The sequence below is a fragment of the Arachis ipaensis genome, chromosome B6 (genome assembly GCF_059453495.1).
Source record: "Arachis ipaensis isolate K30076 ecotype BB chromosome B6, ASM5945349v1, whole genome shotgun sequence".
In the NCBI taxonomy this organism is placed as follows: domain Eukaryota; kingdom Viridiplantae; phylum Streptophyta; class Magnoliopsida; order Fabales; family Fabaceae; genus Arachis; species Arachis ipaensis.
In genome coordinates this window covers 3694445-3764396 of record NC_142441.1, presented here as the reverse complement: position 1 = coordinate 3764396, position 69952 = coordinate 3694445, and the positions used below count along the sequence as shown (strand labels likewise).

General features: G+C 34.1%; 8 protein-coding genes, 1 long non-coding RNA gene, 1 other non-coding gene and 1 pseudogene across 17 annotated transcripts; 4 read left to right on the top strand and 7 right to left on the bottom strand.

The window, feature by feature from the left end:
- Positions 1-3760: 3760 nt before the first annotated feature.
- On the bottom strand, positions 3761-3842 carry TRNAS-GCU (transfer RNA serine (anticodon GCU)). The gene has a single exon. It is a non-coding gene; the product is annotated as a tRNA-Ser (tRNA).
- A 65-nt stretch (positions 3843-3907) lies between these two features.
- Positions 3908-5482, bottom strand: LOC107645402 (thioredoxin-like 3-1, chloroplastic). Its single transcript, XM_016349413.3, has 4 exons — positions 4733-5482; positions 4436-4510; positions 4264-4330; positions 3908-4177 (listed from the first exon to the last, which is right to left on the bottom strand). Exons 1-4 carry the CDS (start codon positions 5059-5061, stop codon positions 4061-4063), a joined length of 588 nt encoding a protein of 195 aa, XP_016204899.1. The 5' UTR covers positions 5062-5482; the 3' UTR covers positions 3908-4060.
- A 1134-nt stretch (positions 5483-6616) lies between these two features.
- LOC107645401 (Aha1 domain-containing protein) lies at positions 6617-8379 on the bottom strand. The gene is made up of 3 exons (XM_016349412.3): positions 7199-8379; positions 7028-7107; positions 6617-6933 (listed from the first exon to the last, which is right to left on the bottom strand). The coding sequence occupies exons 1-3, from the start codon at positions 8102-8104 to the stop codon at positions 6840-6842; spliced, it is 1080 nt and encodes a 359-aa protein (XP_016204898.1). The 5' UTR covers positions 8105-8379; the 3' UTR covers positions 6617-6839.
- Positions 8380-15725: 7346 nt separating this feature from the next.
- Positions 15726-16490, bottom strand: LOC148554441 (uncharacterized). The gene is made up of 2 exons (XM_088490319.1): positions 16098-16490; positions 15726-15998 (listed from the first exon to the last, which is right to left on the bottom strand). The coding sequence occupies exons 1-2, from the start codon at positions 16488-16490 to the stop codon at positions 15726-15728; spliced, it is 666 nt and encodes a 221-aa protein (XP_088346445.1).
- Positions 16491-20989: 4499 nt separating this feature from the next.
- LOC107646257 (uncharacterized protein At4g02000-like) lies at positions 20990-21508 on the bottom strand. The gene has a single exon (XM_016350453.2). It carries the CDS (start codon positions 21506-21508, stop codon positions 20990-20992), a length of 519 nt encoding a protein of 172 aa, XP_016205939.2.
- Positions 21509-22822: 1314 nt separating this feature from the next.
- Positions 22823-25670, top strand: LOC107645400 (DNA-3-methyladenine glycosylase (MAG)). Of its 2 annotated transcripts, none has more exons than XM_016349411.3 (6): positions 22823-23234; positions 23393-23464; positions 23646-23769; positions 24364-24434; positions 25091-25148; positions 25348-25670. In XM_016349411.3, exons 1-6 carry the CDS (start codon positions 22917-22919, stop codon positions 25512-25514), a joined length of 810 nt encoding a protein of 269 aa, XP_016204897.2. In that variant the 5' UTR covers positions 22823-22916; the 3' UTR covers positions 25515-25670. The 2 variants fall into 2 exon arrangements, with proteins under 2 accessions (XP_016204897.2, XP_088347429.1); XM_088491303.1 differs by having other exon boundaries at positions 25095-25148; positions 25348-25514.
- Positions 25671-25965: 295 nt separating this feature from the next.
- Positions 25966-30016, bottom strand: SPC98 (spindle pole body component 98). 6 transcript variants are annotated; one of them, XM_088491299.1, is made up of 4 exons: positions 27501-29961; positions 26968-27399; positions 26801-26897; positions 25966-26617 (listed from the first exon to the last, which is right to left on the bottom strand). In XM_088491299.1, the coding sequence occupies exons 1-2, from the start codon at positions 29804-29806 to the stop codon at positions 27147-27149; spliced, it is 2559 nt and encodes an 852-aa protein (XP_088347425.1). In that variant the 5' UTR covers positions 29807-29961; the 3' UTR covers positions 25966-26617; positions 26801-26897; positions 26968-27146. The 6 variants fall into 6 exon arrangements, with proteins under 6 accessions (XP_088347425.1, XP_088347424.1, XP_088347426.1 ...); XM_088491298.1 differs by having other exon boundaries at positions 25966-26185; XM_088491300.1 differs by having other exon boundaries at positions 25966-26182.
- A 5126-nt stretch (positions 30017-35142) lies between these two features.
- On the top strand, positions 35143-39283 carry LOC107645399 (E3 ubiquitin-protein ligase SINAT2). Its single transcript, XM_016349410.3, has 4 exons — positions 35143-35330; positions 36790-37126; positions 37687-38073; positions 38819-39283. Exons 2-4 carry the CDS (start codon positions 36905-36907, stop codon positions 39137-39139), a joined length of 930 nt encoding a protein of 309 aa, XP_016204896.1. The 5' UTR covers positions 35143-35330; positions 36790-36904; the 3' UTR covers positions 39140-39283.
- A 1633-nt stretch (positions 39284-40916) lies between these two features.
- Positions 40917-43424, top strand: LOC107645397 (Protein kinase superfamily protein). Its single transcript, XM_016349408.3, has 8 exons — positions 40917-41057; positions 41182-41353; positions 41783-42036; positions 42124-42250; positions 42407-42680; positions 42834-42966; positions 43087-43173; positions 43289-43424. The coding sequence occupies exons 2-8, from the start codon at positions 41254-41256 to the stop codon at positions 43409-43411; spliced, it is 1098 nt and encodes a 365-aa protein (XP_016204894.1). The 5' UTR covers positions 40917-41057; positions 41182-41253; the 3' UTR covers positions 43412-43424.
- Positions 42178-46869, bottom strand: LOC107645398 (uncharacterized). 2 transcript variants are annotated; one of them, XR_015885986.1, is made up of 3 exons: positions 46254-46869; positions 45986-46058; positions 42178-42761 (listed from the first exon to the last, which is right to left on the bottom strand). It is a non-coding gene; the product is annotated as an uncharacterized LOC107645398 (long non-coding RNA). The 2 variants fall into 2 exon arrangements; XR_015885985.1 differs by having other exon boundaries at positions 42178-42710.
- A 16344-nt stretch (positions 46870-63213) lies between these two features.
- Positions 63214-63841, top strand: LOC107647902 (large ribosomal subunit protein mL43-like; annotated as a pseudogene).
- The last annotated feature ends 6111 nt before the right edge of the window (positions 63842-69952 follow it).

The following is a 69952-nucleotide window of genomic DNA, read 5'->3' as shown; positions in this document are numbered from 1 at the left end:
ATAGCAAAGAAGAACGGTATGAGAAGTACGATAATTTGACCAAAAGAAAATAAATTTACCCTTCTAAAGGAGGATACCATGTCTCTGATACCATGTTTGAAAGGGTAAGAGAGAGTAGTACAAAAAAGATTTGAGTGTAATCAACTTGCATAGAATAATACAATATAGAAAGGTATTTATAGGTGCTAAGAGAATCCAAATAATAACGACATAATATCCTATAATTCAGTTAACCTTCTAGTTCTAACTCGTTCTCCCATCATGAATCTAACTTCGTAGTAAGTATTATAAGTATCTCCTTCCATTCCTCTTATTAAATCATTAACATTAAGTTCCACCAGCTTTTTATCTTGATCATTTGATGCTTTTATTCGGATTCTGCTCTCATAAGCTACAATAAACGCAAAAGCAGTACAAGTATCGTGATTTTCTTGATCCTGTACATTGGGAAGAATCTTGACTCTTCTAGGACCATTCTATCTTCTTTTCGAATGAAATATATTTGTAAAGGTTGAGACTTTTTCTGTTCTATTTAGAGAGTTTAGAAGCTGATAGAGGCTCGTTGAGTCAGTGCAGCTGTGTCTTATAAAAGAATATGAGAAATGAGGAGAAGAAGAAAATGAATGTGGAAGTGTAACACTGCTAATGGGGAAGGAAGTGGGTGCGACACCACCTTTTATCCTACTAATGAAGGATATCATGGCTCTGATACCGTGTTAGAAAGGATAAGAGAGATCAATTGGAAAAGGATTTGAGTGTAATCAAGTTACATAAAATAATACAATATAAAAATGTATTTATAGGTGCTAAGAGAATCCAAATAATAAAGACATAATATCCTATAATAAATATTCAGATATACTAAATTATTCTAATGAAAGCTAATTGATACTAATATATTCTAACACCCCCTCAAACTCAAGTTCTTATTTAAAACAACGAAATATAGAATAAAAACTGCAAAAATTTATAAAACGAGTGCAGTAGTGGATAAGCTAATAATCGGTGAGGTAAGAAAAACATAAAGGCATTGACAAAAGAGAAGGAAAAAAATGGCAAAGAAGAACGGTTTGAAAAGTACGATAATTTGACCAAAAGAAAATAAATTTATCATTCTCAAGGAGGAAACCGTGGCTCTGATACCATGTTTGAAAGGGTAAGAGAGAGCAATAGAAAAAGAATTTGAGTGTAATCAACTTGCATAGAATAATACAATATAGAAATGTATGTATAGGTGCTAAGAGAATCCAAATAATAACTACATAATATCCTATAATTCAGTTAACCTTCTAGTTCTAACTCATTTTCGCATCATGAATCTAACTGCGTAGTAAGTATTATAAGTATCTCCTTCGATTCCTCTTATTAAATTATTAACATTAAGTTTCACTAGTTTTTTATCTTGATCATTTGATGTTTTTAGTCTGATTTTGCTCTCATAAGCTATAATATCGTGATTTTCTTAATCCTGTACATTGGGAAGGATCTTGACTCTTCTAGGACCATTTTTTCTTCTTTTCCAATGAAACATATTTGTAAAGGTTGAGACTTTTTCTGTTCTCTTGAGAGAGTTTAGAAGCTGATGGAGGCTCGTTGAGTCAGTGCTATTGTGTCTTATAAAAGAATAGGAGAAATGAGGAGAAGAAGAAAATGAACGTGGAAATGTAACACTGCTAATGGGAAAGGAGGTGGGTGCGACACCACCTTTTATCCTGCTAAAGAAGGATACCATGGTTTTGATACTATGTTAGAAAGGACAAGAGAGGTCAATAGAAAAAGGATTTGAGTGTAATCAAGTTACATAAAATAATACAATATAGAAATGTATTTATAGGTGCTAAGAGAATCCAAATAATAAAGACATACTATCCTATAATAAATATTCAGATATGCTAAATTATTCTAATGAAAGCTAATTGATACTAATATATTCTAACACCCCTCAAGCTCAAGTGACAACTTGAGTTTGAAACTTATTTAAAACAACGAAATATAGAATAAAAATTACAAAAACTTATAAAATGGGTGTAGTAGTGGATGAACTAATCGGTGAGGTAAGAAAAACATCAAGGCATTGACAAAAGAGAAACAAAAAATAGCAAAGAAGAACGGTATGAAAAGTACGGTAATTTGACCAAAAGAAAATAAATTTATCCTTCTCAAGAAGGATACCATGACTCTGATACCATGTTTGAAAGGGTAAAAGAGAGCAATAGAAAAAGGATTTGAGGGTAATCAACTTGCATAGAATAATACAATATAAAAAGGTATTTATAGGTGCTAAGAGAATCCAAATAATAACGACATAATATCCTATAATTCAGTTAACCTTCTAGTTCTAACTCTTTCTCGCATCATGAATCTAACTGCGTAGTAAGTATAATAAGTATCTCCTTCCATTCCTCTTATTAAATCATTAACATTAAGTTCCACTAGTTTTTTATCTTGATCATTTGGTGCTTTTAGTCTGATTCTTCTCTCACAAGCTACAATAAACGCATAGGCAGTACAAGTATCCAACTGAGTGTGCAGCGACGTTGGCAGCGACGTCATATTCGACTGAGTGTGCCGTGCAGTCGTTTTTAACGACCATCTCTCGCGGGTTTCTACGGCATCTGGCATTGGGTAATGAGAGGTTGGATAATCCAAAGTTGGTGCGGTCGAAGATTACGACATGGTCATTGTGTAGAAGCTGCATGTGCATGGCCACAATGCCAATGCTTTTCTGTAGGAGTGGCACCAGCCGCTTCAACAGGCAGCAGTGGCAAGAACGTGACGGTTGCAGCCGTGAAGAGAATAACAACAAAGTAATGGAAAAAAGGAACTTGGAAATGCGTAGTATAAGTCATTGGACGTAGAGTTCGGAATACTTGGATTGGGTGAGAATGGTGAGAATAATGAAAAGTGTATTGTGGTGATTGCAATGGAATTGAAAAATGTGTGATATAAATAGCAGGGAAGGGATGTGAGGTTTGAAGATTGAAGAGTGTGAATTTGTGGACCACAAAATTTTTTTATTATTGTCATGGATTAAGGTGGAAGAGTAGTTTAATAATATATATATATATATATTCAGTGTGGAAATCAAGTCACGTGTAGCTGCACATATTTTGTTGATCAATTTCATCTTTCTTTTCTTGATAGAAAATTTCGGCTTTTGAAGTTTCCTATTTTTTGTTGAAAATGGAACAGATTGTTGCAGTTTGTTTTGGCACATATTCAAATAAGGGGGAAAAAAGCGTCACAGCCTTTTATAGGATATGAAAAGTATATGAACATTTTTTAAATGAGTTATGTTACTTATAGATATCAGTATCAAATATTAAAATTCCTTGCCTACCAAAAAGAGTGTCAAATAGCATCCCTTCCATGCCTACTTTAATCTGTCTTTATTCCTTGTTAAATTAGGCCATATAATTATCAATTTATAAGAGCGTGTATTAATTATTTAATTGGACTCTGTGATTCAATTGAAAAATTCGAATCCTCTATTTTGTAAATCAAAACAACTGGTGATTGGCTTTTTTATATGATATGACAGAGGCTCAAAATTCAAACATTGCATGTGATTAGTGATTACTACTTTGTGAAGACAGGCATTAAAAGAAAAATATTTAAAATTTATGCATCTTAAGAGTTTCCCATGTTATTTATTGTATGCCACCAAAACTTTAAGCCCATGCTTATTTTATGGGCTTAATGCAATATTAAACATGGCATGTCCAAACCCGCCCAAAAAAAAAATTAAAAAGTTTAGAAGCGTCGCCTGAGAGATTCGAACTCTCGCGGGGAAACCCCATGTACTTAGCAGGCACACGCCTTAACCACTCGGCCAAAGCGACGAGGTTGAAAAGGCGTTGCTATGGTTTGTAGTTAATTATCATAACACCATTCTTTGAGTGTAATCTGAACAAACGAGGGAACTACCCCGAATGATATAAAAAAATGTCAGAGCTCGGAGGATTCGTGGGAGTAAGAAATTACTATATGAATAAACATATGTGCTCATTGAGGTTGTGAAAAATAAGAAAAAGAGAAGAATGAAGAATAATAGAACACACTATAGAAACTTTAGGATCATTTCTCTGACTTCTTCAATGACTAGCCAGGCCTTGTGGCCTCCAATCACCTCTGCTTTCATCTCCCCATCTTTCCACAACTGAATTGTTGGCATTTTCTAAAGTGGCATAACAACATCATCAGAAAAGAAATTATGGAAGAGCATCAAAGAACATGTTATGACATTCTAGTGATCATACTCACAGAGATATTGCCACGCTTCACTAGAGTCTGAGGCACTTTATTCACATCCACGTAATAAAATTTGATCCTGAAACAGTGACAAAGTAAGAAAAACAAATGAATTATCACCATTTCAAGATGATGTTAATATTAATGTCATTGAAGGCTCAATTTTAAAAGAAGAATAATTTACTTTGTGTCATACTCCGCAGCCAATTTCTCCAACTTGGGCTTCAAATATATGCATTTACGGCACCAAGCAGCCATCCTATATTCACAAAAATAAATACAAGTTGATTTTTTTAAAGTAGCAAGAAACTTCATTCTCAATGTTCTTTCAACAATCTTAGATATTAGATATTGAAAAAGACAAAAAAGTCCTAAAAAATATCTAGCTACAGTAGATGCGGCTTGACATAAATATCTTGTTATGTGTATAGCAATAGCATAGAACTAATTAAGAATAAGAAGATGGAAAGAACATAAATACCAATCAATGATGATGGGTTGTGAATTTTGCTGAGCATGAAGCAGAATTTGATCAAGCTGCTCACTATCATCAATGGATTCCATCTCTATGACACTTGGTCTTGACAAATCTGGCCACGTCGCTTCAACTCTGAAATTCCTCCGCCTAATCCTCTGCCCAAAAGAAGCGTTCCCGCAACCACTACTACTCTTCAATGAAGATAAAAACACGTATCTGCCACTACTACTACTTACCAAGCACTGGTGCTGGTGCTGGTGCTGTTGATCTCTCTGGTAAACTACGACTTCACCATAGAGAATATGTGGATATAATAACCCTGTAGCAGACATACCCCTTTTCACTTTTCTCTTTCAATGGCGATTATGCTTGGTGATAGCTAAGAGAACAATAAGAGAATCATTTGCGGATCTTGCAAGTTTGGTGTAGTGACGATGGAAAGTGGTGTGGGATAATGGTGTTGGAGTCAAAACAAGGGGAAAGAAGAAGAAAAATGAAAATAAATAGTTTAAGGAAAGTGAGAGTGAGGCTTATCCAAAAGGTGTGCTCAACGACAACGTAAACAAGATAGAGAAAAGAAAACCATATGACAAGGGAAACCAATCACGGGACCAATCATTCCGGATAGATCCCCCCCCAATGCCACAGGCTCTCGTTTTAAATTGATTTACAATATGGGTTAAATAAGAATCAAAATGATCCGGCCCATTATGTGCTTTTGAGTTCAGATTTAGGAAACACAGGCATGAGCTTAAACCCTTAAACCAATACATATTATATAACACAGTTCCTTTTCAGTGGCCTGAACTTTGTGATCCATATTTGCAACTTGCCCCGTTTTACCTAGTGATTACTTATCATTTATTTAATGAATAGAAGAGCAAGTACACGGAATATAATTAGCACACTTATGATTAATTGATTACATTTCTTTTAATCGTATTTTCAACAGAGAACAATATAGTGTTTAAAATAGTTTGTTTTTTCGTTTACTTGGCCAATAGGATCTTTCAGTAATCAGTATTGAACCAAGCTTTAGGCAAATGCAAGTTCGTTTAATTGTGATTGCAACCCTTATGGACGGAAAACACCCTCCTCATTAAACATTTCTCACCCTTTTCTTCAACTGCATATAAATGAGCTCGAATTCAAACATGAAAATACTTGGAGATAATTGTGTTTGTTCTTGTGGGAACACTGGCTGGCTTATTAAACACTTTAACACTAATCAATCAGAATTACTAAATTTCATTACGTAAGCGCATATGCAATTATACATAGCGTATCACTGCAACAACTTCCATCAAATCGCCACATGTTCGTAGCTAAGTTCTCCTAAACATTCCTACATGAAAGTTGGGGGGCCTAAGAATCAACCCTTCTAAATTAGTACTCCATGTCTAAATCCAAATACCGTATAACAACTCAGTTAAGAACGAATCTCTAAGATGTCGAGTTCTCGACAATGATATGAAAGTAAGCATACTAATTTCTAGATAATTTATCTGTCTTTTCTCTGCGCAAGTTATGCCTAAAATATGCAATGAATCATATAGTCCTCTCTAATAGGTGCAGTGTCCAACAGCAACAAGAATACTGACAAGTCACGTTGAAAGTATCAAATATACATTCTATTGCACAAGTTGATGACATGCAAGAATGAATAACAAATGATGAGTAAACCACCAATAATATTATCTGACAAGAATCTTCTCCAAAGATGGAAAGTGGCAAAGGCTTACTCCAAATAAAGAAACTTTTGTCACATTTTTAAATCTTCTGAAAATATTTCTATCTTTGATCTTGGGTTTTATTTTTTAACGAGGAAATTTTAGTGTTTACTAGTAAATAATAATATGAAGCAACATAGAACATTGAAGAAGATGGAAAAGCAGAAAGAAAGTATTTTTAAGAAAGACACTCTTGGCAAGATTAACCAGAGCCTCAATCACAGTTCAACAATTATGCAATTGTCAATCCATTAAAATTTCACCTTTCCCCTCACTTAAAATGATTCAAAATCCGTGAAAATTCTACAACACATGACACTAGAAGAAGAAAGGAAAGGAAAGAAAGAAAGAAAAACCCTACATTGGTAAGAATTAAAATCTCAAATTCCAAACCCAAAAACTGCACGTATCCTTTGGAAGATGAGATCCCTCCACCCTCTCTCCGTGTTCTCCACCACAGTGGCATTTCCATACCTACACACACCATAACAATATCATTTAACAAATTGATAAAAAAACTCAAAACAAACCTTCCAATAACCAATTGCAATTAAAAAAAAAGGCTCACCTATCTTCTTCAGGAACATCATTATGTGTGAGCTTGACAACAGTAACCCCAGGTTCAGGCTCCTCCAACACAAGCTTCACCTGTAACAATTTCAATCACCATTTTATTTACACGCACGCATTCAAATCTCTACATTAACAAAAGAATGAAATGAAATGAACAAGGTCATACCAAAGAATGAACACCATCAGGCCAGCTTCCGAACCTCCATTTCTGAACGATCAACTTAGCTTCCTGCAACTCCACGTTGGTTCCGGTAACAGAACCATCGAAGATGCTGAACTCTCCACCAACCTCCTTGCTGATCTTCGCATTGCTCTGCGTGAAACCCTTCCACCTGTTCTCATCCAACAATATCTCATACAAATCTCTCGCCCTGCAATTGAACCTCTCCGTCATGCTAATACTCTTGAATCCCTCTTTCTTCTTCTTCTTCGCCTCCTTCTCCGCCGAACCCTCCTTCTTGGTCGCAGCTGAAGCCAAAGAAGGCGCCACAGCCGCCGACGCAGCTGCGGCAGCATGATTCTGCTGCTGCGGCGGCGTTGGCTTCTTGGTCTCGAGCTCGTCCTTAACAGGTCCACCCTTGGCCATGCTCTGCACCCAAACCCTAATCTTGTCCAAAATCAAGGGCTTCCCCTTGGAGAGCATGGCATCCTTGAGCGTCCTTCCAATCGGTCCCTCGTCCTTAACAGTAACCCTGAGCTCGGGATCCTCGCCGGCGTTCTCGTCGGAGATGTAAGGGATCTCGACGGTGCCATCAACTTTCAAGAGAGACTTACCGTCGGAGTCCTTGGCTTCGCCCTGCCAGGCGAGGGTGAGTGAGATCTCGTATCCAGGAATGATCTTGCCTTTGCGGATGTTGACGTAGGCCTCGCCGTCGACGGAGGAGACCTTAGTGGTGGCGATGAAAAGATTAGATTCGCCGGTGAGAATAGGGAGGTCGTTGAGGAGGTTGTTGAAGAAGTTTCTGGACCAATCGAGGCAGTTGGTCTCGGACCAGTGCCAGTTGTGGACGTTGGTGCCGTCGGGTCTTTCTTCGACGATCCAGCGCTTGTCTCCTTCGCCGTAACGAGCCATTCAAGTGAGTGAGTGAGTGAGGGTTTTGGGTTCTTGATAGGGTGCGGACTGCGGACTGCGGGGTAACTGGTAAGAAGGGGGCGTTAATTAAAAACTTAAAAAGGGAAAGTGTGGAAAGGTCTAGAAAGAAAGTGCCACGAAGAAATCAGGGAGCTTCAAGCTTGAAAATGTTGACTGTCGAAGCCTCTAGAAACTAGAAACCACTCATTAACTACTTGGATTGGGCATCTCACGCGATGGAGTTAAGCTTCACAGTGGTGTTAGAAACTGTACTCAAACCTTAAAGTAGTTTATGTAGTTAATAAATAATAATTATTTAAATTTATTTTCGAAATTGCCCTATAAGATTTATAATAATCTGTAATGTTGTGAAATAAAAGATATATATAATAGAGATGTACAAATAGAAGACTCTAGTATTAAAATAATTAGTCCAATAATAATTTATATATATATAATAATATTATATGTTGTAATGTGTATATATATACAAAGATAGAAAGAAGTATTAAAAATAAAGAGAGAGAGAATCGCATCTGTTTATTGTTGCAATCTCAATATAATAAAGATGGTTAATATTGCTATTAATATTATATGTAAAGAGTAATAGAAAATAGAATTTAAAATACTTATAAAATAAAAGAAGAGAAAGAATTGTAGTAGAAATATAAGAAGAAGAGTATTTGATTGCAGCATAAAATAAGATTGATTTGTATGAAAAGGAAGGGAGAATAGTATTTTGTTATTGCTTGTAGTGTATTTCCATTCAGAGGCTTAAGCCTCTATTTATACACGTACATGAGAAAGCTTTTCAAGTTCATATTAAATGTGGTCTTCTAAGTCATCCTTGAGAAACTACACCTCATGGAAAATGGGCATCCACGTAAGGTGTGATAGAATCCTTATCACAACACTCCCCCTTAGATGACCATTTAGGATTATTGCCTCGTTAAAACCTTACTAAAGAAAAACCCAGTGGGAAAAAAAACCTTAGTGAAGGAAAAAGAGTACAATATCCTTTAATGATGGGGCTGCCTCATTAAAAACCTTGTCAAGAAAAACCCAATGGGAAAAAAAACTTGACCAAGGAAAAAAGAGTACAGTCTCCCTCTCTTGCCGACATCATTTAATGTCTCGAAATCGGCGCATCCCAATCTTATGTACCAATCTTTCCAAGGAGGATTTTGGGAGTGACTTTGTAAATAAATCTGCCAGATTGTCACTTGAACGGATCTGTTGGACATCAATTGTCCCTTGATTTTGAAGATCATGAGTGAAGAAGAATTTGGGAGAAATATGCTTTGTTCTATCACCTTTGATGTATCCACCCTTAAGTTGAGCAATGCATGCTGTATTATCTTCAAACAGGACAGTTGGAGCTATCTTATGATCAATTAGTCCACATGATGACAGAATATATTGAATCAGACTCCTCAGCCAAAAACACTCGCGACTAGCTTCATGAATCGCCAGTATTTCAGTATGATTAGAGGAGGTTGCTGCTATCGTCTGTTTCGTGGACTTCCATGATATAGCTGTACCACCATATGTGAATAGGTATCCTGTTTGAGACCTCCCTTTATGTGGATCAAACAGGTATCCGGCATCTGCATAGCCAACTAGTTGTGACTTGGATCCATAGGGATAAAACAATCCCATATCAAACGTTCCATGAAGATATCGAAAAATTTGTTTGATTCCACTCCAATGTCTTCTGGTTGGAGAGGAACTATACCTTGCTAGTAAATTCACCGCGAATGATATGTCAGCTCGCGTATTATTAGCAAGATACATTAGCGCTCCAATGGCACTAAGATATGGTACTTCAGGACCAAGGATATCTTCATTTTCTTCTTTAGGACGGAATTGATCCTTTTTCACATCTAAAGATCTTACAATCATTGGGGTACTTAATGGATGTGACTTATCCATGTAAAATCTTTTCAAGATCTTTTCTGTGTATGTTGTTTGATGAATAAAGATCCCACTTTTTATATGCTCGATCTGTAGGCCGAGACAAAACTTAGTCTTTCCAAGATCTTTCATCTCAAACTCTTCTTTTAGAGTTTTTATAATTGTTGGAATCTCTTCAGGAGTCCCAATGATATTTAAATCATCAACGTACACAGCAATTATAATGAATCCGGATGCAGATTTCTTTATGAAAACACACGGGCAGATATCATCATTCTTGAATCCGTTTTTTGCCAGATACTCAGTAAGACGATTATACCACATTCGTCCAGATTGCTTTAGACCATATAAAGATCTTTGCAATTTAACTGAGTATAACCCTTGCGAATATTCATTGGATGGTTTAGATATCTTTAGTCCTTCAGGGACTTTCATATAGATATCCCGATCTAATGAGCCGTACAAATAGGCTGTTACCACATCCATTAAATGCATATGCAGTTTATGATATGCAGATAAACTGACCAAATAACGCAATGTTATCGCATCCACTACAGGGGAATACGTTTCTTCATAATCTATACCGGGCCTTTGTGAAAAACCTTGTGCCACAAGTCGGGCTTTGTAGCGCACAACTTCATTTTTCTCATTTCGTTTTCTCACAAATACCCATTTGTATCCAACAGGTTTTACATCTGCAGGTGTACGGACTACAGGTCCAAAGACTTCACGTTTTGCAAGTGAGTCTAATTCAGCCTTCATGGCTGCTTCCCATTTTGGCCAATCATTTCTTTGTCGACATTCTTCGACTGATCTTGGCTCAAGATCCTTACTTTCATGCATGATATCTAATGCCACATTATATGCAAATATTTCATTGACAATTGTCTTATTTCGGTCCCATTTCTCTCCTGTAAAGACATAATTTATCGAGATCTCGTCATTTTCACAATTTTCAGGTACCTGAACGTCTTCTGGCGTTATATCAGAATTTTGGACAACTGCGGGTGTCTCTACTATGTCTTTTTCAACAGGAATAGTATTTACCTCTTTTCTCTTTCGAGAATTTCTATCTTTAGAACCGACAGGCCTGCCACGCTTCTGGCGTGTATTTGCTTCAGTGGCTATTTTTCCTGCTGGGACATCAATTCGAATTGGGACATTTTCCGCCCTGCCACGCTTCTGGCGTGAATTCGCTTCAGTAGCTACTTGTCCTACTAGGACATTAATTCGAATTGGGGCATTTTCCGCTGGTATATAAGATTTGGTTATCCTCTTTGTATCGGAAAATGCATCAGGCAATTCATTTGCTATTCTTTGCAAATGTACAATCTTTTGAACTTCTAGTTCACATTGCGCTGATCGAGGATCTAAATGCATCAACGATGATGCATTCCAATTAAGTTCCTTTTCAGGAAACTTATTCTCTCCCCCTAATGTTGGAAATTTTGATTCATCAAAATGACAATCGGCAAACCGGGCTTTAAACACATCACCAGTTTGTATCTCAAGATACCTCACTATAGAGGGAGAATCATATCCAACATATATCCCCAATTTTCTTTGGGGTCCCATTTTGGTGCGATTAGGTGGTGCAATGGGAACATATATCGTACACCCAAATATTCTTAAATGGGAAACATTTGGCTGCTGGCCAAAAGCTAATTGTATAGGAGAGAATTGATGATAACTCGTTGGCCTCAAACGAATAAGTGCTACGGCATGTAAAATAGCATGCCCCCAAACCGAGGTTGGGAGATTTGTTCTCATAAGTAAGGGTCTAGCAATTAATTGGAGGCGCTTAATAAGTGATTCTGCTAACCCATTTTATGTGTGAACATAAGCTACTGGATGTTCAACACTTATTCCATTAGCCATACAATAAGCATCAAAAGCTTGGGAAGTAAATTCACCAGCATTATCAAGACGAATTGCTTTAATTGGATTTTCTGGAAATTGTGCTTTTAATCGAATAATTTGAGCCAGTAATCTCGCAAACGCCAGGTTGCGAGAAGATAATAAGCACACATGTGACCATCTCGAAGATGCGTCTATCAGGACCATAAAATATCTAAAAGATCCACATGGTGGATGAATAGGTCAACATATATCACCTTGAATCCTTTCTAGGAATTCAGGGGACTCAAATCCGATCTTTACTGGTGATGGCCTTAAAATTAATTTCCCTTGAGAACATGCAGCACAACAAAATTCACTAGATTTAAGAATCTTCTGGTTCTTTAGTGAATGTCCATGAGAGTTTTCAATAATTCTTCTCATCATGGTTGTTCCCGGATGACCCAATCGGTCGTGCCAAGTTATGAACTCATTTGAGTTAGTAAACTTCTGGTTTACAGTGGCATGTGATTCAATTGCACTAATCTTGGTATAATACAACCCAGATGAAAGTGAGGGTAATTTTTCTAATATAACTTTCTTATTTGAATCATGAGTTGTTATACATAAATACTCATGATTTCCCTCATTCATCGTCTCAACATGATATCCATTTCGGCGAATATCTTTGAAACTCAACAAGTTTCTCAGAGACTTGGTAGATAATAGTGCATTATTTATTATAAATTTTGTTCCTCCAGGAAACAAAATTATAGCTCTTCCGGAGCCTTCTATCACATTGCCTGAGCCAATAATAGTGTTAACATATTCCTCTTTTGGCACAAGATGGGTAAAATATATATCACTTTTGAGAATAGTGTGCGAACTTGCACTATCCGCAAGGCATACATCTTCATTACATATCCTTGCCATTCTCTTCAAAAACAAATAATAATAAAATGAGTAGTATGCACAGTTAAATTGAATACTTGATCAGAATTATTTTCTAAGAAACACTGTACATAAAATAATGTCATATACCAAAATTTTATTTTAAAATTTGACACAATTAATAATTTCAAAATTCATAAATATTAATATTTCATTATTTATGTACATCACATTTGAAACTTAAATACATAGAAAATAAAACTTTAACAATAAATTTTTTACATTATTTATTTACATAGATACTTCACAATTTCACATATTAAACTATTCCATCATTGATCAAATGGCCAATATTTCCTTCAGGGTCCTCAAAGAAATCAGATACATCATAATGAGTGGTGGAGTTCTCAGCATCATTTGAAACAAAATTTGTTTCCTTTCCTTTGTCGTTCTTTTTCAAAGATGCCTGGTAAAGATCGACTAGGTGCCTTGGGGTACGACAGGTACGTGACCAATGGCCCTTTCCACCACAGCGGAAACACTTCTCCTCGATTGATTTATTCTGCCCGATATTCTTTTCTTTGTCCCACTTCTGGTGAGATCCTCTCTTTTGAACATAATTCTTTTTCCTTCCATAATTTTTCTTGTTATTAAAAGCTTGCCATTTACCTCTTCTGGGGTAATGATTTGCCGCATTTACTTCAGGAAATGGGGCGGCGCCAGCTGGGCGCGCTTCATGATTTTTCAATAACAACTCATTGTTGCGTTCGGCAACAAGAAGGCAAGAAATTAACTCAGAATATTTCTTAAACCCTTTCTCTCGATACTGCTGCTGCAGGAGCACATTCGAGGCATGGAAGGTTGAGAAAGTTTTCTCCAACATATCATGATCAGTTATTTTTTCCCCACACAATTTCATTCGTGAGGTGATCCGAAACATTGCAGAATTATATTCATTTATAGATTTAAAATCTTGTAAACGCAAATGCGTTCATTCATACCGGGCTTGAGGAAGTATCACCGTTTTCTGATGATTGTACCTTTCTTCAAGGTCTTTCCAAAGATCTGCAGGATCTTTTAATGTAAGATATTCATTTTTCAATCCTTCGTCAAGATGACGACGGAGAAAAATCATGGCTTTGGCTTTATCCTTCTGGGATGCATTATTTGCAGCCTTAATGGTATCTCCAAGATCCATTGAATCAAGATGGATTTCAGCATCTAGTATCCATGATAAATAATTGTTTCCAGATATGTCAAGAGCATTGAATTCAAGATGAGAGAGTTTTGACATAATAAAAATTTGTTACCTGAGTCTTCCTAAAAATTTGATCAGAGTCTCGTGCTGATAACGTGTTGTGAAATAAAAGATATATATAATAGAGATGTACAAATAGAAGACTCTAGTATTAAAATAATTAGCCCAATAATAATTTATATATATATAATAATATTATATGTTGTAATGTGTATATATATACAAAGATAGAAAGAAGTATTAAAAATAAAGAGAGAGAGAATCGCATCTGTTTATTGTTGCAATCTCAATATAATAAAGATGGTTAATATTGCTATTAATATTATATGTAAAGAGTAATAGAAAATAGAATTTAAAATACTTATAAAATAAAAGAAGAGAAAGAATTGTAGTAGAAATATAAGAAGAAGAGTATTTGATTGCAGCATAAAATAAGATTGATTTGTATGAAAAGGAAGGGAGAATAGTATTTTGTTATTGCTTGTAGTGTATTTCCATTCAGAGGCTTAAGCCTCTATTTATACACGTACATGAGAAAGCTTTTCAAGTTCATATTAAATGTGGTCTTCTAAGTCATCCTTGAGAAACTACACCTCATGGAAAATGGGCATCCACGTAAGGTGTGATAGAATCCTTATCACAACATGTAAGACATTTTTTCTTTATTTCTTGCTATCGAAAAGTTAAATTAGACTAATTTCTGTTACGTGGACACAATAACGATTTGTTGATATGGCAAAGAAAATTTTATTTTTATAATTTGATCCTTTTTTTCTTTTTAAAAAATTTAATTTTCAAATTAGCTTTACTGAATTCTCCTTTTTCTTCTCTTCATTTGTGATGAAGACAAATTATTTTTGTTTTTAATGAATTTTAAATTTTTAATAAATGCTTATATTTTTAACTGATGTTAAATAAAAATAACTTATGATGCAGGAGTGCTCATGATTTAGTTCTAATTCGTTTTTTTTTTTGTCAGGGTTCAAACTAACAGAAAATTCAGACCATAGAAAATCGAAGCTCCAACCCTATACACGACTCGGTATTGGACTCGGCACTGGATGCATCCTTCTTTCCCAAACTGCAGCTGCTGCTTCTATACCAGTGCCTTATCCCGTTTTGAAGCCTATCTTTTCGCCGTTCGTTCCCTGTATCGGAGCTTTCGCTTGGGTCTTTAACATCGTCACTACTACTCTGTCCAACGCTCCCCTTCAATCTCGCCTTACTTTAAATGCCAAACCGAAGTCGGGAAGCGCGCCTTCACTTGGACTTTGGCAGATGTCCTCTTCTCAGGGTAAGTTGCCGCCGATCCAGTCAGAGTTGGTTTTGTGGTTGTGTTGTCCTGATAGCTGGTGCGTTCTAGCTCCTATGCGGCCGTCACTCTGATTAACGACACTAGGGGAGGTGTAGCTGGATCTCCATCCTCTTCGTCCGTTTAAAGCACCTCCAGCCAGCAGAGGAATCGTGTCCTCAATTATGACGCCTTCATCGCACCAAGACAGCAAGCCAAAAAATTCTGCGGCTGATTTCTTTTCTTTTCTTTTCTGGAGAATCCCACAGCTCTAATCCATCTTCTCCCGCAAGTCTGATTTTTGCTACTTACAAGGATGCCATGATGCAAGATTGGTTCAGAGTCTTTAGATATCTAGCGCCGACACTTCAGGTGTCATCTTACTGTCCTCTCACTATCCGCAGAGCTTGAAAATTCTGTTGAAAATGTTGCTACTCAATCATGGCCTGTTTGAAAGTACTCCGTGTTTCTCTTCTTGCAATCCCTCTGATTTCCACTTGTTGGTCCCAAGTCCAATTTCGATTCAGTTTGCCATTTATCGCAAGGCTTGCCACTTGGTGTGCTAGTTGATTGCCCTTCTTATGTGTCCACGTAAAACCACTATTTGGTATACCCTCCATCAGGACATAGATATCCCTCAGAATCAGATCTATCTCACCAATTGTTTCTTTCGCTTTCACTGCTTGGATGAGAGGTAAACTATTCTATTCAAATAGGATATTTTCCAATTGTAAATTATTTGCTAGAATAAGAGTACTCCTTAATGCCATTGATTCCACTAATAGACTTGATGTTGCTCTGACTATTTCAGTTGATCCTGCTACCACCTTTCCTTCATTGTCTCTAATTACAACAGCTATTGCACCCTTTCTGGATTCCTTCCTGAAAGCTCCATCAACATTTGCTTTGAGCCTGTCTCCTATTGGCGGCCTCCAGGTAACCCTTCTTCTATACAGATTTCTATTTTCAATACTATTTCTTTTGTCTGTGATTGGCTGCTTCTGTTCATCTATTTTATTTGCCTCTTCAAATTCCATTTCTGAAATTCTCGCCCTTGTGATCGTTGCCATTGGTTCTATGTTGCTATTCCGAAAAATTGCATAGTTTCTAGATTTCCAAATTTCCCAGCTTAGGTATCCCAATTTGCTTATCATAGTTTCTTTCGCTTCTTTTCCTTCCTTGTTAATTTGCCTCATGTTCTCTAGTAGCCATTCTCAATATGAAATAACATTTTCTGGTATTGGGATGCATTGATTTTGAGCTCCAAAGCACATAGCTCTCGTCCAGGGACATAGTAAGGGTGCATGCTCCGTTGTTTCTACTTCAGTTCCACAAATTTGACATATAGAGCTTCTTATGATTCTCTTCTTATAAAGGTTATAGTTTATTGGAATTATATCATGTGCAACCCTCCAAGCAAACATTTTGATCTTTTTTGGGACTCGCATTTCCCAGATTCCCCTCCAAAGTTCCTTTAAATCTGTACTTGATGATGCTAAACCTGTTTCATGTTCTCTTTTCTCCATCTTAGCCGCATAATAGCCTGTCTTCACTGTGTATGTTCCGTCATATCTGTAGGGCCATATTATCCGATCTTCTTTATTAATAAAGCTTATAGGTGTATTCATAATCATATCTCCTATGTTCTGTGGAAAAACTTGTCTGCTCTTGTTTTCATTCCATCATCCACCTTCCTCCATTAAATCATTCTCTCTTTCCACCGTTGTGTTTATGGCTGCTTGAATTCTATTCATTCCCATAATCCAGTTATCCTTCCTTACTTTAATTGATTTGCCTTGTCTGATACTCCGTCTTCCTTTCCTTCTTAGAAAGTCTCTTCCTTGTATTATGCTTTTCCAAGCCCAAGATGCTCCTTTCCCCTCCTTCGCTTCCCAAAAATCTGTTTCTGGAAAGTATATACCCTTCAGTATTTTAACCCAAGTGGCATCAGGATTCCTCGTTGCTCTCCAAGCTTGCTTCGCTAGGTACGCCAAGTTCTGACTTTGCATGTCCCTGAAACCCAAGCCTCCCTCCTCTTTGCTCATGCTGATTTTTGTCCAACTCTACCAATGTACCCCTTTTTATTTTCCGGAGCTTGCCCACCAGAATTTTGCTATTCTTGTGCAAATTCTCTGACAGAAATTCTTCAACAACATCACAACGTTCAAAACATATGCTGGAATTGCTTATATCACAGACTTAATCAAGATTTCTTTACCCGCCTAATTTAATAATTTTTCTTTGCAGCCTTCTAACTTGTTCATCACCTTCTCCTCTATCTATGTTAGTGCCTTGTTTTTGGATCTTCTCTACTGTGCCGATAGCCCAAGATATTTTTCTGGTTCCTCCCAAGTAGGCATTCCTAATATCTCTTCAATATTTACCCTTGTTTGTATAGAAACTTGGCTTCCGAAAATAATCCCTGATTTCTCCAAGTTTATCATCTGTCCCGATGCCTTCGTGTACTAATTCAAAATTTGTATGATTTGATAAAGTTAATCTTCCCTTGCCTCAGCCAAAACTATACAATCATCTGCGAACAAAAGGTGTGTAATGGCAGGTGCGGTAGGTGCTGCCTTGAAACCTGTAATCTCTCCTTTGCTGTATGCCTCTTTCATGAGAATGGTAAAAACTTCAGCTGCTAATATGAAAAGATAGGGAGATAGTGGGTCGCCCTGCCTGAGGCCTCTCTGTGGATTAATGACCTTACTGAGATTTCCATTTACTTTAATCCTGTAGGAGGCACTTTTGACACATTCCATAGCAATCTTGACCCATCTCTGATCAAAGCCCAAAGCTTGCAACACCTTTTCCAAAAAATCCCACTCTAGTCTATCATGTGCCTTATTCATATCTAACTTGACTGTAGACTTTGTGATCCTCCTTTCCCCTTTTTCCCAAGGCTGTGGAACACTTCTTGCACGATCAAAATATTATCTTGAATGTATCTTCCACTAACAAACGCACTTTGTATTGGAGAGATTATCTTGTCTAGTATCTTTCTCAGCCTAATTACAATTACCTTCGTTATGATCTTGTAGACAAAGTTGCAGTAACTTATTGGTCTCAGCTGATCGAAATTCTCAGGCTATTTGATTTTTGGTATAAACACAACTGTAGTTTTTCCCATTTCCTCTGGCATTGTTCTAGATGCAAAAACCTCTTTCACCACCGCGATAACTTCCTTATGAATTACATCCCAATGTTTTTGAAAAAAGAGTCCATTTAAACAATCTGGGCTTGGAGCCTTTAGGCTCTCCATCGAAAATGTCGCTTCTTTAATTTCTGCATTAGTGATGCCCCGTAGTAGCTCCTCATTCATTTGTTGAGTTACTCTCCTCGGAATCTTCTTTATGATATCCTCGAAGTTCCTTCCACCTGTTGTTGTGAAGAGATTTGTGAAATGTTCTTCAATTAAAGACATTATCTCCTTGTTTTCACAGATTCACTATCCCTCTTGATTTTTTAATCTTTCAATTCTATTACGATCCCTTCTTTGTATTGTTGAAGCGTGAAAAAATGAAGTATTTTTATCACCCCACCTCAGCCATTTGATTATGGATCGTTGGCCCCAGTACTTCTCCTCCCTCTTCCATAAGTCTTCAATTTTTTTCTTCAGAGTTATAATACGTTGCTGAACTTCCTCAGTTAGGTCCCTTTTCTGCAGCTGCTTTAGCTCTTCCTTCACCCCGTTAATCTCCCTATTTGCTCTTCTAAAAGTTTTTTTGCTCCATTTGCTCAATTCAATTTTGTAATTCTTTATTTTTCCTGAAAGATCTTCCCATTTTCCTCCTTGATTTTTATTATTATTCCATCCTTTTTTGATAATTTCCTTGCATTCTTCATGGTCTTCCCAATAAGCCTCATATCTGAACTGCTTGGAGCTTCTTCCCTTTGGCTTTAGCTGTAGAAGTATCGGACAGTGGTCTGAGCTAATTGCCGGTAGAGCAGTTAACGTAGCATTCTGATATATCATACGTCAAGCCCAGTTTGCCAAGACTCTATCTAACCTCTCTCTGGTGACAAATCCATTTCTCGGGTTGCTGAATCAAGTGAATCTACCACCCTTTAAGTCTACATCCATCAGCTCGTTATAATTAATAAACTTTCTAAATTCTTCTATTTGACTTCGAGGCTTTGGGTGCAATCCTATTTTCTCTTCTTGTTCTAAAATATCATTAAAATCTCCTGTAAATATTTGTGGATCATCCGTTGACCTATTCTGTACTAACAACTCCTTCCATTAAGCCTTTCTATGTTGAAATTTTGGGTTCCCATACAAAAAACAACAGCTCTAGTCATAGTTATTATCTTCTTTTATTTTAGCTTTTATATAATAATTAGACCATGCATAAACATCAACATCAATATTTTTATTCCACAAAAGGCATAGACCACCTGACAAGCCCCGGAGTTCAACGCAAAAGTATTTCTCAAAATGTAACTTCCTTTTAAGTTTCATAATTCTACCTTCCTTGGCCCTTGTTTCTATCAAGAACAAAATATCTGGTTTAAATTTTTTACAGAGGTCCTGAGTCTCTGAGGTTGTCGCAGGGGCTGCAACCCCGCGACAATTCCAACTTATAACACTCATGGCTCTAGGTGGGGCATGTGTCGGCCCGCTTCCTCAGCCATATCAAGAGAAAAGTTGCTGTGATCACCTCTGATAGTCAGTTTTCTGGTGCTTCTCTCTTCGATCTCGTACTCAACTTTGCCCCTTTTGCTTCTCGTTATCATGGTCTGCTGTTCCATCTTTGTCTCATCTGAATCCAGAATTGTGAGCCTCTCTATCGAATCCCTTTTCCTTTTAATGTTTAATTTGTATTGCATCTTGTTTGCCAATTCAATTTTCCATTTTTTTGTACTCTCCCTACTATGTTGCTGCTCTTGCTCTTCATCATCTTCACTAGCCAACTCCACCAAGTAAAAGCTTCCCTTACCATCTCTATGGACTTGTGTTTTCCTGGCTTTCTTCTTTCTCACTTCTTTCATATTCTGTTTTCTGCAATTCCATATGCTTTCACTTTGTGTCTCCTCCCTAGTTCCCGCTACTATGACTTCCATATGCTCAATCATCCTCTATTATGTATTGGCTTCATTTCTCTTCCCAAATTTCTCCCTTAATAACTCCCTGATTGTCTTGGCCCCTTATATTTCAGTAGCTTTTTCCTGCTGCATCATTTTTTTACTCCCATACCCAGTATACATTGGCAGCCTTGTATTATCCTTGCTTGGGCCTTTAGTGCATGAGTAGCTTTTTTCTTCTTCACAATCTGCATTGCTTGGACACTTTTTACTGGGCTCTCCTTCTTGAAACATTCTTATGCCTTCTAAGTCTTGTCCTGCCTTCTTTGGGCCAGGCCCATTTTTTGTCTATACTCCACTTGACCTCTTTACATCTTTGTTGCTGTGTAGCTTTACCCAATATCCCCATCAATCTCTGATCTTCTTTCCCTTGATTTCCTCTATTAGTTAGTTGATTTTTTGGGATTTCTCCCACCTGCTCCGCTCCTTCCATTCCTACTTTTTCTCTACTTTCCTGACTTCCAGAATTTTGCTCTCCCTTCTTCTCAGTATTTTTTGCCTGGTCAATACCTACTCCACTGGCTGCAGACTCCTGTAGCTCTGCCACATGCATGTTGTATTCTGTTCTTCCACACGCCTCCCCTCCTTTCTCTGTTTCTCCTTCATTGCACTATTCCTCCTCCTTCTCCATTGCAACATGTATTGCTTTTGCTTGATTGACCCCCATTCCTGCTGTGTATTTGGGCATATCTAAGTTCCATGAGGCCATCACCCTTTTCTTGTTGCACTCTTTCCTTCCATGCCCTAAGACTCCACAGTTCAAGCAGTATGAATCTTGCAATCTTTCGTATTTAAAGTGAATCCTAGCATCAGGAAGATTATCCCTTCTCATCCAAAATCCAGTAGGTAATGCCTTTGTCACTTCCATAGCCACTCTCACTCTGAGAAAAGACCTTGCCAAAATATTATTTTTGACCGGATCCTCCACCTCCTCCACTATCCCCATTCTTTCACCTATAAATTTGCCTGTTTCAACATTCATGTATTCCAAAGGCAAGCCATGAATCTGTACCCAGAATTCTAGAAAGCTATGATCCACTTCATGTATTGACTCATTTTGTGTCCACAGTTTTAGATTAATCAGATAGCCCTTTACACTCCATGGTCCCCTTTTAAGATCTGTTGCCATATTCTTTTGTCTTCAATGCTTATTAACACCTTGTTCCGCCCCACTTCAGAGATGGATAATCTTTTCAGGTTTTTACATATTCCCATTAAAGCATTCTTGATTGTCTTGAAATTAATCTCTTTATCTGCTATGACTTTTTCAACTATGTTGATGCATTCCGGCTTGAAACCTTTTTTATCCTCCTATCTGATTGTTATTATCTTTCCATCTATAGGGTCACTGATGAACAATGCCATGCTAGCTGAATTTAACTCCGCTGATGCTCTTGCCTTCGAAACCGTGCTAAACTGATGGTCTTGTGTGTGGATGTTGCGAAATGTAGATGTATTGTTATGTGTGTGGGTTCTGTATGTGTTATTTTGTATTGATGAAAAAGGTTCTAGTTCATAATGGCTGTTTTATGTTTTGTGATACGTAATCTCTCTTACAGAAAACTTCTACTTGTACCAACTTCTCTCCAGTTGAGAGAAATTTGTTATCCAGTTGAGAGAAATTATTATAAGAGTCCAATTCGAATAGCTGGCTCGGTCATTTTGGGATTAATTTGGCCAATTTTATTGTGATTCAGTTAGGCTGAAAGTTTCAATAAATAGATATGCTAATTTATTAAATTGGGTTCAAAACAAAGTTCGGGTCAAGCAGACCAAACCGTTGGACCCATATAATAAATGAAAACAAAAATATGCATTATATTTATTGTGTAATTGACCTAATTATTATTATAAGATTTTAAATTATTATTATTACTCTAAATTATTATTATGTGAATGTTCGATGTTATAAAATAATTATTTTAAAAATTTAGATGTTCAAAAGATGCAAGATCTAAATTTTAATGGAATGGTGATGCATTATAAAAAAGTATATGTCTTTTAAATTAGTTATAATATTATATTATATTAATTATAAGTCTATTATTTTATTTTATTTTTCAAATTTGTTAAATTAAAAAACAAGTTAAAAAATTATAAAACTAAAATTTACAGACAAATTTAATTTCAAATATGAATATTAATTTTTTGGTAATAGATAATTTTTTTTATAAATAAATATTATTATAATTTTTTGACATAAAATTTATCAAAACTTAAACTTTATCTGATCTAGATTCAATTTTAATGTGGCCTAAAAATAATATAATTTTATCCAATCTAGAATCGAATAAAATTCTTAAAAGTACACTGAGTGATTATTTAAAATTGGATTCGGATACAAATAAACCCAATTTTACTCACCTCCTGTGCGCCAGTATTATGATGTGAAATTTTTATAAGGTTATTATTACAGTTTTAATTTTAGAAGGAAATTGATAAATTGAGTGTAAGTAGAAAGTGTGGGAAAATTTGAGAGAACAAAAGAAAGGTTGAAAAGCTAAGGGACAGGGTGGTGGCTAATCCCAGCATGCGGCATGTCTCTCCCAACAGAAACAGAAACAGAAACAGCATCGTCTTTCTTTGATTCCTTCTGTTTCCGCGGAACCCTAATGAACCCACGACGAACCCAGCGGTTCAAACGAGTAGCCGAACCGGAGAAGAAGAAGAAACCCAGCCCTACTAAATCATCCAAGTTCAGCGCTGCAAAACCCAAACGCATATCAGAATCCAAATCAGCCACAAAAATGGAAATTTTACCCTCCTCTTTCTTCCAGATTGATGCTTTAGACCTTGCCCCTCGTTTGCTCGGAAAGTTCCTTCGCCGTGACGACGTCGTTCTTCAGATTACTGAGGTAGCTATGCATCCCTCATTCTCCTTTCTGAAATTGCACTCCTTTATAACTGTTAAATCCGTTTCATACTTTCATCCGAACTAGGTTAAAAAAAAAGTTATATATATATATAAATTTGGTTTGCATTAGTGATTTAACGAGGGAAATGTATCAGACAGGTTGAAGCTTACAGACCAAATGATTCAGCTTGTCATGGGCGGTTTGGCATTACATCAAGGACTGCCCCTGTTGTAAGATGCTTTCTTTATTCTTTGCCATTCTTAATAGAACAATGAAAATAAAATAGGTCGAGTTCTTCAACTTGAATCACGGACTTGTATAGTATATCTGTAATTCTGTATATATATACTCCCTTATTGAAGATTATTGGTGGTAGTGTAGCTGGAGCAACTTTGGTGTGTGTTTTTGTAGTTTGGACCAGGTGGGCATGCTTATGTTTATCTTTGCTATGGTCTCCACATGATGCTCAATGTTGTTGCTGACAAGGAAGGAGCTGGAGCTGCTGTCTTGATACGTTCTTGTGCTCCCATTAGCGGTAATGCTCTCTATACTCTGCAAAAGCTACTATTTAAGTGTAACCGTTCTATTACACGTTGCGTCCTGCTGTTTTGAATCCCTTCTGCTCAGCACGGTGTCTCGCTACATGCTTTTTTCTCTGTTATTGATTCAATTTATTCATGAATGAAGAGATACTGATATTGTTGTCGGGCTTCTAAAATTGGATATCTTGCTCTCTTTTAAAGAAATGAACTGCTTGAAGAGATATCCTGAGTAATGATTTGGTCATGTCGAACTAAGATACCATCACAGGCTTGTAGATAGTATCTTTTCTCTTTTTGGCTGCGCACAAACCGAAGGGTTTAGGGGGAAAACCCTGAATTATTGAACCCAGTGTGTCGTCTAGTTTCAAGTATTCATCTTTTGGGTGTGCCAAAACTGGCTAATTAATTCGAATGGTGAGACTTTCAACAAAACTTGAAGTAAAGCTCTGATTTCCCAGACATGTCCTAACAATTTAACTTGTTGTTGCAAAAGACCTCAATATCTTCACCAGTGTTCATTATGTGGAAACTCTGCATTGTATTAGTTAAAAGATTTAGTACCTTGTTAATATTCAACAATTTAACAGGATTGAATGTCATTCAGCAGCGTCGAGGTCTGGAAACTGATAAACCTATACTTCTTACTGGCCCTGGCAAGGTTTACTTCTCTTCCTTCCTCCTTTTAATATGTTTTCTTCAGGTGCTTATGTTTGTTTGTGTGGAGTTGGTATCCAATTTACTTTTTTTTTCCACCCTTAAAATACCCTTATCAGATTTTTTAAAATATCGTAAACTATTTTTTCTATTCTTACGATTTGAATCCAATACCATTGGTTAAGAGACCAAAGTGACAAATTTCACTTTGGTTAAAGTGTTTATTAATCTTGTAGTGAATAATGATGAGAGGACAGTTTCATACTTGCTCCCTAGATTCGAATATTTCCATTACATAACCACATGATTAATTTTTATTGCTGTAGTTTGTGAAATAACTTGTTGTCAAGGTCATTAAGTTTTGTACTATGGCTATTTTCAAAAGTAATCTCATTCTCTGTAATGTGAAATAAAATATTTCATGTGGGGTTTTTAAAGATTTGTAAAACGTGAATTCCATGTGAGATCTCAATCTGGTACATATCAGAACTTACCATGGTCATGATTACTTGAGATTCTTCCATAGAAGGCAAAAGTCAGTAAGGAGAAAAAGGATAACACATTCCATAATTTAGTTTTCCATGCTTGTTCTTAATGACCTAAGAATTTTTTCACCAGATTTCGAAATTGATAAATATGATTTGTTTTTCCAAATGGTAGGTAGGTCAGGCACTGGGTCTTTCAACGGAGTGGTCCAACCATCCTCTTTATACCCCTGGTAAGCTTATATTACTATTGTCCAAACCTTAAATTCGACACATGATTGTTAATGTGTTGCTTAAAAGGAAAGGAAAGTGCATGCGTATAAGAAAATAATTTTTAATGCATAAATTACAGTATGGTTCATACTTTAATATTCAAAGTCTTTTTTCTTCTTTGGACTTGAAGTATGATAGCTTATCTTTATGGATACACAGGTGGTTTGGAACTCTTAGATGGTCCAAAGCCAGAAAACATATTAGTGGGTCCACGTGTGGGTATACAATATGCTTCGCCAGAGCATATCAATGCATTATGGAGATTCGCCATTGCCGGATCACCTTGGATTAGTGCTCCAAAAAATACTCTCAGGGCCCCATTGTAGTTATGTCTGCTGTAATGTGGCAGATTAGGTAAATTTACACATGAATACTCTCACGTTTAACACTTTTGAACTTTGTATGCACATGCTTGTACAGCTGGCCGCATATTACTTATGCTAGTTAACACAATGTCTACTATGGTTTTGAACTTTTGATAATTTACTTTCAAGTTTGTTTACTTTTGAAAAAGTAAAGAGTTCATTAGCTTACTACTTAGACTGGAAAATGAAGATAAAACATTTTAAGTGCAACTATAATGAGCATTCAGTGAACCAATATATTATCAATCAATTAGAAAATATAAAATTGGCCATTTGATTTTATCCAATAAATGGCTTTCCGGCTTTGACGTGTGTATATTGGTCGAAATTTTCCGGTGAAGGCATGTGAGGCCTCGAGCTATTTTTTTTAAGGTTCTTAAGTCTTAACAAATGACTGATGGGGGAAAAAAACTTGAATGTAAAACATAAACTGATTTAATATCTCAACTAGTAAATCACCTTTGTTATTTACAAACCACAATTGTTAACAATATCTTCACTCAGTGACTAGTACCATTGTATAGAAACTCGTGAACACTGCAATTTGGTCCACATGCCTCATTCTTGATGTTTAAGCATCCCCCTGCAAAATAAATTCAATCCTTCTCCCTCTTGCGTTTCTCGTGACACTACTGAAAATAAACATCTCTAATAACTACATTTTCAGCCAGAAAGATACGAGATAACTATTTACATTTCATTCTAACAATGAACATAGACACGCATAAACATTATAGTAATAGTAACCTCAGTAACCTCTAAACCAAGTTCTACATGTTGAAATACGATAGCTTGTAATACTTAAGCATGTGTCCAAGCTAGTAATCACTGCTAAGCTCTATTTTTTTCTTTTCAAGTGCAGCTCCATTTAGAGAGAGAGAGAGAGAGAAGGCTTTACAATCGTTGATCTAGGAACTGAGTTTATACAAAATCAAAATGGAGCACCTTCATTAGCTTACAAAGTTACACGCATATAAAGTGCACTGAATAATAATGCAAGCATCTTGATGCTTGAGTCACCCATGGCTTCATTTTTATTGCCACAGAGCGAAAATTCAAGCACACTGCAGAGTGAGGAGAGATAGTAAACCAGAAGTAGTTCAAGAAAATGCAGAAATAAGATTTTCAGACACCCATATTTCATTCAGCCGGTAAAAATCAAAGATACACATAAAACACTATCCGGAAGCACAGCCTACAAAAGCCGCTGAAACGCGAATCAAATAATCAGATATTCAGACACTTACGTGTGTACTACTCACAGTAAGCATCCAATCAGAATATTAGTAGCTTCACATCCGCCACAAACCACCTTCCAAACCACAACAATTGATCATCTGGACTCTGGAAACAAGAGTGTGTTAGATCGTCCTTGAAAGAAATATATGACAAAGTGACAGTATATACATCTTACCTATAGTCAAATAATGACCCATGGAAGAGTTGGTCTGGAAGGAAGTTAGTACCAAGACCAATAGAATCATTCCACTCAAACACAGAATGGTGGTTAGCTTCTTGCAGAGCATTGATAGTTCATCATCTTCTTGAAGTAATAATGCTTCAACTTGATCCTCAGCCTTATTCACAAGTTACTTATGAGCTAGGAGACACCCGCCTATAAAATTCATTGAAATCGAGACGGAAAAAGAGAAACTTTAGATCAACATGCTTCTGTACAGGGAACTGAGATATGAATTCCTCTTGCAATGACGAATACTCCTTTGCAATCTCCTCCAGATCATGTCCCATATTTCGAAGAAATTCGCCAGCACGTTGTGTTAGGGCTTTCCTTCCATCAGCAGTCCAGGATCCTTGTTCAGAAGAGGATTGGGAGGATCTTGTGATTCTGGAGCAGATTCATATAAAATGTTAAAATGGAAGTATATTTTAGGAGTTAGGAAGTGGAGGAAGCTGAAAAATGCAGGGAAGACAGAGTAAGATGAATACCTTGCTTGCAACTCCTGAATACCTTCATACAGCCGATCCGCATGGCTCCGAAAACGTAGTATAAGGTCAAATATCACTAATAATGACTTGTAAAGCGATTGGGAGAGCTCACCAAGAAGGGATTTCTCTACAATGGAATCTAGATATGTGTCATGAGCTGCAAGTAGATCATCAAGATCCTTGGCTACATCCATCTCACTTAAGAAGTTTGACCATGATACTTCCAAGACTTCGAACATTATATAATATTGCAAATTTGAAATGAAGTGATTAATTTCAACCCATAGAACCTGGCAGCGCCTCAATGTTGAATCCAACTCCTTCTTTACTGCACTTTGCAATCTGGTAAAGGAATGATAACTGATGCAGTTTGGTTTCATGGTCTTCCAGGCACCAGTAAGTGCATGTTCAACTCTTCTAAGCTTCCACAAAAAGTTAAAAATTCTTAAATACTTTGCCATCACAGACTCCGTGAACACAGTGTCCAACGGAACTCTTGCATCATATTCCAGTGAAAATACATCCCAGCCCCTGTCACCGCTTTCATGCGGCATCATTTTGACCCTGAGCCTATCCAACATGTCACGATCATCATACTGAGCATTGGATGCCCGAACTGCAGTTTCCAACAGTCCAGAGAGTTTGAAAGAGCTTATCGTGTTTGCTGGCTCAGAAAGATCAGGCCCAACAATGTCCATTAGATATTGCACAAAATCACCTTGACCAAGCAATAAATACCGCTTAATTGCAAGGCAGTGTTCTTTGAATTTGTACCGTCTGTAAATTACATCCAACAGATGCTTATCAATTCTCTTTGCAGCTTCATCAACTAGTGAAGCAAGGGTATCAGTTTCACCGTACCCAAAACCCCCTCTTCTTGCTGTCACCCCTATATCAGTGGCAACTCTGGTTGCTGCATCAGCCCAACTGCGATCATCACAGCACACCCGAAGGAAATTGATGGACTTCCCAGTCCTCAAAATACGCTGTGCAAGCGAGGGTGAAATGAATGAAGGAAGCATCGAGTGGTTGAGCCTATAACCTTCACGCCAAAGAGACTCAGCTTTCACCTCTTGCCCCACAATAAAAAACTCTGCAAATATATCCTCCAACTCCCCTTCCTGAACCCACCTTTTCACCATCTCAAACAGAGGTGCACACACTCTCTGCAGCAACCTCCTCATGAACTCATGAACCAGAGGATCGCCATGTCGGGCATGCAAATGAATTGCACTGGCCATTGCACCGCCCTTCAGAACCCTGCACTTGTCAACCAAATCAGCCATCAACCTCATCTTCACCATTGGTTCTGCAATCCAAACAGCCAACCTCCTCAGTGAAAGATAATTTCCCGAGCTAGCAGTTTCGGATACCAAAGGAATTGGATTCGAAGACTGCGCCTCAAGCACAGCTAGCAACTTATAATACTCAGTAAGCTCATCCTGCAATGCAGAACACAAAGCCTGCCCAACAGTACCTACGTCTTCGGCCGGAAACCGATCCATACTCTGCGCAATATACCCAGTAACCTTCCTAAACAATCTGCCCAATTCACAAAGCTTATGAACCATAATTCTAGTAGCTCTAGGCACCCTAATCGAATCTGATAACACATACCCAGCGCCATCACTACCACCATCGAATTTAACATACTTCCCATCAACCCCTTGGCAAGCATACAACACATCCCTAACCAAAACCTCTTCAGAAACCTCATTCTCTTCCCTAACCAAATTGACAAATTCTCTAAACGCAAGCTCGCGCCTATTCTCGGGATCCTTTGAAACCAATAGAACCCCGTTATCCCATCCCTTTTTGTTATTATCCCCCAAAGGCTTAACAGAAGAAGAACCCTTACCCTTACCAAAATCGGCGTCGTCGGAGAGGGACAAATTGGGCAAGAGGTTAGAAGGGCAATACTGGGACTTCGCACCCTTGCGATCCTCGGAAATGATCTTGAGGAGGTAGACGACGGCCCACTTGTTGTTGACGCTGCCAGGGCCGGTCTTGGAGGAGAACTTGGCGAAGAGGTCGGCGAAGGAGAGAGCGAGGGAGGAGCTTCCGTGGGAGGCGAGGCGGCGCTTGACGGAGTCAGCGATGGCAGCGGCGTCGGGGGCGACGGAGGGGGTGAGGCGGCTGCAGAGGATGCGTTGGGCGTAGCGGAGGGAGTTGACGAAGTGAGGGGAGTTAAGGTTGGGCTTGGAGTTGGTGGTGGCGGAGCCGTCGTCGGCGGGGGAGGAGAGGAGGCGGATTACGAGTTCCCGCACCAGATCTGAAACCTTCTGCTGGTCTTCTTCGTCCTCCATCTTGTGTGCAGTGTGAAGTGAAGTGAAGTGATGAAAAAGAAAAGAAAAAGGAGTTGCAAATTTTGGGGAAAAAGGAAAACCCTTTTTTTTCCCCGATTGGGTTTTTTTTTTTTTTTTTTCCCTTTTTTAATTTTGATTTGATATATTATGGGCGCGGAAATGAAAACGAGAACGGACGACAGAAACTAAATATGAATGATACACTCCTACAGAAGAGAACAAAAAATATAATAAGTAGTACAATTCAATACGAAATTATAAATCATAAATAATAAACATTTAGACGAGGGAAGATTTTATGCTTATTTAAGTAAAAATTCACATGCTACTGTTTTATATTAACTTAATCATTAAAAATTTATTTTACTAAATTATTATATCATAATTTTTAATCATTAACTTAACATTAATATAAAAAAAATCTACAGAATTAGCATCATTATTAAAATTTGATCAATATTTAATCAGCAAAAAAAATAATTTTACACTATTAAATATAATTTTACACTATTTAAAACATTAATAATAACTAATTAATGATTACAATTTACAACCCCTAACAATCTTCTTAATATAAATTGCATATAAATTTTCACTCTCTTTATATATTACAATAATTATTGCGATGATAATGCCAAGCGAATTAATTTTACACGAGCATTATATCCCAGCGTATTATATGCGTATTATACGCTGTGTTTGGTTGATGTCTCAAAATAATAAAGATATAGACACAAATACACATAAGTACATAGACACAAAAAGACAATCAATTTTTTATCTTGTTTGGTAACTTAAACACAACAGAATATACAACTCAACATTTTATTAAGATGTCAATTTTATCCCACCATTTTTCTCCACCACTATTTTTGTCCAATTCCTCTTTCAGAGTTATCATCAACATCAATACTACTATAATCTTCAACCAAATACAAAAGCAATAATATGCCAATCTAAATTAAATTTAATAAAATCAACAAAAAATTCAATTTGTTGCATATCTGTAAAATAAGATACACAGATTTAATTTTTTTAATAAAGGGGTAATAGAAAGAGAAAAAGATCGGAGACGTTCTTTTTGGAAAGGATGAACGACGTGGCTAGAAAGAGGATGTGGAGGGAACCGCCGTTGAAACTTGAAATCGCTGGCGGATCTGGATGACGATGGAACTGGACTTCCGTAGCCGAACCCTTCGAGAGAGAAGGAGGAGCAGACGCAGCGGTTCTTGATGGAGGAGCAATGGCAAAAAAAAAAATGAACGCATATTTGACTATTCGAGGAAGAGGACAAGGCAGAGAGACAAGGTACAGTGGACAAAGATGAGAGTGGAAGAGAGGAGTGCTGGCGCTGAGAAGAGAAAGTGGGAGAGAAGCAACAGTAGGCGTTGCGAAGAGGGAGAGGCAGCAATCGGCGGTGGGGAGTGAGAAAGGATAGAGAATGGAGCTGCTGAGAACAATGAGAAGTTGCAGAGAGGGAAGTGATGCATGAGGTAACTGGAGATAGATTTGAGAAGAGGGGGGATTGAATTTGAAATTTTGAAAATTAAATAAGAGTAAAATTGTAAAAAATTAGTGTCTCACAAGCTATGTCTCAGTGTCTCAGTTATTTGGAGGTACACAAATTTAGTGTCTCGTATCCATCCGTGTCTTTCCGTATCCATAAAAAAATTGTCTCAGTAAACCAAACAGGAGACGTGTGTCACCACCGTGTCTATGTCTCTTTGAGACATGGACAGCAACCAAACACTACCATAATATCTAAAATCGACTATAATATTCTAACATTTAGGCTTTGTTTGGGTGAGTTGCTAAAAAAATTTTTTTTTTTTAAAAAAGATTTTACGAAAAAATAAAAGTAATTTTATATTTGAATATCTCATATAAAAAGATCTTTTTATTTATTAATTATGTTTTGATATAATAATATAAAAATATTTTTTTGTTTATTTATTATATAAAAGTCAAAAGACATCTTTTTTTTTAAATCTTTTAAAAAATATAAATTATAACTTCTCTTAATTTTTTATTTTTTTAATACTTTTATTTTTATTACTAAAAATTTACCAGTCAACTTCCTTGTCCTAGAGGCTACTTCTTAAAAAGAAATTATGAGTGTATTTTGATTGTTTTCTTTATTATTTTGGGCTGGATAATACCATTTTCTTTAAAGACCTATTTGTTGCTGCGTTAATTAGAAGGGGGAAAAAAATGATTCAGATAGATAAAGGAGTGGCTACTGTAGTATAATGTTTGATCTGGGCAGCATACACATGTCATTGATGTAAGATTGGTTTGATCAGATTGGACTAATTATTTGGGCCAAATTCTATGTCGTGTTATATTTTTTGGTCGGGGAATTCTATGTCATGTTGAATAATTAGTAACTACCTGCTTTGCCATGGGCCCCGTATTGTAATAGTTGTATCTATGTTGTCTATTATGTCCTTATTTCGTGGCATGGGCTTTACATAACTGAAAATCTCACTATTTGACCTAAAATGCCCAATCATGACCATAAAACAAAATAAATGTATGTCTCCACCAAAGGCAATAAGTAATAACAGGAAAAAGAAAATTAGAGTAGAATACATGATCTTTTGGTGAACTCAAATGTTAAAAATTTAACCACTAAATTATAAATTGAACTGTTTTCCTTGCCTCAAGTTGTTAATTCCTTGTATTTTCTTTAGTATTGTTTAATTTATTTACTCTATTTTTAAAAAATATGCAAGCGAGAGACAATGATAAATAATTAAATACACACAAGAAATTGTTTTTATTTTGCACTTTTTTTTTCCATTTCATCTCAATAATATAGACTAGTTCAAAATTAATTTTTATTTATTAATATTTTTAATTTAAAAAATAATAATAAAACTACAATATAAATGTTCGTACCTTTTAATTACTTGTGAGTTTATGAGATTCAAAAATCCTTACTTAAGCTACTTTAACATTAGTTAGGAGGACAACCTAAAAAAAAGACTTCGATACTTAAATTAATAATGCGCTTAAAATGATATTAGCAAATTGTCTTCTATCTTATGAATTGTCCATTTTTCTTATATTATATCCTCCTAAAATATTTGTTAGACATTTTACTGCTCTAAATATACGTTTTGATGTCATAATCTGACGATTTTACTAGTTAGTGATTTTATTCTTTAATGATATTTCTGTTATTTACTTAACTTGATGATAACATATTATTCTCTTTTAATTAAATTTTAAGCTTGCTATTCTTGTCCAGAACAGTAAACATAAACATTGAATTACTCTCAAAACAGTTATTTTATCATTATTCAATATTTGTAATTTACTGTCCCGTGGCATTGATGTCATGAAATGAACGTATTGATGATTGAATTGGTCCCAAATGATAAAGGCATGAATATGCTAAAGCCTGTGCCATTTTGTTCGCTAACATTGGCAAATTGTTAGGACCACCCCCTTCTCTGTGGGGCAGCCCAGAACAGAAGAGGAGCACTCACTCTTTTCTTTCTACCAAAGCATCACCATGATCAACACAAAAGTAGTAATAATAATTTCACAATTGAATTAGTTCATCAACTTTTGACAATTTCATGGTTTGAATTTGAATTTGGAGGTCATCAATCATAATCAATTCATAGTATTCGATATTTTTTTTTAACTATAACTATATATGTAGTAGACTAGTACTGGTAAAATTATTGCTGAGAAGGAACAATTAAACTACTAATGCAATTGATTAACGTGGGGAAATTCGTTAAAGACAAAAGTAATTGAAGCAAATATCTCTTACTCAAGTAATGACATTAGTAGTTACCGTTTACTAACCTCCGTCCGAGGCTAAAAACAACAAAGCTCAAGTCAACGGACACCCAAAGACAGAGTATCCAAAGAAAAAATATTGGGTTAAGTATAATTTTGGTCTTTAAAATATAGGTTGAAATTTTTTTTGTTTTTAACTTTTTTTTTTTATCTATATAAAATCGTTCTTAAGGTTTAAAATTAAGTGTTAAAATTGTTCTTTTTACTTAAATATTAAAATTTTAGACTAAATTACCCATAACAAAAAAATTATAAACTTAAAAAAAAAAAGAAAATAAGAGAAGGAAAATGTTTCTGTTCCTGCAAAAGGGGAAAGGAAGAAGAAGAAGTTGTCCACGATTCACTTCTACCTCTGCTTTTGCCGCCAAAATTTTAAAACCAAGTTAAACCTTAGGGGCTATTTTGTATGCAAAAATAAGTTGGGAACAAAAAAATTTTTGACCTATATCTTAGGAGCCAAAATCGTACTTTTTTTTTTTTTGAAATAAAAAGTGCTAAACACAACAAGGTGGAGCAGCAGAACATAAGTAACAGGCTACTCAACGTATAGACCACCATCAATCAACACAATAAGTAAAGTACCCCTAGTCATCTTCGGCATTGCCATCAACAACCAGGAGGTTCACCACCAAACCACTCGTCGGAGAGCATAAAGGATCTATTTATTATTTCCATCAACCTGAACCAAAATCGTACTTAACTCAAAAATATTGTATCTATTTATAAAATTAAGTGTAGAACTTATCTTATATTTTGAAAAAATTTAAGTTTGAGTTAGAAGTAATATTATCAAAATATAAATTCTACACTTAATTTCACAAATTAAATAATAATTTAATTGATATAATATTTTAATTATGACTATTTAAATATAATTAGTCATTTTATATTGTATAGCTATTTATTACTTTTAATTCTGAAAAAATCTAAATTTTAACTCCTATGATATCTTAAAAAGTTATACTTTATATTAATTTTTTTAACATAAAAAATTTTGATAACAATTTTTTATATGCTAATGAATCAAATTGTCAAAGAATAATTTTTTTTAATAAATTTTTAGAAGTAATTTATTGTTTTGTTTTAAATTTTTATTTTTGTTTATTTTAATTTTTTAATATTTTATTTAAATTTAAATAAAATATTTTTTTATTAATATTTATATTTTAAAGTCAATAACTTATGCAGATAATAAATCGAATCAAATAACTATGCATGTGATGTACATGTACAATAATAAATAAAATCAAGTTATAAATTGAATCAGCTTACATAAAAATATTCAGATAAAAAGGTATAACAAAAATTAATTTAAGACATTTATGTAATTTTTAACCACAAATTACTTGTTCATGTAAAGTAAAGTACCCTATTTTTTCACTTTTCATGATATTGGCCTAAACAAAAGGGCAACGTGATGGGTTTTTAAACGTCGCGTGCGGGAAGGGGCAGCGGCCCCACCGTGGTTGTCCATTGTCAGTAACTCAGTATACCGTATCGCTCGGGGACGAGAAGACATCACGCACATCTAAATATCAATTCTTTTTTTATTAAATAATTAAAAGAAAACACGGAGAGCAGAATACAAGGAGAAATCGTAGTAAGTAGTAGTAAGTAGCAACCGATACCAACAACGGAACCCTTTTTTTTCTTCTTCAATCTCCATGGACACCAACACCACCCATCTCCGCAACTTCCGGAGCTCGCGGTACGATACTCTTTCTTCGTCTCTACTTTCATCTCCATCTATTATTCAATTCTCGCTTTCTGTCTTCTTTCTCCCTTTATTTTATTTTTCAAAATCAAATTTTCTGTTTTTCGCTTTGTTCTCTTCTCCTCTCATGCTTCATTTCATGCCTTTGATTTTCAATGCTACATTTCGTCTTTTACTTCTTTGTCTCTCTTCTGCCTTCTTTATTTTTTATTATTACTGCGCTTTGTTTCTATATATCGGGGCATTGGTTGGTTTTGGATATGAGGTTTTGTATGCTTGCATTGTAAATTGCATGTGATGATGTTTTAGATGCTAGTTCTTGTTTGAGAGGTTAAATTTGAACTCTTTGTCCTTGTTTGTGTGCTTTCAATTTGGATTCAGTAGGAAAAGGTAGTGTTCCGGTATAGCCTTATCTGCTTGCTTCAATTTCTTACTTTTCTTTTCTTTTCTATAGTTTTCTCTGATATGTTTGATGGATAACTCAAGTGGAGGAAGAATTCAGACTTGGTCATTGTTGATCTCTTGCATAAGTGCATAACTCAGTTTTGTATGAAATTAAAGGCTTAATGAAGTACTAAAGTAGGATTTCTTTGCTCCTATGTTAATGTGTTAGAAACTGAAGCACCGGAATGAGAGTCAATCATAGTGAATATTGAGAGATGTTATGTTGGGAAATTCGTGTCTTGATATTGATCCACTTTTGGATTTTCTCAGATCTGCTGTAAAATGAGTCCCTTCTAGGATGCAATGAAGCTCTTGCTCTGGCTGTGTTACTTCTTGTTCTGTTCTCTTACCTTGTGCTGAAACAGTTTGAAAATTTTGAATAGCAATTTAACAATGTCGTCCTAGTTTAGGAATCGGAACATCGTTATTTGTTAACAAATTTATGTTCTACTTGTCCCTTGAGAAGGGTGTAGCAACAAGTGAAGTTCGCATATGGAATGGTATATGAGGATATCATCTGCTTGATAATTATGCAAACAAAGATTTTGATTTTTTGCTATGCTTTAATGAATATTAATATGGACTTCATTTAAATTTTTTAGGATGCGAAGTTTTCTACCTGCTTAGTATTTTGTGCATGCTTCGATACTGTGAGCTTCAGTCTGAATATTATAGTTTGGAGTAACCATGTTGAATGATCTCAGTTTCAGTCATATTTTCTTTCCATAACTCCATCATTCTTGTAGTCTACTGATAAAGACTTAATATTTACATGATAAGAGTGGTGTTGCAACTTGTTTAATCAAGTTTGAAGTTACTCTAGTTACTGTTGCATTAGAGCAGTACAAAATCTCTAGAACGCCATCGGTGTTTGGTGTTTCTGATTCTTTTTTTAGAAAATACACATTGTAGGTTTCACCTACATTTTGAACTAAAGAATATTAAAATTTGAATGTAAAAGCATTTAATATCTATGTATTTATTCGTTGACAATTTTATTGTTTAACAGATATAGCACGCAATAAAGAGCGAAAGGAAGAAAAAACGAAACAGAAGATATTGGAGTATCTTGGAGTTCTAGCTCCTAGTCATTTAGAACTAAATACTGTAGATCTGAGCCTGCAATGGCTCCTGGAGGCAGTATTTTCAAAGAAGTTCTTGAATCTCACCTGATGTCTTCAGATTATGAAACAGGCAAAGCTAAATATGAGTCGAAGACTAGTAGTACAGTTATGAAATCTTGTGTTGGGTTGAATGGAAAGAATGGACTTAGTTCAAAGAATGGCGTGTATGACTTACTTGAGTGCCCTGTTTGCAAGAATCTGATGTACCCTCCAATTCACCAGGTGCAGTTCCTGCAAACTTTTACCTTTTTCTTCCCTTCCTTTTAGTAAGTAAAACCCTTTTCTTATAACGCACGATGCATTAATGAAACAATCTCATCTTGATAGTGCCATTGTAATCCTTTATCTCCATATCAAATATATGATGCACCATGCTTGGTCTTGAATGAGAGAGATGTAGCAGGATTAACAAATTCAATAGCTGGAATCCTTGGGATTGCTTCAGTTCATCATAGTATCTATTCATTTTTCATAGAACTTGCTCCACAATTTCTTGTTCCATCTGCGAGTTCTAGGCAACAACAAAAAGATAAAATCAACTACATGTGTTGCTAGTTTAGTTTTCCTTGTTGGATCTCCCAAAAGAGGCTGTTTTCCTGACCATGTTTCATTGGGCTGCAGACTCTATTTTGAGAATACAGTTAACAATTAGATTATCATAGATGATCAATAGAACCTATTGTGGAAACTCTTTAATCGTAATGTTCACATCATATCTTTATGGTAAATTATCCACACTTAAAATTATAATATCTCGTTTATGGCTGCATTGTGTGTTTCAGTGTCCAAATGGCCATACATTATGTTCCAATTGTAAGATTGAAGTCCATAATCTTTGCCCAACCTGTCACCATGATCTCAAGAACATAAGGTGTTTGGCACTGGAGAAAGTTGCAGAATCGTTGGAGCTTCCTTGCAGATATCAGAGTCTAGGTTGTCATGATATATTCCCATACTACACAAAGCTCAAACACGAGCAAAATTGCAGACTCCGTCCATTCAGTTGTCCCTATGCTGGAGCCGAGTGCTCTGTGATGGGTGACATCCCAAGTCTAGTTTCCCATCTCAAGGATGATCACAAGGTAGACATGCACAATGGATGCACCTTCAATCATCGATATGTCAAAGCAAATCCACATGAAGTTGAAAATGCCACATGGATGCTAACTGTAAGTCACTTAATAAACAAAAATATATGCCTTTGCTTGATGGTTTGATTTATTGCATGTAACTATTTTTTATTATTTAATTGGTAGCTTCTCAAATCACATCTTCAATTATGCAGCGTTGATTATGTGTGCACATGGCCATGGTTGTTTCTGTTTGAAACAAGAAATATGCTTGTGCACTAAGTTTATTTCTCTGCAAGTGATGTTGGGAATTTTTTTAGTCCTTTTTTTATTAGAAGTAGCCCGCATAGTATTGCATCATGGGTCACATGATTAACACGTTAACGTAGGCATGTGGTATTGTTAATTTGATTGCACACTAGACTATTTCTTTAAGGCCTAAACTAATATAAAGGTTTAACCTTTGTCTAAATTGCTGATCATCATAAATCTTATCATGACATCCTAATATAGCTCTTCTGTACTCGCCCAATATTATTAAAACAATAAAATCATTAATATACAAGCATACTTTTGTACTTATATCGACATTAATATACAATAATATTTGCATGCTTACCTTTAAATGCGTGATCTAAGAACATTTTAAAATTACTTCTTTCTATTTATAATAATATTTAGAAGTTATATTATGAATAAGAGGAGTTGTAAATTTTTTGGGTTACAATACATTCCTCTTAATATTCAATACATTTACGATGCCTATAGTATTATACCAACATGGCTTCACAAACATTCCTCCTAGAAAAACTCCCAGTCACATGATGAAGTTTCTTGTTGGCAGGTTTTCAATAGTTTTGGAAGGTATTTTTGCTTGCACTTTGAGGCATTCCAGCTCGGGACAGCTCCGGTATATATGGCCTTTCTTCGGTTCATGGGTGATGACAACGAAGCCAAGAAATTCAGCTACAGCCTGGAAGTCGGCGCGAGTGGACGCAAACTTATATGGCAAGGAATTCCAAGGAGCATTCGCGACAGTCATAGGAAAGTTAGAGATAGTCAAGATGGACTAATAATTCCGAGGAGCTTGGCTCTTTATTTCTCTGGTGGGGATGGAAAAGAGTTGAAGCTGAGGATCACTGGTCGTATATGGAAAGAAGATTGAGATTTGAGAGATGTAAATATACTATTATTAGGGATATGCCACAAGTGATTATTGTTGTATAGAGCCTGTAACGATTTTTCTTCTATGATTTTTGCTCATTGCCAGAGAATGAAGGAGGAACTACTACTAGTGTCCTTAACCGTATCTCCATAGATTCTCTTTCGATTCCATACTCTGCGTGTCTAGGACTTGAGGGTTAATTTACTTTTTCTATGATTTTTTTTTTCATGTTGGAATTGAAATTCACAGGGAAAATTACACTGTCTACAAATTTTTATTTGTTTGATACATTAATCTACCCAAAAAGTTGAGGTAAATAATCAATGAAATGAAACTAGTTTAATCGAGGACATGAATAATAATAATAATAATAATAATAATAAATAAATAATTATAGAAAGAAGGGATAAAAATACACCTAAAAGTTACACGATTATACTTCAATCATTTAATAAGTCATGTGTGCAAAGTAAGTATACACTCTGGTGGACACATTCACCCTTCCGGCCATCTGCGTGTGGCGTCGTTAAATGATTGAAGTGTAGTCGTGTCCAGCGTGTGAACTTTCAAGTGTATTTTTATCCCTTCTTCCTAAAAAGAATAAACACGAAAATACTGTGTCTGCCGGAGTGTATAAATACTGTGCACGCATGACTCATTAAATGATTGAAGTGTAGTTGTGTCCAGCGTGTGAACTTATAGGTGTATTTTTGTCCCTTCTTTCATAACTATATTAGGTATATATTAACATTAGTCACGAGTATAAAATATATATTGGAATATAAATATACATTAAAAATAAATTGAATAGATGTAATTTATACATAAATAGTTAAATACATTGATGGTTGATTTTAGTGTACAAATAATATTTTTAATAAATAAATGATGTTTTTTTAAAAAAAAAAAGATATTATTAATACTTAGCTGGTAAAAGATATTTAATAAAACCAAAGAGGTTGAATTAGTAATTATATTCAGTAAGTAGATACAAATGAAAGTGTCAAAACTCAAAAGTAAGCACCACCTTCATGTAAATTAGGCCTAACATTTTCTTTGGAAACTTGTATTTCTTAAGCCGAAATTGATTTAATTTGGGTCTATTTGACAAAATGTAATCTTAGTCGAACACCACGAAAAAATGATAATGGCCAAGCTTAGATAGCCCTCTGCATTATTAAATTCTGAGTTATACCAATAGTGCAAAAAGGGAAAAAAAAAAAAAAAAAAAGGAAAAGAAAAGTGTGATATTATTTGACTCTACTTTTAATTTATACATCAGATAGCACTACCATACGCCCTATCATATTGCTTGGTATTACACTTCACTTGTATTTTTTCTCACACGATGTTTGATAATCCACCAAAAAGTTGGTTTAAGAAATATTTGTGCCCAAATTATTCATAAATATAGATAAATAGAGCTCATAAATCCATGAGTCGAAGTTAAAAAGAAATACGAGTTTGCTTAATTAATGAATTGAACTTGAGGTTTGTTATATTTAACTTACTATTTCAGTATAGCTAGCTTTATATACAAAATATACAACATTAGAGTATTTTAAGGTGAAAAATTTAACAATCCTTACCATGCTAGGTTGTGTATATGGTGTAAATAAGAAATGAAATAGCAAAGCATAAAAATAGAAAGGGAGCGAAGGGCATGCATGATGCATCTTCATAACCGTTTTTCCCGCAATAAACAATAACCGCCCTTCCCTGATCCCTTTTGTTACCAAAACCACAACAACAATTAACAGTTAACACCCATTCTTATGCATCATCAATCAGCCTCACCCTCAGCCTCACATTATTTTTCTTTATTATTATTTTCTCTAATAATTATTAACATAATTGCCTCTCCCTCTTCTTCCTCCTCCTCCCCCTCCTCCTCCACCTCCACTTTCATTAGGCACAGGTTACAACCTAATCACCTCATCTCATTTCTTTTTATAATTGCTTCATTCATCTACAAAATTTTAAAATTTTAGATTCGATTCATGTATACATGAACATTATTATATTGTATTCTATATTTTCAGGTGATTTAACTGGATATCATTTACTGAATGGCTTGTTAAGCCTGCAGCAGCTTGGAATACTTTTAAACAAGTATGTTGTGCTGCGGAGGTGCAGAGGAGGAGAGCAGTGGCCCGCCTGCCAACCAAGCCACCACTGCACCGCCTCGAGGGGGAAACACATACGGTGGAGGAGGTAACATTTCTTCCACTATGTTATGGTTTTAAATTGTGGTTGCGTTAACACAATTTGTGCATAAATATATGCATTCTTTTACATATTTCAACATATATTCTATACAGGTAGCTAATGTAACATGAGCGATTTTTCACCTCTATTACATTAACAATGTAATTGATTCATTCGCAATTGCTGCCCTTGTTTAGACCTTAGAGCATCTAATGCTCCAATGTTGCTTTTGTGAAAATGAGGAACATATCTAAGCTAAATTGTATCAATTCAATCTATTATGAAATAGAGAGAAAGTTAGCATATGTAATCCCTCAAATACTATCAAGAAGAGCTTGTATATATTCTATATACAATATTTGAATCGGTTCAATATTATGTTTGATCTCCAAGGTTATGGAATAACAAATTTGCAACAATCTTATTCGAAAACAGGCAATGACAGAGGAGAGCCAAGGGGCAATGCTGCCAAGACTGGTGCTCCACAGAAAGTGCTGCCAATTGAGATTCCATCTATGCCATTGGATGAGTTAAATAGGTTAACAGGAAACTTTGGTTCCAAGTCTTTCATTGGAGAAGGTTCCTATGGACGGGTTTACTATGCAAAATTGGATGATGGAACAGATGCTGCAATCAAGAAGCTGGATACCAGTTCTTCAACAGAATCTGACACTGATTTCACAGCTCAGGTAAGATTGTAATGTCCATTGATGCAATGTTTTGACTCCTATAATAGTGTTGTTCTACAATGCCTGACGTCACATTGGATCATGCAGTTATCAGTTGTTTCAAGACTGAAGCATGATAATTTTGTGGAGATGATTGGATACTGTCTAGAGGCAAATAACAAAATCTTGATTTATCAATATGCAAGTCTTGGTTCTTTGCATGACATATTACACGGTAAGCCAAATTATATAACTTTTTCTATTGATGAAATAGTATTTTGTTGAACCTCTTTTATTCAAAATGGATGGAGCAGAGGTTACAAGAACAAAACTCAAAAGAAAAGAAAAGAAACTTATGCTATGCTTTTGTTATTTCTTTTTGTTGTTATAGGAAGGAAGGGTGTACAAGGGGCTGAACCAGGTCCAGTTTTAAGCTGGAATCAGAGAGCGAAAATCGCGTTTGGTGCGGCAAAAGGACTTGAGTATCTTCATGAAAAGTGTCAGCCTTCTATAGTTCACCGTGATGTTAGATCCAGCAATGTATTACTCTTCAATGACTATGACGCCAAGATTGCAGATTTCAGCTTGACAAACCAGTCTTCTGACACCGCGGCTCGCCTACATTCAACAAGAGTGTTGGGAACATTTGGCTATCATGCTCCAGAGTATGCCCTTCAATTATAATCTAAATCCCTCTGCAAAATATATAACTTTTCACATTCTTTTGTGCTTTCTTGTAGCCCAAGCTTTATCATCCCATGCAAAGCAAACAATATAAATGTTAACTAATTTCATGGTTTTGTTTTTCTTAATGATAGGTATGCAATGACTGGACAGATAACACAGAAGAGTGATGTTTACAGTTTCGGAGTTGTGCTTTTAGAGCTCTTAACAGGAAGAAAGCCAGTAGATCACACAATGCCCAAAGGGCAACAAAGTCTTGTAACTTGGGTATGCATGCAAATTTAAGGATTAAATTATCTTGTGTTATTGTTCCATATATATTGTATATTCTTGAACTAATATGATTTTTCTTTAAAAAAATTGGAAAATTAAAAAAAAAAAATTCAGGCAACTCCAAGGTTGAGTGAGGACAAAGTGAAACAATGTGTGGATCCTAAGCTAAACGATGACTATCCCCCAAAGGCAGTTGCTAAGGTTAGTTCCTTTAGTTTTTAGTCTTTCACTTAAGTTCATATAGATTCATAAATGTCCAAAATATTTCATATAACTGCATTTGAGACTAAGTGATTATTTATGTGGATATATGTAGTTGGCAGCGGTTGCAGCACTTTGTGTTCAGTATGAAGCAGATTTCAGGCCAAACATGACTATTGTAGTCAAAGCTCTCCAGCCACTTCTGAATGCAAAACCTGGTCCTGAAGCAAATGCTTGATAATTACAATTACCAAGAGTGACCATTTTTTCTTCTTTTTTGCAATTTGTGACTCTAAATTATTTCTAATCTCGTTTTCATTGTTCTAGTAGAGATTGTATTAATCTATGAAAAATTGCAAATGATGATTTTTAGTCTGCTTCTACATATATCCAGATATTCCGAAACATACGTGTTGTAATCGCATCTAATACATCATCATCCTTTGGCCTAAAATAATCAACTGTGAAAGTATATATTTTGTAGAAATTGCATTTGTTTCTTTGATTGAATGAGAGGTTATAATATATACTAGCAAATGACAACATCATTAAACTATAATTTATTTATTTTTTTTCTTCTTATGGTGTTGCTTATGTAACTATTTAAGTCTTAACATGTATGATGACATAAACAGGAGTGCAAACATAAAAAATAGTGTTCACAAAAGTTTAACTGAATCATAACATATCCTCCCACTTTTGATGGTGAGGAATCACACAATGAAACGAAGGAATAGTTGAGTAATTGAAGAATTTCAAACCTACTCAATCAAATCACGGAAGTGAAATAGTCATTGAAAATGTCAAAGTGAGAGTTGGTTTTTAGACCTTTTTCATCTAGATTACCTTTTTCAGTCAAGGCTGCTTCTAGTTTAAAAATAAATTAAATTAATTTCTATACATGTCATTTGGAACATTCATATTATTGTTCGTTGTTTTTTGACAAGCGAAAAAGACCATGTCACAATTGTCCAAGGTTTCGCTAGATTGATGCAGAACTATATATAGATGGAATCCCGAAATCATACCAAGGAGAATTAGTGTACGGGGCATTCTTGAAAGAATGTTTCTCTAATTCAAACCTTATGAAGGCCGAAGAAATAGTGAAAAAAAAAAAATGAAGAAGTTAAAAATCCCAATTTTAATTTCGGATTTGAATACATTTGTTTGGATGTACGAGAGGCTAACACGGAAGTAGAAGGGATTATGGTTATCGGAATTGACAAGAAAAAATCTTAAATTAATTCACGGAATATTTGGACTACATTTTTCAGTCAATTTGAGATTCTTGTTTGTCAATTCTGATAATGACAACCCCTTCTACTTCCATATTGCCTCCGTACATCCAAACAAATGCATTCAAAACTGAAATTAAAACCGGAATTTTCAACTTCTTAATTTTTTTCACTGTTTCTTCAGCCTTCATAAGATCTGACTTAGGAAACCATTCTTTCAAAAATATTCCATACACCAATTCTCCTCTGCATCAATCAACAGTAGCATAGTCTCTCTCGCTAAGTTGACCACCATGTGAAAAAACGAACAATTTTCCCACAATGAGGTGCATTTACAACTGATCAACATGATATCAATGTTTCAAATAACAAAAAATTAATTTAATTTAGCTTCAAACTATAAGCAATCTGACTGAAAAAAAGTAATATAGATAAAAAAAAAATCTAAAAACCAACTCCCACTTTGACATTTTCAATGACTTCATTCCACTTCTGCTATTTAATTAAGTAGGTTTGAAATTTTTCAATCACTCCATTCGTGAATTAATTTGAAATTATTTTTTGCCAATTCATTGTATGGTTCCTCACCATCAGAAACAGGGTCAACTTGGTAAGAACGACCAATATTTAGCTAAGTAATTATTTGAGCATGCCAGCAACAAATTCAAAGTTCACTGGTGATAATCAGTAAAAAATTCATCTTAGTGATGATTTTAAGCAACAAAGAAACTAGCTCAACAAATTATTCAAGGTTCAGTGGTGATAATTGGGAACAAATTCATGTAAATGATTATTTTCAGCCAAAAAAACTAGTTCAGTGATATTTTCAGCAACGAATTTCAACAAATTAAAATCAAAGTGCAGTGATTTAAATTTTAGCTACCTTCGAATTTTAAATTTAACTTAGTCAATTTATTTAAACAATACTCTCCAATTTTAGTGTCGGCTAGTGCTCTATAATTCAATCATAGCTTAGGCTTCTAATCTATCTAGTCCAGGCTACAATTTAAAGCAAGCTAATCACAATTTAAACTAAGTGAAACATATAGGTGTATCATTTGAAATCTGGTTAATAATTAGCTAATTAATTAATTAGCATTTTGGCATTTAAACAACTTACTGATGTGGAGGAATTATGAAATGAGAATATTAAAAACTCTTCGAATAAATCTCTTTTAAAAGTTAAACTTTTTCATTCCTTTCCTTTCTCTTATCAATCAAAGTTGTTAACACCTTAACACCCTCTTAAAGCAATGGGAATAGCTCACGGCATGTATGATTTCGAGAACCCTTGACTCCCTCATGGCATCAGTGGCATGAGGTGCAAGAGCCTACAAATTTCAAATTTAAACTTAATCAACGACGGAAAAAGTCCTAAAGAAATGATGGGAGGAATGCATGACCAATTGACCACGACCTTTCAAAGTACATGTTCATGTTGATATCTATGGTTAAAAATATGCAGAAGCTAGCAAGATTACTGAAGGATATGATCATCACACACAACACACAAATATAACTCCACATTATCAATCATAACAACACTTGCAAGAGTTAATAGTAAAGTAGTAGATAACCATTTTGAAATTGTCAAGGGAGACATGCCCATCTCTATTTGGTTCCAACAATCAGCCTCGGGACCGGCTACTTCTGCAAAAAATCACAGAAATTGCAAAAAATCATAGATATGACAGAAATTAAATTAACAAATGCTTCAAGGTAAATCACAGGAATTACAGAAAATCGCAAAAATCACATGAATCACAGATCTTACAGAGATCACAGAAATTAACAAATTTTTAAGTTAAATGGAAACCATAGGAGACGAAGAAGAACAACGCTCACTGAACGACAAAGAAGCAGAACGACGAAAATGGTGACGCTCACTGAACGGCGACAGCGCGACGCTCTTGCTGCTCACAGCGCTGCTCACGGAATGGCGACGACGCGACGCTCCTGCAGTCCTGCTACAACATCTATGACGCGTGAAGACAGCGACAACGTTGACGGGGTTTTGGGAGAGTGCGACGGTGAAGGGGTTTTGGGAGGCGGCGGCCGGCGGTGAGATTTGGAAGAAGAGAGGTGGACTTCTGGAGAGTAGAGAGGTTAGGGTTTCAACACTTTCATGTGACTGAAGAAAAGAACGAATAATAGAGGAGGCAAGGGTTTCTGGCCCAGAAATGAAGCGGTCAACGGAAGACAGCGATGCTGTCAATGGAAGCTGCGACGATGACGGGAGGACGACGGGTAAGTTCAGGCGTTGGAGAAGAAGAAGCTTTGGTGCTCTGGTATCTGGTCTCACCGTCTCACTCACTCACATAGTGAAGAAGAAGAAGCTCTTCTGACGGCAGCTGACGGGTTAATTCCGGCGTTGGAGTCTTGGAGAAGAAGCTCTGCTCTCAATGCTCTGTGCTCTCCGCCTCTCACCATTTCAGGAAGATTAGACCATCTCCGTTTAGAGAAATCATCTCAATCTTTATTTATGGTTAAAAAGTAAATCCAAATCAGTTTTTACATCATAAACTATAAATAAAAATAAAAATTCAACATTTTTCTCATTTCTATTAGAAAGAATTAATTTTAATTTTTACTGTAGTTTCACTTAATTAATTAATTAAAATAATTAAAATTAATATAATTATTATTTTTTTATAATAATATTTTTTAAATTTATAAATTTAAAAATAATTTATTATTAAAAATATTAATATTAAAAAATTATATATAAAAAATAATATATAATATAATAAGATTACATTAATTTATAAAATTATTTAATATAAAAAAACATAGTTAAATTCTATAATTTTGTAATGTAGTTAGCATTTTAAATTTTATAAATAAAAATAAATAATTTATTAAAAATTATTTTATAATGTGTAAAAAATTAAATTATTTTTTATATAAATAAATTTAATTAATTATAATTTAATATAATTTTTTATATTAATTATGATTTAAATTATTAATATAAATTATTAATTAAATAATAATTATATTAAATAATTAAATTATAATTAATTAATTAATAATTATTTAATATAATTAATTAATTAATTATTATTTAAAAATAACTTGCCACGTGACAAGTTATTATTAGTGATATAGAGTCTCTCTAAAGAAAAACTCCTTCTTTTTGAGACTTGTGCAAGGACTCATTTACTCTCCAATGATTTCAGTCCCTGTGTGTCAGAAAAAAGTAAATAAGGGACTCACCGTTGGAGGTGCTCTTAGGGATTTAGGGTAAAACTCTAAAATTACTTCAAAAAAATTATTTATATAGTATTAATATTTATTAATTTTCATATATATATATATATATATACCGGGTCGAGGTCGCCCCGTCCCGCTAACACACCCCGCCTCGATCTTAACTCGTCCCGACCGGATAAGGGATGGGGTGATATCTGCGAATTCGAGTACTCTTACTATTTCTATTTCTGGGTTACAGAAACTAATATATGTATATGAAGGACATTTTGGTCCTTTGTTATGACGAAGATTATATGGGTTCCTACGAGGTGAGGACCTCTATTTCCGTCTTGGTCCTTTTTGTTTTTCGGGTCTCCGTCCTCATCTTCTGCAAGAAGATTTTGTTCCCCAATTCGTTTCCAACGGAGAAATTGTCTTGTCTATTAAGGGCTAAGTTTTTTTTTTTTCCTCTTTTTCTGAGTCAAATTGGGAGATTAGTGAGAGATTGGACTTGTGCTTACACTATGTTTGGAACAGCAGATTTTGAAAGGAAGAAAAATGAAAGGGGAGAAAAATGGATAGAAAAGTCCATTTTTCTTTGTTTGAATTAGAGTGGAAAATGGGTGGAAAATAAAAAAGTAGATGTGGGGTCCATATAAATTTTTTCTTCTTATTCCTGCGATGAAAACTGAAAAGGGATGGAAAACAATGTTAAATTTCATATTTACCCTTTCAATAACAAAAAATAAAATTCCTAACTCACTCTAATTTTTTCTTCTAATTGGTGTTTTAATATATGTATTTGTTTGAAAAATAAATATATAACTTTTTGTTTATGACATTTAAAATTTTGAAAAATAATTTGAAAGATTTTTTTATTGAAAAAATAATTTAAATATATTAATAAATTATAATTTATATATAATATATGTAAGGGTAATAAAGTAATTTTACTCTATTATAATTTTCTCTCTTATTTTCTTTTTATCCATTTTCTCTACATCCAAACAACATACAAAGAAATCCATTTTTCCTTTCATTTTCTTTCTTTTCATTTTCTTTCCTCTTATTTTCCATCAAACATCCAAACAAAGTGTTAGGGTTAGGGTGTTTTTTTTCCAATGACCTAATTGTATTTTTAAAATTTTAGGAATTTAAATGTCCGCGAAACAAAAAATTAGGAATATATTTATCTTTTTTTTTCAAAAATTTAAGCATAATTTGGTTCAAATTATGTAAATCGATCGGATCGAGTCGAGTCTATTAAGTATAATATGGACAATTGGATTTATTATTGTTGCCATAATAAATCAATTTTGTTCTGATTTATTAAAAAATAAATTATTAACCAGTTTAATAAAGACGTCCAATAATAATATGATCATATAAACATTTTTTAAAAAAATATTTTTAGTATTTTTATTAAAATGGCCTTAAATAATTTAGAGTTTGTGGTTTACATATAATTTCTTAAAACTTTAAAACTTTAAAAGTTGTAGCGGCTTTTATAAATTAGAAAACATGACTCGAATGTAACTATTTTTTAATTTTTATTTATTGTATTTGTGTAATATTAAATTTTAAATTATTTAGTTTTGTAAATTATCCTAATTTATATTAGTCTCTATAAAAAATAAAAAAATATTGTTAGTATTTCAAATTAATTTACAATATAAAATCTTCATACTACTATTTTTAAGTGACCAATAATATAATAGACGCAATATACTCTTAATATTTAATATTCTTTTTAAATATTAATTAAGTAAAAAATAATTTATTGATTAAAAAAATCAAGAAATTAAAAATATTTAATGATACGTGCTTCAAATATTCGTGATATAAAGAGTTCAAATAGTATTTAAAAGATTTTATTAGTTTATATTTTTAGAATATTCAATTTAATTTGGTGTATTTTGATTTTGTTTATTTAGTTAATAGATTGGACTTTATATGTTGTGACTTGTGAGTTAAGGATTTTCTTTGTTTTAACCTAATTAGACCTTATAAATACCTCATAAACTATTGTAGCCGCATGATTAGAGGTGTGAACCCCCTCCCCCCCCTTTTGGTTTTATGATGAAGCCATGGTGTGTCCAAGTAAGGTTGAGTGAGTTCATCTCTTGTTGTATCGGAAAGTTGGATAGAAGGTTGAGAAGTCCCTTTCTTGTTGTATCAAGAAATTTGATAGAAAGTATAGTAATTTTCTTTATATTCAATGTCAATCTATCTCTTTTATTTTCTATTTCAATTTTAATGTAACTTTCTTATTTCAATTCATGTCATTTTGTTTTATTTTAATTTTTTATCATTTAAATTCTATTTTATTTTAATATTTTTTTTTTAATATTGCATGAAAAACATTTGTAAATTTAAGTGGGATTGTGGAGAGTTATGAAGCACGGACACTTCGTTGAGTTATCATGTCCACGTGTCGGATACATTTTGAATACGACACTCATTGACATTCGTCTGACACGCATGTCTGCTGTATCCAACAATGTCTAGATAAAAAATAAAAATTCTTTTTCGAACACGCTTGGACATATCTAAATACAATCACGTGTCAACATGTCAAGTCTTATTCTTAACACGTATTCTTGAAATAAATTTAAAAATAATATATATTATTATTTATTAAAATAAAAAATATTTTAAATACTTTATATAATTAAAAAACATTAAAAATAGTTAAAAAATAATTTTTTATTTTAATATTAATAAAATATTAAAATATCATTGTAATTTATCTAAAAAATACTTTACGCTTTCTATATATGACGTATCCTTGTGTCTTATAAGATTTTAAAATTTGTATATTCTGTATCGTGCCGTATTTTGTGTTTATATCAGTATCTGTACATCATTGATGGAGATACAAGAATTTATGGCTTTTTTATATAAATAAATAAAGAAAATATATTTATTCCCTAAATACGTAGGGATAAAAAGTGTTATAAAAATACGCATGGCCATTTTAAGTTAGGCGCCCCGCGAAATAGATTTTGCCTCCAACTCAAGGATGGCACCCATGAAATGGTGCTGACATGGGTTGACCAACCACCCCAATGACGGCAGACGCGAAATGGACATCCTCATGACAGGCGCCTGCGAAATGGGGCAGCTCAGGCTCGGCAGCAACGAAATGGACCAATACAGAGGCGGCACACACGAATTGGGTCATACACTCAGGATGGACGCGTCAATGCATTATATTCAACACCATCTATCTACACTGATAACCTTATAATTCAAATAACGTAATAAACAGTCGTTTCCTCTACTTTAACTTGCAAACAGGAGGAAGGCAGTTCATCACCACTACCATTCTGTCACTTTCCATAATTTCTTTTTCTCCTAAAATTTCTATACATTATTGAAATAGATCAGTTTTAATTCAAGATACATAATTTCAGATATACTGATAAATCGAATGCATATTGGACTGCCTATTTTACAAGTAGGATAGCTTTAAAGGGTTATGTGAGAGTGATGAGTGGTTACTATCAGGTAAAATCTTATGCTCATTTTTTACCTGTAAGTTAGTCTGTTGTCATCTTTGTGAGCTCTCTCATACTTCCTTCTTAGAACATTTGTTACTTTCTTGTTGACATTTAGACAGCAAGACAATTAGAATTTTTCAAAGGGAGGAACACATCTAGACCAAATACTAATTTGCTAGCAGAAGCTTTAGCAATTGCTCAGCATCATGATGCAGTGAGTGGCACAGAGAAACAAATCCAGAATCCATTTCACATGCGGTACACCTTAGTTATTTCATTTCGTGTTTAGTACCCATAAATTGGATCCCATTTCGTGTTTGTCCCCCTTTAATTGCTCATTTAGTGGGCACCCATAATATCTTGGTCCCATTGACCAAATTCGTGTTCAGCGGAGGGTTGGAAAATGTCATGCGTATTTTTAGAACACTTTTAATTCCCACATATTTAGAGAATAAATGTGATTTTTTATTTATTTATATTAAAAAGCTAGAATTTAGAGTCTGCATTTTTTAAAAATTTGTTGGACCATTCCTACTTTTAAGAAAATAGACTTTGTGGTTGAATCTTAGTTTCTTCTTTTGATGAGATGCTATACGGATGCCACTCTAAAGAAATAAACCCAAAACGAATAAATCTAAAATATCGGCTATAAAATAATAATGAAATTAAAAAATATATCTTGATAAAAGTATAAATATAAAAAATACTAGATACACATAAAAATTTTAATTATTAAATTAATTATTATATATTTATATATAAATATATATTATTTAATTTATTTTTAATATATATTTTATATTTTAATATATATTTTATATAAATAATTAATTTAATAATTTTTTTACGTGTATTTAATATAATTGTATAAATATGATATCTGATTAAGTGACTAGAAGATCAAATTGAAACAGAAGTACCTTGGAACTTAATTAATTAGCTGTAACATTTAATATTCTCACTTTCATCTTCTAGGCACTATAGAAGAACTCGTTTGGCCTGGGTATAAAAAGCATAACTATTCAAATTAAATTAGTTTCATAAACAACTTAACTATTGGATTTTCGTATAGAACTTAAATTTCATTTTTGTATGCATAACATGGATTAATAGTCAAATTTATCTATGAAAGATTATTTATTTTTTAAATTAGTTCTTAAATGATTTTTTAGTCATATTAGTCCTTAAAAGATAAAACGTAAATCAAATTGATCCTTCCATTAGTTAGATGATGACGTATTAAGTACCACGTAATATGATGACATGAAAGGTTAATGTCACGTGTTATAAGATGATTGGTTGACATGTCAGGTCACGTGATATGTAACACCCAACTACAGAAAGCTTTACGCATAGGACATAAATCAAAGGTAGTGAGGCGCTACGACCTCTAAAATAAAAAATACGTAAATAGATATATATGAAGAATAGTTTAACTAGGAGCTTTGGAAAAAAGGTTGAACAAAACAAGACCGAAAGTGCGTCACACTCAAAACGAGATTGGATAGAAGGCTTATACAGAAAACCAAAGAGACAAGTATATAAACAGAATGTCAAAAGATAGATACATAAGCAAGCTCTAAACTCGACCTGCGAAGCAAAGGTCGGCTAGAATATATATATATATATATATATATATATAAGGGCTTATTTGGATGAGTTTCTAAGAAAAGATCTTTTTTCGAGTTATCTTTTTTTTTAAGATTTTATAAAAAAGTAAAAGTAATTTTATCTTTGAGTATCTCATGCAAAAAGGTCTTTTTATCTATTAATTATGTTTGGGTATAACAATATAAAAGTACTTTTTTAATTATTTATTACATGAAAAATATCTTTTTTTTTAGAAAAAAAGATATTTAAAAAAAGATGTAAATTATAGCTTATCAAAAAAGATATTTTTTTCTAGTGCTTTTACTTTTACTACTAGAAATTTGCCAAATACACTAAAAATAAAAATAAAAAAAAATCTTTTTTTATCAAGATAATGGTGTCCAAACAAACATTAAATCCTGTTTCTCAAAGTCAACCTCTAAGAGGGACAAAACATAATGTATACAAGATGGAGAATCTATAAACATATTTAAACATAAACTAAATACAAACACCAAGTCCCAAGATAGTTCTTCGCTTCCAAGAGTCTTCAGAATGCTCAATGCAGTGCTTCGCGTCCTGCATCTGAAAACAACAATATATGTATGGAATGAGAACCAGGGGTTCTAAGTATGGTAAAGGTACCCGCATAGATAATATATAAGGTCCCGAAAAAGCAAGAAGGAATCCTATAACTCCGACACTTAGATTAAAATTTAAAGGAATAAACTAAAATATAAATTTGGTAAAGTCCTCTAAGGTATCCAAGTCTCAATCTAACTCTAATTCTACAATTCACTTTCTATCTCATTAAACTCTAACCGTACAATTCACTATATGTTTCCTCCAATCTAATTGTGATCCAATCCTTCACTTTTCGTTTCTTCCATTCCTCCAAAACTCCGGTGCACAGACAAGCAACTACAAACAAAATAAACACAAGTAGAATACAGATACAGCAGGTAGCAAATATAGCAGGTAAGTATAATAATCTCATAGGCAAGGCCAATTAATGCACAATTAAACAAAATGCACATATGCATATGATGTATGCCTGCCCTATGGCTGATGATATCATCTGTCGGTTATATAGTCAATCTGACATGTCCTGGTAGCTAACCATGGACAGAACACCAAACACGGAGCAAGTGGGACAACGCCGCAATCCTTGTATCTTACCCACATACCCGGAGCAAGGGGACAACTTCACCCTTGCCTCTTACCCAGGTAGTGTTACAGTTCTCAACCCGGAGCAAGCGGCGACAGAACTCAACCCTTGCATCTTACCCGAAGTCTCGAACTCTTATCCAGAGCAAGTAACCAACGCCACTGCCTTTTACCTGACTTTCTCAACATATACTCGGAGCAAGTGGACAACGCCACTGCCTCTTACTCAGTCACATATATCTCATTATGATTAAAATTCATTCATATTCATTCAACAATTAGACTTAAAAACTTATCATCCTTCATTCCTTGTTATCACACCTCCCATTTCGTTCATCAACAATTCATACTCAAAACACAATTCATTCTTTTCTAAATAAAGCAAACTCAAACGTAATTTTTTTTATTAACTCAAAATCAAATTATAAAATCCTTAAAAATTCAAATCTTTCTAAATAATCACTTCAAAAGAAGGCTCCTATTTTCATAAAAATTTCGTCAGCATCTCTAAAACTTGGACATTTGCCACCCCTCAAGGGTTCCAACCACCAAACGAAATACCTCTCGGTCATTCAAATCATTTTCAGTATCAAATTATTTCAAAATCAAACCAATTCTAATATTAAATCTTTTCAAAAAATCAACCAACTCCAATAGCAAACCGTTTACGAAATTGAATCACACATCACATACCATATACACAATCCATCAATAATTCATTCAGTTCATTCCTATCTTAAGGCCTTCTAGCATAAGTTTTCACGTGACATTAAACATTAACTACAAGAAACCAAAATCATACCTTGGCTAATTCCTCCCTAAGCCCGGAACACCTCAATTATCCACCGTTTCTTAAGCTCCAAAGCTCCAACTCCTCACCAATTGAATTTTCAGCTCCCAAGATTCAATTTCAAGCTTCCAATATCCACTAATTTAACTCTAATTCAACAAGATACACAATCTAACTCATACAATATCACAATAATCAACATTGAGCTTACTAAATCACTAATTCACAAGAGTTAGAGTTTTCTTACCATTATCCACGAGTCAAATTGATAAAATTCAGTGATTAACTACTGCTTGAGTACCCATAAAATATCAAAATCACAAAATCTCTCAATTACCAAAACCCAAATTACAAACTAAAAATGAGAGAACTGGATGAGAAAACGTGATTTTCTTAACAAATTGTTCAATGGATTTTGTAGAGAATTCCGACACGAACGCGTGGTCGCTGATAGCTTGTCAATTGGAGCTTCGGATTGAAAGTTATGATGGATTGAAAATTGGAAGTGGGTTACGCACGTTAAATCTCTTCTTTGGCGTGCTTCTACTGAAGTAATGAGGAAGAAAAGGGGCTGAGTCATGATTATATAAGCGGGCCTTGGGTCCGGTCCAATCGGTTCGGTCTGTTGACCCGTTTTTGGTCCAAAATCTTTAAAATTAGTGTCAAAACTCATGTTTTAATTATGTCTACTTCATTAAACTATAAAATTTAAATTTCTTATTTTTTTAAATAACAATTAATTTATTAGTTAATTATTTACTAATTACCCAGGGTTTACACGTAACGCTCAAAATTCAAACAACGATCAAAACCTCTCAAAAATCTCTCAAAATCGTCGCAAAAAGTCAATTCACCAACAAACACAAAAAGAAAAGACGAAAGATTATTGAAGGTAATATTCACTAATCTTGCAATTTTCTCACTTTTCTCTTTCTCATTCTAATCGCAAAATGCTACGCAGTAATATTGCAGTTTATTTTGTGTTCTTGCGTTACTATTCTCATTATACGTTTCATTTGGTGATGACTATATTAGGCCGGTGTAAAAATACTATGTAGTATTTGTTGTGTAGTTTAACCTATATTTGCGTGCGTTTGAGGGATTTGAATGTGTTTTTGTGTATGTTTGAGTTTTGCATGTTTCGAAATGAGTGCCTGTAGTGCTTCTGGTATCATTGTATTCATGTTTGTGTTTCGGTCTATTTGGTTTGTCTTTCGATGTATTTGGTCTGCCGTTATGTGTATTTAATCAGAATTGAGGTGTGCTTGATAGTGTTGTACTCTTTATATTGTAACTAGACAACAAAATATTGTTTTTGTGCTTCTGATGTTATTATGTACATGTTTGAGTAATTCGCAACTATTTTTGTCCATTTATCAGGAATTTTGCTCATCGATTTCTTGTAACAAACCATAGAATTTTATTCTAGTATTTCTAGTATCATTTTATGCATGTTTGATTCAGTTGCATGTCTTTTTTATCTCATATTGTATGATGTAATAAAAAAACAATAGCAGTGTATTTGATTTGTATTTTTTTGGTGTATTTGGTTTGTCTTTCTGTGTATTAACTTTTTTTTATTCTTTACAGAAAAAATGGCACCAAAGGCACCAAAATATAGTGTAATCATATATATGTTTGAACAACTCAATTTATTTTGTTTAAATATAGTTTATTTACATGATTCTCATTTATTTACAAAAAATCTATGATTTGAGATGCTCCACAAGATCAATTCATGATAAATTTAAGAATATGAGCGAGGACAAGAAAGTAATTGTCCGAGAATTGGGATTTGGTGGTTTGATGCATATCCCTCTAATGAATGTGCCACATAAGCTATTGAAACAATTGACATATTCATTTAATCTGTCCCATTACAGACTGAACACATGGTATGGTATAATCAACATCACCCAAGAAAATATAGCAATTGCCCTTGGCTTGAGTATAGCTGATAAAAATCAATTTCCTAATATATTTGTGAATCAAATTTCGGTATATTATCAAATCATTTATGTGTCATTGAAATATTTCTTGCTGCTTTTGTAGGGCCACACTATCTAGCAAAAATTAACTTTCAAAAACTTAGTGAGGAGAATAAGAAAGTTGTTAGAAGCTTCCAAAGCAAGACCTTGTCGCAATTATCAACCTCTGTGATGGATATGAATGTCGATGGGGAGAAAAATCGAATGAAATTCAAGAGGACATTCATCCTATACATTTAGATGTCCTTCTTGTTACCGACAACTGTAAACAAAATTTCTTCTGTTCACATGTCGTCCATTCTTCACGTGGACGTAATACATCAACGGAATTGGGCTGATCATGTGCTCAACTTCCTAATAAAGGGCATTAAATAGCACATATTAGAAAAGAAATATGTTGTTAATGGTTGCCTCTATGCTCTGATGATTGTATATTTTCACGAATCGACATACAAATATAGCCTGGTGGATGAAATTTTTGGACCACTTTAGGTCCAACATTGGACCAAGAAGTTGCTGGTACAAAGAATAAATGCTGAGATCAATGATGAGATGGTAACTCAACAGAATTTTTTCTTTATTTTCAGTGTATTTTTTTTAAATATATTGTATAAACAAATATTTTTTTCTGTTTTAAAAAATCGTGAAAATGGAACAGCTGAAAAAACAATTAAAAGAAGGAAAAAATAAGGGAAAAAATAAGGAAGGAAAGAAGGAAAAGAAGAAGAAAACTATTTCTTCAGAAAGTGAAAGTCTTATGGAATCCGAGTCCAATTCTGAAGATGACTCGGAGGATACACCAAAAACAAGAAAACAACCTAAAAGAACGGCAAAGAAGCAAGTATTTTTTTGGTGTATTTTTTACCATTTTATTATGTTTTCTTGCTTGATGATTGTTTCCTTTTTCAGGATGGAGTCCAGGAAATTAAAGCACGTTACTGAGGATTCATCTTCCAAAAAAGAAAGTGAATCTGATAATGCATAAGATTCAAAAACTATAATTGAAAATACTATGTTTTGCTTTTTCGTCAAAAATTTATTTACTAATAGAATTTTTTGGTGAAGAAAGTGAGGAATTATGAAAACAAAGATTTAAAAAAAAATTCACAAGCCTGCAAAAAAGTAAGTATTATTTTTCAGTTATTTTATCAATTTTATTGTATTTATTTGCCTGATGATTGTTTGCTTTTCCAGGATGCAATCCAAAAAAAAGAAACAGATTATTGAGGATTCATCCTCCGAAAAAGAAACCAAATCTGAGAATGAGTAAGATTCCAAAACTATCATTGTCATGCTTTTGTCATGCTTTCTTTATTGTGTTCATTTGCCTAAGGATTGTTCGCTTTTGCAGAACTGAATCCAAGAAAAGGAAACAAGTTGTTGAGGACTCATCCTCACAAAAAGAAATTGAATCTGATAATGAATAAGATTAAGAAATTATCATTGTAAAATGCTATGCTTGTCAATTTTCGGTGTATTTTAGTAATTTTACTATTTTTTTGCCTGATGATTGATTTCTTTTCCAAGATGCAGTAAAAAACCACTGACATTCTAGAAATTGGACTTCACTCCATGGAAGCTCACTATGATTCTTCACCAACGTAAGATTTATTGTTTGAAGTTCTTTCTTTGTTAAATTTTCCTTCACTACAAGAAATAGTGTAATTATCGACACTAAAAATTGACGGCCAGATTTTCCGTCGATAATTTTTTATGGCTTGTCACCGATAAAATGAAAAAGAAATTATTAGAAATAAAATATTAAAATCGACGACCATGTTGTCTATTATTTTAGTAACTTTTTAACCCCTTAATTTTATCGTCACATTATCGACGAAATAGTGGGTGAATTTTTTTTAAATCGACGGACTAATTGTCTATTTTAATAATGATAATATCGACAACTTTTACTGTCGATAAATTTAGACGATTGAGATTTCTTTTCAAAATTGGATGGATAGTGTAAATTTATTAAATAAAATAGACGGCTAAAGTGTTGATTTTTATTTTAATTAAAATCGACAAAACTACCATCGATTTTTATCAACAAAAAATCATCCCTGCGTTTACTTCCCGCGTCCACTGTATCACTCAATGTCCCCAAAATTAATCCCACACCTTAAGAGATTCAGAAAATACACTAATTAACCCCAAAATCTCAGTGAAGCTGCTTCTTCTTCTCCAATGCCCAAGAGTAGAGGCCATAGACGAAGTCATGGTCACAGAGAGAGGCAGAGAGCCGCCGGAGAGCAGAGCTTCTTCTGCCGCTGCCACGCCATCCTCTTCATGTAAGTTCCTCTCTCTCTCGCGCGCTCTCTCTCTATCACTCTGTCACATTGTGATTCTTCTTCTTCTTCTTCTTCTTCTTCTTCTTCTTCTTCTTCTTCTTCTTCTTCTTCTTCTTCTTCTTCTTCTTCTTCTTCTCCGCCGTCGAGTCCGCTGCCGTACCATCCTCTTCATGTAAGTTTCTCTCTCTCTCTCTCTCTCTCTCTCTCTCTCTCTCTCTATATATATATATATATATATATATATATATATATATATATATGTATATATATATATATAACTCTGTCGCATTGTGATTTGTGAATCTGCATGTAAGTTCTTCTTCTTTCACAGATTCGTCGTTGCAACATCTTTGCTGGTCGCCGTCGTAATGAGCCCGTTGCTGTCGCGGCTTCTTGTAAGTTCCTCCCCGTAACACCCTAATGCTTTTAAACTTGGTTACGCCTTATTTGGATTATATTATTCGTTGATATTCAAAAACCTTGCAAAATTTTTAAAATAATATGAAATCTTTTGATAAAATAATTTACATGTGTAAAAATATTGAATAACTAGTTTTTATTATAATTGTTACTAGTTGAAAAATAAAGTGGATCTAGAAATACTAACATAAAAAACGGGCGTGCTAATCTATAAAGATACAAACAATGACAAATTTTACTCATGTCAAATAATCATGAAAAAAGAAACATCATAATCACAATTGCAATCACTCAATAAGGATAAAACAAGACACATGGAAAATCCTAATTCTCTTGATTTGTTTAAATATGACTGAAACAATCGCCTATTCTTCCTTCTTAAGGTAAACGCTTAATGTTTCGTATCTACGTCCTTGATAGCTCGCTCCTAATAGTGTACTTGTCTTTTCACCTCAATTGAGCAGTGTATTGCTTTGTGCTGCATCGTTCCTGAAGATGGTACGGAGAGAGGGGTGAGAAACAAAAATTTCTCAGTAGTTTATCTATATGGTGTCATCGTATCCATCTCCAGTCACTCCGAGTTTTAAATAAAAACAGTGATGATGCAATATTGTTTAATTATTATTTTCAAAAGTCTTTGTTAGTTGGAGTGGTGTGACTTTTAGATGCTTTTCACTTACTTATTTTATGACATGTGTGATGCATACAAAATGCCTATAGCGTTAAAACATATAAATGTAAACTCATAAACCTTGGTTTGATATTCTCATAGGCCATAAAGCAATGCAAAATAAATAATAAATAAGAAAAAAAATAGTAACGTTGGCATAGATAAGTCAAACAAAATAGATCTGAATAAAATAAAGATCTTAACCAATATCATAAATCAAACAAAGAGGAACCTTGGATAAAAGAAGGATCTTTGAATGCAATAATAAACATAATCATAAATCAAAAAAGGATAAAAGAAAAACAATCATGATCACACTTTTCATTGTACATTTCATTATTTTTTCTCGTAGCTTTTATGGAAGGTATTGAACTCAAACCGGTATAAAAGGTAGGAGTCCCCTTCCCTTACTGAAGGTTCTTATCCCAAACGTTTTGGCAATCACCTTCCCTTACCGAAGGATCATCTCGATCGATCACCTTCCCTTACCGAAAAATCATATCGATATCTTGTCTTTGGGGGTCACCTTCCCTTACCGAATGATCATTCCCTCAGTTCAAGTTACAATCAAGGTTATTTAGACATACACAAGAAGGGAGTTATGTTAACAAAGATATATTATTATAAAATTGATGGGAGTCCCCTTCCCTTACCGAAGGTTCCCAAAAGTTTGCCGATCACCTTTTCTTACCGAAAGATCATCTCGATTCGATCACCTTCTCTTACCGAATGATCATATCGATTATCTTGTCTTTAAGGGTCACCTTCCCTTATCGAAGGATCATTTTTTCAGTTCTTTAATGCACATAAGATTATTATAATGCATGATACATATGAGGAAATAGACATTATATCATGACATGCAATGCTAACATCTATATTAAAAAACATTTAAGATACGACACATAAGAATTAGTATAAAACCCCCTACCTCGAATGAAGTTCCTATATGTATTCTAATGCAAATAGACGCGATTTGTTAGCGAAGAAAATTTTATTTCATGACTATACTTTGTGTGTATTTTGATGTAGGTATGAATCCTTGACTGGATAGAAAGAATTTTCATATTCCGTAGTTCGCATAATTCTAAAGGATATTTTCTTGAATAATATATGAGTGGACTTTGTGAATACTTTGGCTAGAATATTTTGTATAGAAAAAAAGGAATAGAATGGAAAAGGAAGGACTCAAATAGCCCTTAGGTATGTACATATTGTGTTAGAAGAATCTAATTCGCGTTTAGGTGAAATCTCCAATCTGAATCATCCCTTTGCAAGCCCTATAATATTTTCTATGTTTGGAATTTGGAGATAGCTATTAGATACAAATTTATAGAGAATTGAGTTAGTTTTAAAACAAATCTTAAACAAAGTCAATCGGATAACAACAGATTGAGATATTCTCAAAATACTGTTAGTATATCAGGCTGGCTGATAAGAGCACGATTTTCTACTATGGACTTGTAACAGATTTATCTACATAATTTAATTTGAATTTGATTTTGTACTGAACTTAAATAATAAAGCTAATTTTCTTATATTTTCATGTAATTAAAGATCATTTAAATCTAATAAATATAGAATTAACTATGACTATATCTTAAAAGGTTGTTTATTGTCGGTTAGAGATTCACTACCACTAGTGTTCTCATATATTTAAATTTTAAATTAGATATGTTAGTTTTTCAAATAAATTATTTTCTAATTTTTTTATTTTGAATTTAAATCTTAAATCCTTACCATTTTAATTAATTAATTAGTTATTGAATAATGACTTGATTCAAAAAGTTAGGATGTTACACTCCCTATCTCTCTCTGATAATTATATTTATTTTTTCAGTTTTGTATATGCTATTTTTATCATAAAATTCTGAATTTACGTTTGTTAATAACAATCGCATCAATATTATTGAAACCTAGTTTAGCATAATCAATTCTTCTTGCGCTTGTTGTTTATTTTGCTTTTGTTAATATGGAATCTAGAAACAAGAATGAGAATAGTTTCGGCAATGGAAAACTTCTAGAGAGAAAGAACTTCTGCAAGTATGTCAAGCTTCCTCATTTTTTCATGATTTTGTTTAATTTGTTCACAATACTTTCAACTAACTTAAGGTGATAAAAGTTTGCTATTTTTTTCTTCAAAAAAAAAAAAAGAAAAGCGTGAGTAAGCACGAGTTAATACTTAATTTAGGGTACAAACTATCTGCTTCTTCAAAGCTTTCAAACAACTCATATTCAATAGGTAGAATTAGTATATAGAGATGGCCATGCTTAGCTGGACTTGTGTCTTGTGCTAGTATGATAGCCTTTTTCACCTTTTATATGCAACACCTGTACTTAAAAATAATAGTCTTTTACTTGAATGAAAGATGTGGGGAAGCTTGAATTTATTACATCACTACGAAGGTTTTACTATGCCTGAGTTGGCCTGTTATACATATTTAAATACATTTTAATGCAGCAAGCAAGTAAACCTATGTAGTTGTTCCTCCTTGTTGTAGGAGAAGTAGTGGTTTCTCCAGGGGAGCTTCCCTTTGTCATCGCCGTCACCTTCTCGTGTTCCTGAGGTAGGTCCTCTACTCCTCTTTGATCCCTTGCTGTGTTGTGGGTGCTGAGTTTTGGGTTTTTAATTTATTTGCTATGTTCATATTGCTCGTCTTATAATTTGAGTTTTTGGCACAATTATGTGTTACTACTTACTTTCAACTAGAAATGCTACTAAATAATTGGTGTGTGAATCATTACTTTTACTCTTATGCTGATTGCTGCCTCTCATCTCAACAATTAACTTAAAATTAGTATAGTTTAAATTATCAGATTATTTTGTGACTGATTTATATTATGAGATGTAATTTATATAATATCATCTAAATATTATTCAATATCTAAGTGAAATTTTGCTATGCTGTTATTGTTGCTATGTTAGTTGTTCTTATTGTTGGTTATTAGAATTAGATTTAGTTATCATTTTCTTTTTCGGTTATGGACAATATTAACAAGAAGCACATGTGGATAACATTGCATCTTGTAATAATTTGGTTGATAATTCTCCAGATTCCAATATTGATAGTCAATCACAAGCTCCCTCTAAGTTGGCTATTTTCACTTTTCATAATATACATCCCTTGCACAGAGAGAGACACACTAGGACTAAGCTCTGATAATCTCATAGCTATGTTCATTCCAGTTTTTGTGTGATGGCTCTGGGAGGAGTATGGCAACTTCAGAAGCTCATTGTTAGCTATTGCAATTGGGGCGGAAGCAGTAGAGGTATAAGGTACCCTTCATTTCGTCCTTCTTCTTCTTTCTATGCTGCATTTACTAACATGTTGCTTTCTTTCGTCGTTCCTAATCGAAAATCCCTGATTCCTATCACTGTATAACTGTTAGGTTACAGAGCCGATTCTTACTTTTGTTTTAAATAATAATAGGGATTTTATGGAGCCGGAATTGCCTGTATTTAAGGAGAAGAATCCTCAATTAGAGATTGTTACTGGACTCATTCATAGTCAGCATCCACATTGAAGGCCTTTTATAGTAAAATTTCTTCTTTCTTAATTAGTTAACAAAAGTTGGATTGTACAACTCACTATGGGGATCTTATCTTAGCTAATTACTAGAATTTGAATGAGTGATTGTGATGGGAATTACAGAGAACAAAAATGAGCGAGTTATATGCGTGAAGGACATGGATCCAGAATATGTATTCACCACGCAATGAGGCTAAGGAATGCGTCAGGAAGAAAGGTGATCAAACTGAGGACAAGGCACGTAACCAAGCGCCCTAGTGTGCAAGGTACATGGACAACCGCTCTTCGATTTTAAGAATAATAAGTCCAGAGTGTAGTGTTCGAAACTTGTTATTTACTTTCTGATCAATTTACCAATGTTGTGTAAACCATATTCTTCCTTGCAGGGTTATTTTGTATCTATTATCTTAAGTTATTGCGAAGGAGGAGATATGTAAGTCATGATTCACACTGAACTCAAGTGTTTGAGGAAGTGAAATCAAAGCATTTATTAAGACAATCCAATTATGAAGCTCTTTTAATAATATGTTTCTGTTCTACAGGGTTGAAGCCATAAAAAGGGCAAATGGTGTTCATTTTCCTGAAGAGGTTGGTCGCTCTTAGCCTGATGGATACTCTTACATTCTTTAAAAATTAGAAAGATAAGTTAGGATCCTAATCATTTTTCATTTTTAGTGCATTCAACTACTGCTAAACTACAATATTTAATATTTTAATAGAGGCAAGAGTGGCATTTAGTTCCATAGTGGGTGGAGGTTTAGCTGAGGAAGCCAAGTCCATCAATGCTGATTTTCTTCTTCTCGTGGCTCAAGAAATCCAAAAAACAAGTAAGAACTTGTGATGATGTAACAATCATCATATCATGAATTTCCATTATTAAGATCAGACATGACAACTGTTTATTTTGTTCTTTATAGGAATGGAAGTTCCAAGGGAATTAGCAAGTATTGCTTTGAATATTTTGTATTATTTGTAGATTGTAATTTAAACGAATATAAGTCCGAGTTTAGTTATTTATCTTGTCTTGAGTTTTTTATGTTAGAGGATTATTTATTATTTTGATAAGTTTGTAAACTCATTATCTAATATTTAGTATAAATTATATTTAAAAGTTTATTTGTCTTGTTATCTAATATTTTGTAATTTTATTTTGATATTTAATATTTTATTTGCATTAATTGTCTACTATTTTTCAAATAGAAAAAAAATTTAAAAAATGTGGCTATTAAAATCGACGGTAAAGTTGTCGCTTTTTAAATTTAAAATAGACAAACGAAAACAAAATATAGACGACGAACTTGTCGATATTTTAATAATTAAATCGACGGCTCTTTTATCGATTTTATTGAATCAAATATCGATGGAAACGGTGTCGATTCTGTATAATAATATCGACGGCATTTGTCGATTTTATCGAATCAAATATCGATGGAAACAGTGTCGATTTTGTATAATAATATCGACGGCAAAACTGTCGATTTTATTGAGCAGGGGAAATCCTCAAACTCATATTATAAACGGGAAGATTGTTAATTTTAATGAATTATTATTGACGGCCTGGTAAGCCATCGATTTTATTAGAATTTTGAAAAATCGACAAGTTTAATAGCGACTTCATCCACCGTTGATTTTGCCGTCGATTTTTAATATTATTGACGACCTAGCCGTCGATTTGGCCGTCGATTTTAATGGTGTTTCTTGTAATGTTTAAACCTGATGTAATTACTCTAATATTTTTGAATAATGTTTATTTTATCCTTAGAATGCCACATGTAAATTTGGCAAGTAAAAATTATGCTATGTTTCTAACACAGACAAGCAATTAGAGTAGTGTAAATCAACCAATTGATAAAATGTAATTTTTTTCTCTTACTATTTCTTTTATTCTTGCGCTACCATATTCTGCTTCTGATTTCATATATTTTTTTAAGAAAGAAAAAGTCCTTTAAGATTTTATGCAAGAAAGGCAAGAAGAAAAAAGAAAATTTTGTAACTATGTAAGTTCTCATGCAACAGAAGTTGTGTTTTTATTGAATGCTTGTGGTGTAATTGTGATGTGATTTCGTTGTATTTCAAGTTCACAGAATAAAAGGAATCATTGAATGAACCAGCTCCTGTTCAGGAAGGAATAATAAATGATAATCCTACAGAACAAATAATTGTTTTTCCAAAACAAACTCATTCTCAATGAGAACAACTAGACATGTGAGTTTTCCAACTCACTTTCAATGTTCTATTTCATTGAGTTAACCATTTGTACCTGAATGTTTATGCCATATTAAATTTTTCATTTTTCTTTTCCTTAGAATCCCACTTCAAGTATTTGCTCCTGCTTCAAGCCCTCATCAAACTCAACAAACTACTGCAACGTCACTCGGAGAGGAGGATATAGAAGAAGAAACTATTAATGTGTAAGTATTACTTAAATTCTTTTTCTAATAGTTTCAGTTATTTGGTTTGTATTTCGGCATATTTCTTGTTATTTGAGGTGCACTTGGTGTTGTTGTCCTCTTTTTGTTGTAATTAAGGAAAAAGAATATTGATTTTGTCCATTTTGACGAACTTAGTTGATGCATTTGTTGTAACTAGCCCATAGAAATTTGTTGTAGTATTTCTGCTGTCATTTTGTGCTTGTTTTATTGAGTTGCGTATCTTTTTAAATTTCTGTGTATTTAGTTTGTATTTCTGTATATTTCATGTGAATTGAGGTGCACTTGGTTTGATTGTATTAATTAAATTTCTTTGCTATAATTCTGAAGTCCCACACAACCTCAACAAGTTACTGCAAAGTCTCCAATAAAGAAATGTACCGAAGAAGAACCTCAACAACTACCACAAGAATCTCATGAAGAAGTATCTCCTACTAAAGTGTAAGCTTTACTTCTTAAATTTTTTTCAATATTTTATATGTAATCTTAAGATATTTTATGTGTCACCATGCAGTTATCCACTCCTTCAAACAGTGACTGATGCAATAATGATGATTGCCAATGTTGTATTGAAGAATGACTTTCCTGCACCCTCATTTAGCCTTGGATTCACTCAATCAAGTGAGGAGGCTACACTTTCTCAAGAGGATGAACCACAAACTGTCAAGAAAAATCTCAGGACAACCCAATATTAGTAGAAGATTTGAAAGAGTTGGTGGAAGCTGTCATAGATACTGGGATTGCAGCAGCATTAAATTTTGGTAGAGAGAAAGGTCCCTCTCTGGAAAAGGTGCAGCCTACAATGAGCTTTCTCGACAAATTCCAAACTCCTGTGAGGCAGAAGCAAATAACAGATGAACTTAAGGAGAAACACTTTTATTGGGTGACAAATATCAAGACTTATGAAGATGAAAACACTAATGAGTGGGAGACAATTTTTATACTGAAGCATGAAAAACTATTGGAAATAAGAAGAATGCATTTTGAATCCTTAAAAGCTGAATCAGATGTCGAAAATCTGGTAATCCTAGAATAACGTTAATGATTTTCTTATCAGTTGTTGTGCCATATATGTATTAAGTTTGGGTTTTTAATTTTCATAGGTTGTCTGGCAATGTGCCAAATTCTAAACACCAGAAAAATTGAAAGATTTCAAAAACTCGTATATTGTCTGCCCCTTGATATTGTTGTAAGTTGTAATACATTAAAATTTCAGTGTATTTTTAAAATATATTGTTTACTATAACTTTCTTTCGGTGTTATACAAATTTTGAAGAATTACACATTGTCGAGTCACGAAGGCAACTTCCTTCATCCAAAAACTAAGAAGCCCTTCCAGGTTGAAGACTATCAGGACTACCTCCCATTTTTGGACGAGAAGAAGCTTGTATCCCATCTATTTGTAAGCTTTCATTTATAAAGTTTATTAAATAATTCTTACATTATGTGGCAATTAAGCTAAACAATTGTTCTCTCTGGCTAAACTTCAGATATTTGTCCCAATTTGCTATGTGCAGCATTGGTAATTATGGATAGTGGACGTTGAAAAGAAGAAATTTTACGTCCTCGACCCAATAAACAAAAAAGCTCCTACAAAAGAGAGAACAACAATTAACAAATTTGTCATAAGTTGTTTATTTGATACAAATTTCTGTTTTCTCTATAAATTCTATTATTTCTGTCTCTTTGAAATAAGGAGCACTTGTAGTTCTATGAAAAAAGAAAAATAAATACTATAATATACCGAATTGCTTCGCAAATACACCGAGAAATATTAAAATAATCATCAATTTCTGAAGGTTGAAATTATACTTGCCTTGTTTTGGTTTTTAGGGCTTCGTCATTTAAAAAATGAGAGTGTTTGCTGTAAGAGAACCTTTGATAGACAAGGATGAGGATGTCGAAGCACCATACATCAACATCAGTGGGCAGTAGACAAGGTATCAAATCTTTCTATTTAATAAATTTATTGTGTTTTATTCTCGTTTTTAGCTATGATTGCGCAATATATGTTATGAAATGGCTGGAGTTAATTGATCCAAAAAAGATCAAAAAGAGAAAATATTTGTGGAAGAATTGGAAACAGGTAACTATCTTTAAAAATAAATAACTCTCTATTACTAAATTAAGGAACTTTAATAAAAAAATTTCTTTAAATTGTAAGATGAAGTTGATCATTTTAGAGTGGAATATGCTACCATTCTACTTGACGAAATAAATCAACTCAGAGATAAAGCCATTGAAGAATGTGAAGCAATCAGACTATCCAACTCATCTGCTGCACTACTAAGTCCGTACTGTACATTGAAATCATTAGACATTGATAGTAGATAGTTTGATATTATAAATTGTATCTTTGTGTTGATAGTACATAATTTTCTTTACAAAATTAAACTTCTATAAACATGTTTATACTGTATTGAAATACTGTTAGTCTAAATGAATCTAGGTTAAAAAAAATGTAGGAAAAGAAGAATAAATTCTGTACTACGCCGAATTACTTTTTGAATACACCGAAAATTATTCAGATAAATACTGAATTCTCTATATTGAATTTCTACACTACTTAAGTATTGAATTGTTTGTGTACTGTATATTTAAAAGAAATAAATCCTAAAACATCATAAAAAATAACAAAACAAGAAAATATAAACACTAAACCTCATTTTCACACACAAAAAAAATATTAAGTAGATTACACCAAAATTGTGTCAAATAACAACGAAATAGATTCATAAAAACACTGAAAATCTATCTTATTCTCTTGAATCTATGAAATTATAATTCATAATATGTCCATGATAATGGCTGAAATTTGACTGCACTACTGAACCATCATAAAAAATGTTCAACTGCAAAAAGTAAATCATATATTAGCAAAACTATTAACATGCACAAACTCAATTTCCACTGTTTAAAGAACATGAGTTTCACCTCAGTTAGAACTTTCTTTTTCTTTTTCTTTGCAGCATTTGCAATCTGTTTTTGTGTATTTGATCTCAATCTATTTTTTGGACGTCCTTTTGTTCTCACCCATGGAGGGCTTTGAAGCTCATTAATATCTTCCAACGAAACATCTTCGTGAGATAACGAATATTTTCTTTTGCTGTTAGCTTTGTATTCTTGCATCTCAACCATAATATTGTCATATGCGCAGTGCAGAATCGTAGTCAAATCCTCAGATTTTGATGCAAATTCACAAATATTTTGTGATTGAAACACCAAATCATTAAATCTCCTACTTCTTGGCTCCAAAAGAGGCTTGTCATGGCTGTTCTTGATATGTGTGTGCATCTTCTTTATGTTCTTACTCCACTATTCCAATATATATCTTGGTGACACTTTATCTACTCGCTCAAAGCTTAACACGCTCAGAGAATGACGGCACAATATCCCTCTTGACTCAAATAATAAGCACTGACATTTAACTTGAGATGGTATCGTGTCATACGTAACTACAAACTTGTTAAAAGTTGAGTTAGAAACTTGTTCTACAACTTCATATACCGTATAACCCAGAGCGGATTGCGTTGATCTTGTGATGCAATTTACCTTTCATCTAAATTGTGCTTGGACTTCCCTGAACTTCTCGTGAGTATACACATGCTGAAATTGAGATTCTATTGAGGATTTTGTTGCACAAGGTATGACGGTATGAAAATCTACAGCATCTAATTCTCTCTCTCTGCTCTCTACTTCCTAGGCAATTATCGTACTATTTGACGAATTAGATAAGGGAGCTGTTGCACGTAATAAACTTGTTAAAAAAAAGCATGCATGCTCTCGCTCCTTTGTGTGCTTCTCATCCCGGCCCAGAAGTGGTGATCGAGATAAATCGGGATCCATAAATGACGATCTTCGAAAAGTTCTGGAAAAATTAGAAAAATACCAATCAGAACCAAAATTCACCGAAAGACGTACAGTTTGACACTTCTACTGCAGAAGAAAAATATATAAATATCCACACACTAAAAGTA

Bases quoted from the DNA above. Each gene is read 5' to 3' on its own strand.
- LOC107645402 (XM_016349413.3), bottom strand. From the start codon at position 5,061: ATGTCTGCTACAGGGTTATTATATCCACATATTCTCTATGGTGAAGTC. The intron at 4,511-4,732 runs GTATTTATGTTC...TTGTGAATATAG, and splicing joins CAACCCATCATCATTGATTG to GATGGCTGCTTGGTGCCGTA. The intron at 4,331-4,435 runs GTAAATTATTCT...TCACTGTTTCAG, and splicing joins GCTGCGGAGTATGACACAAA to GATCAAATTTTATTACGTGG.
- LOC107645401 (XM_016349412.3), bottom strand. From the start codon at position 8,104: ATGGCTCGTTACGGCGAAGGAGACAAGCGCTGGATCGTCGAAGAAAGA. The intron at 7,108-7,198 runs GTATGACCTTGT...AAATTGTTACAG, and splicing joins CTGATGGTGTTCATTCTTTG to GTGAAGCTTGTGTTGGAGGA. The intron at 6,934-7,027 runs GTGAGCCTTTTT...TGGTGTGTGTAG, and splicing joins GATGTTCCTGAAGAAGATAG to GTATGGAAATGCCACTGTGG.
- LOC148554441 (XM_088490319.1), bottom strand. From the start codon at position 16,490: ATGAGGCAAATTAACAAGGAAGGAAAAGAAGCGAAAGAAACTATGATA. The intron at 15,999-16,097 runs GTCAGAGCAACA...CTATTTGAATAG, and splicing joins TAGCAGGATCAACTGAAATA to AATAGTTTACCTCTCATCCA.
- LOC107646257 (XM_016350453.2), bottom strand. From the start codon at position 21,508: ATGGCAACAGATCTTAAAAGGGGACCATGGAGTGTAAAGGGCTATCTG.
- LOC107645400 (XM_016349411.3), top strand. From the start codon at position 22,917: ATGTCTCTCCCAACAGAAACAGAAACAGAAACAGCATCGTCTTTCTTT. The intron at 23,465-23,645 runs GTAAGATGCTTT...GTGTTTTTGTAG, and splicing joins CATCAAGGACTGCCCCTGTT to TTTGGACCAGGTGGGCATGC. The intron at 24,435-25,090 runs GTTTACTTCTCT...TCCAAATGGTAG, and splicing joins TTCTTACTGGCCCTGGCAAG to GTAGGTCAGGCACTGGGTCT.
- SPC98 (XM_016350452.3), bottom strand. From the start codon at position 29,806: ATGGAGGACGAAGAAGACCAGCAGAAGGTTTCAGATCTGGTGCGGGAA. The intron at 27,400-27,500 runs GTATTCATCTTA...AATCTGCTCCAG, and splicing joins ATTCAGGAGTTGCAAGCAAG to AATCACAAGATCCTCCCAAT.
- LOC107645399 (XM_016349410.3), top strand. From the start codon at position 36,905: ATGGCTCCTGGAGGCAGTATTTTCAAAGAAGTTCTTGAATCTCACCTG. The intron at 37,127-37,686 runs GTGCAGTTCCTG...TGTGTGTTTCAG, and splicing joins TGTACCCTCCAATTCACCAG to TGTCCAAATGGCCATACATT. The intron at 38,074-38,818 runs GTAAGTCACTTA...TCTTGTTGGCAG, and splicing joins ATGCCACATGGATGCTAACT to GTTTTCAATAGTTTTGGAAG.
- LOC107645397 (XM_016349408.3), top strand. From the start codon at position 41,254: ATGTTGTGCTGCGGAGGTGCAGAGGAGGAGAGCAGTGGCCCGCCTGCC. The intron at 42,681-42,833 runs GTATGCCCTTCA...TCTTAATGATAG, and splicing joins TTTGGCTATCATGCTCCAGA to GTATGCAATGACTGGACAGA. The intron at 43,174-43,288 runs GTTAGTTCCTTT...GGATATATGTAG, and splicing joins CCCCAAAGGCAGTTGCTAAG to TTGGCAGCGGTTGCAGCACT.